The sequence below is a fragment of the Ovis aries genome, chromosome 6 (assembly GCF_016772045.2).
Source record: "Ovis aries strain OAR_USU_Benz2616 breed Rambouillet chromosome 6, ARS-UI_Ramb_v3.0, whole genome shotgun sequence".
Classification (NCBI taxonomy): domain Eukaryota; kingdom Metazoa; phylum Chordata; class Mammalia; order Artiodactyla; family Bovidae; genus Ovis; species Ovis aries.
The window spans coordinates 81,377,326-81,449,414 of NC_056059.1; the positions used below are offsets into that span (position 1 = coordinate 81,377,326).

Below are 72,089 nucleotides of genomic sequence, written 5' to 3' on the forward strand. Positions count from 1 at the left end.
ATCCCAGGGTTGATCTCCTTCAGAATGGACTGGCTGGAACTCCTTGTAGTCCAAGGGACTCTCAAGAGTCTTCTCCAACACCACAGTTCAAATGCATCAATTCTTTGGCGCTCAGCCTTCTTCACAGTCCAACTCTCACATCCATACATGACCACAGGAAAACCATAGCCTTGACTAGACGGACCTTAGTTGGCAAAGTCATGTCTCTGCTTTTGAATATACTATCTAGGTTGGTCATAACTTTTCTTCCAAGGAGTAAGTGTCTTTTAATTTCATGGCTGCAGTCACCATCTGCAGTGATTCTGGAGCCCAAAAAATAAAGTCTGACACTGTTTCCACTGTTTCCCCATCTATTTCCCATGAAGTGATGGGACCGGATGCCATGATCTTCATTTTCTGAATGTTGAGTTTTAAGCCAACTTTTTCACTCTCCTCTTTCACTTTCATCAAGAGGCTTTGTAGTTCCTCTTCACTTTCTGCCATAAGGGTGATGTCATCTGCATATCTGAGATTATTGATATTTCTCCCAGCAATCTTGATTCCAGCTTGTGTTTCTTCCAGTCCAGCATTTCTCATGATGTACTCTGCATAGAAGTTAAATAAGCAGGGGGACAATATTCAGCCTTGACATACTCCTTTTCCTATTTGAACCAGTCTGTTGTTTCATGTCCAGTTCTAACTGTTGCTTCCTGACCTGCATACAGATTTGTCAAGAGGCAGGTCAGGTGGTCCGGTATTCCCATCACTTTCAGAATTGTCCACAGTTTATTGTGATCCACACAGTCAAAGGCTTTGGCATAGTCAATAAAGCAGAAATAGATGTTTTTCTGGAACTCTCTTGCTTTTCCATGATCCAGTGGATGTTGGCAACTTGATTTCTGGTTCCTCTGCCTTTTCTAAAACCAGGTTGAGCATCAGGGAGTTCATGGTTCACATATTGCTGAAGCCTGGCTTGGAGAATTTTGAGCATTACTTTACTAGCATGTCAGATGAGTGCAATTGTGCAGTAGTTTGAGCATTCTTTGGCATTGCTTTTCTTTGGGATTGAAATGAAAACTGACCTTTTCCAGTCCTGTGGCTACTGCTGAGTTTTCCAAATTTGCTGGCATATTGAGTGCAGCACTTTCACAGCATCATCTTTCAGGATTTGAAACAGCTCAACTGGAATTCCATCACCTCCACTAGCTTTGTTTGTAGTCATGCTTTCTAAGGCCCACTTGACTTCACACTCCAAGATGTCTGGCTCTAGATTAGTGATCACATCATCATGATTATCTGGGTCATGAAGATCTTTTCTGTGCAGTTCTTCCGTGTATTCTTGCCACCTCTTCTTAATATCTTCTGCTTCTGTTAGGTCCAGACCATTTCTGCCCTTTATCGGGCCCATTTTTGCATGAAATGTTCCCTTTCTATCTCTACTTTTCTTGAAGAGATTTCTAGTCTTTCCCATTCTTTTGTTTCCCTCTATTTCCTTGCATTGATCTCTGAAGTAGGTTTTCTTATCTCTTCTTGCTATTCTTTGGAACTCTGCATTCAGATGCCTATATCTTTCCTTTTCTCCTTTGCTTTTCACCTCTCTTCTTTTCACAGCTATTTGTAAGGCTTCCCCAGACAGCCATTGTGCTTTTTTTGCCTTTATTTTCCATGGGGATGGTCTTGATCCCTGTCTCCTGTACAATGTCACGAACCTCAGTCCATAGTTCATCAGGCTCTCTATCTATCAGATCTAGGCCCTTAAATCTATTTCTCACTTCCACTGTATAATCATAAGGGATTTGATTTAGGTCATACCTGAATGGTCTAGCGGTTTCCCCTACTTTCTTCAATTTAAGTCTGAATTTGGTAATAAGGAGTTCATGATCTGAGCCACAGTCAGCTCCTGGTCCTGTTTTTCTTAACTGTATAGAGCTTCTCCAACTTTGGCTGCAAAGAATATAATCAATCTGATTTCGGTGTTGACCGTCTGGTGATGTCCATGTATAGAGTCTTCTCTCTATATATATACTCATTTTTAACATATATCTGCAAAATAAGAATTATTACACATTTACAGGTGAAACACTTCCCAGCACAATCATTCAATTCATTCTCCAACATGTGTTTATTGAGTGGGGACTGTAAACATTTAACTGATAAATATGGCAGTGGAGAGTGGAAGTTATAGAGCATGTTATCAGGCCCTCAGCCACTAGTGAACTTTTGCTACATTTTCCCATTTACAGTTTTTTCTAAAAATAAGCCTCTCCTTGATATCAGCACCCAGCCCCTGCCTGCCCAACCTCCTCAGTTCTCAACTCTGACACCATCTTATGCCTCTCCTCCCCTCACTCATTCTGTTTCACATTCTTGATCACCTTTAAAGGATCAGGCTTTTTGCCTGTGAAGAAGTCTCTGCCTGTGATGTTTTCACTCTAGGTTCCCTACAACTCCCTCCCTCCCCTCCTTCAGGCCTTTACTCAAGGAGCATCTTCTCAGTAAGAACTTTCCTGGTCAGAACTTTCCTAAAATTTTTACTGTCCTCCCTCCTACCATGGAAATATAAGAAGGTAGAAAGAGCAGAAATAGAACAGATCAGTAGTAGAATACTCTCTGTAAAAGACAGAGCAAGTATACAGAAAAAAAGATATAAATAGAATAATGACTAGTTAGATATAGTAAATTGTATATACATACCTTTGTGTACACATAGATGGCAATAGATAATGTAATCAAAACACTTACACAGACATCAGAAACTAGGAAATTGGGTTTCCCTGCTGACTCAGTGGTATATAATCTGCCTGCCAATGTAGAAGACATGCATTTAATCCCTGGGTTGAGAAGATCCCCTGGAGAAGGAAATGGCAACCTAGTCCAGTATTCTTGCCTGGGAAATCCCATGGACAGAAGAGCCTGGTGGTTACAATCTGTGGGGTCACAAAAGAGTATCATATGACTTATGAACTTTTTAGTCAGAAAACTAAAATTAGACTCTTTTCTGATCTTTAGAGTGCATTTATAAAGATCTTCTATATATTAGACCGCAAAGGAAATCTCAGTGAATTTGTTTCTCCCTGCCAGATTCTGTACCAAAGAAACTGCAGAGGAGTGGGTCCAGGTACAAGAAATGGGAACAGGCAGGCAGCACTTTGGGAACCACAACTACAGCAACTCCCTTATTACTGTGATTTGAGGAGAGAACATGCACTGACCAGGCTCCTCAGTGACCTGCCTGCAGCTTCCTACCTCCCAATCACCCACACCAGCAGATCAAGAGTGTCCACAGTAAAGGAAGTTTTCATTAAAGTATTAAAACTTCTTTAAAAAAAAAAAAAAGACTAGATTAATTAGCCAGAATGTAATTACTATTCATCTCTTATTTTTGCTGCTTTAGACTTGAAGATCTGAGTTAGAATAGCTAAAAAAAAAAAAAAAAAAAACAGGAAATTCTTAGAAATTCAGTTTAACAGCCACTGCGTTGTAATTTCAGGTAATATCCCTTTAGCCAACTTTGGTGAGGCAAAATTACTGACAGAATTCTACTGCTTCCTTCTCCCATAGCACCCTTCCAAAACCTCATCTATTGCCATTTAAAAAGAAAATAAATAGATTAGTAAAAAATATGTTTGGCAAGCCTAAGCATTTACAAATGTGCAACACATACACCACCAGAGGGAGAAATTTGTCTTAATTAGCATTGTCACTCATCAAACACAGAGCAAGTTGCTGAAAAACTGATTATCTGGAAGAAAAAAAAAAAAAAAAAAAAGCACCCTAAATGTCATTATCACATATAGCTTTTGCTAGAAACACTGTTTCAATTAAAGCTGCTATTTATAGATATATTAGTGACTCTGGGTATGATGAAATTGTTTTATTCTTACAGCAGAATATAATTTGTATATAAAGATAGTGAGGTTTAATACCATTTTATAGTTTTTGTAGTGAAGACTTGGTTCTTGCTATTACTCAAGAGACCATGTGATGAGCAGGCTGAACACATTTTAAGGCCATATTACTGAATGGTGGCCACAGTTTTTGCCCCTTAAGTTTTTCTGTGTTATTTTGGTCCTTTATCCCTGTCATCAATTCTAGCCAGCATTTTCTTGTCCTTCTCCCTAGGCATTAAGCTAAACGCAGAATAGGCATTTAAACCAAGAATCAAATTTAGAAGGAACTAAAATCACATCTGCCTCTATTATCTAATCCATATTGGTCTAGGTTAACCACAAAGAGATTTGTGAGTCAGCTTTTGGAATTTATCCATTAAATTTAAAAAAAATGATGTAGAAAGCTAATCAGTATTACACTTATTGGCATAATGTAAGTTTGCATGTTCCTTAATACTTTTAGTGTATTAATGGCTCAAGGTATGATGAAATTATTTTATTCTTACAGTAGAATATAATTTGTGTTTAAAAATAATGGGTTTAATACTTTTGTATTTTTTTGTGTGTACTGAAGACTTGAAAGAATGGAAAGAATGTAATTTTTTTTTTTCTGAGAATATGTCCTGCTCACATAAATTTGTATAAAGAAATACAAATGGGCTGAAGGGAAATATTTCGATAATAATTTTCCATTGAATGAGAATTCTCAGAAAGAATTTACCTTATATCTATGAGTTTTAAATCAAACAAGCCACTCAGTTTTTCGGATTTATGGAAACACACTGGTGAACTGAATTCATACTTTACAAAAAAATTCAAATTCTCATTGCCTCAAAAATGAGGAGCTAGGTTAGTTCCTTAAACTCCAGTTATGTGCTAAGCACTGTTTTAAGTGCTAGAGATTAGAGAAGTACAATAGAATCCCTGTTCTTACAGAGCTTATATTCAAGTAGCAGAAGTAGAAAGTAAATATGCAAACAAATAAACATGTAAGAGATATTATTTATAATTACTATGAAGGAAATTAAGTAACATGTGGTAGTGGGTTACTGGGGACTGGTCATTCAAATAATTGATTTGAGCTAGGCTGAGGGCAGAAGACCTGTGAGAGAGAATTATGTTTGAATTCACACCTCAGTGATAGGAAGGAAGAAAGAAAACAGCTGTGAAAAGTGTACTTCAAACAAACAGGAGAGGAAAAGCAAAACAACTTAATTAGTACAAATTTAGAGCAACTCAAGTCAGGACTCTTTAAGAAGTAACTGCAGCCTAGTCAAAGTGGAATGCTGAAAACACAAGCTGGAGACATTTGTATATTTGACTCATAAAGAAGTATTACTAAATATCTGGGATGTATTTTTTATGCCCCAGGTTTTAGACCTATAAGAGTCTATGGTTTCTAAGTGTACCCTGAGGGACAATAAAGCAATGAAACCAACAGGTCCCAAAATAGCATAAATACAGAACTGACTTTAACAAAATCTATAATACCTAGGAAAGTTCAAAAGAAAAAAAAAAGGAAAAGAAAATATGAGCTGGGAATTAGAGCCAGGAAAACGATAAGATAGATGTGAAATATGCATTTTCAAGAGTCAAGCAATTATAATATAATTTGAGAGATTCCTGGGAGATCAGAGCTAAACCTAGAGAATAATCTTTATCTTTGAAGGTCTTATTCAGATTGGAGGTTATTTTCTTTCCAACAACAACAACAAAAATTATCCTTTGAGATTTTGAAACTCTTCACTTTATGAGATTTCTGTCTCACTATTCTGGGTTTCTTGTTTTGAAAGAGATCAGGATAATTGCCTCCCTTAGAGAAAAGAAAGAAAAATAATGAAGAGAGAAGATATATTAGACGTAATGAAAACTGGGAAGGAGAACTCTACTAAGCAGACAAGTAAACAAAAGAATACAGATAATAGTTAAAATTGTTTCTTCCAATTTTGAAGCCAAAGGAGAAAAGCAAAAGATTAAAATATATTCTGTTTCATGTTTGCATTTTCAGAAAGAAGGAAGAACTATAGTTCTTTGAGAAGTGCAAAACTTTCCCAAGCACCAAAGTCTAAAATAAATTATTTTCTTCTTCAACTTCTTGAACAATACTACAAAAATACAGTCAAATCAATCATTCAATATTTTTAGCAAAAAAGATGAAATATTTCATATGATTCATCATATAATATTCTTTTGCATATGGTTCTTCTTATAATATTTTTGATAACTGCCAATGATATAAAAACACAACATATGAAAGGTATTTTTTTGTAAAGCTAAAATATCATACCTGATTACATTTGGCTTTCTAATTATCAGGATTTATTTAAGGAGAATGCAAAGAGTCTAAACATGGCACATCTTTCAGAAATTTTTCCTAAATTCATTTCTCAGGTGGGTTTTTGATAGGAACCTGAGAGAAAATACTTCATGAGATCTTTTGAAAGGACTTCAGTTGTTAACATTTTTAGGTAGAGACTGAAGTTGCAAAAAAAGCTGCATAAACATTATGTAAATGTGTAATAAAATAGACATTCTTTTGCGAAAAGTTAAGAACCTAAGCAAAATCCCCAGTTATTGATTTTAGGTTAGTCAGTTTTGTTTATATTTATTGTTAATGGCTTTTTCTTTCTATATTTAAAACAAAACATTAGAAATTCATTTGGGTGCATGATATAAGGCAGGCTTTTTTATTTTAATTTTTCTTATTTTAATGGCTCTTCTGGGTCTTCATTTCGTTGCTCTGGCTTTCTTTAGTTGTGGTGAGCGGGGGCTACTCTGTTGCCATGTACAGGCCTTTCATTGCGGTGGCTTCTCTTGTTGTGGAGTTCAGGCTCGAGGTATGTGGGCTAAGTAGTTGTGGTTCAAAGGCTCTAGAGTGTGGACTCAGTAGTTGTGGTGTACGGGTTTAGCTGCCCCATGGCATGTGGGATCCTCACAGACCAGGGATAAAATCGATGTCACCTGCATTGTCAGGTGGACTCCCAACCACTGGACCACCAGGAAAGTCCCAAGGTAGGCTTTTAACATAAAGTATTTGGTAACTCCACTTAAAATAGTGATGAGCATGGTGCATTTTTATGACTAATGTACTCTCAAATTGGGCTTTTCTAATGCTAATCTATTTGAGTCATATACCAATTTACAACGTATCCTAAATTTGCCTTCTTTTTAAACTCTTATCTGTTGTTGTTTTTCTGTTTTATATGACATATCAGTATTAATTCAGTCTTTTGTAGGTTTATCTTCTTTGAAAGCTGCTATTGATCTTAGTCATGTGAGTGATTTTTTTTTTTTTTTTCCCCTCTCCTTTGGCCATCTCTGTTCTCTGAACTTAGGAAGCAGAAGATGGTACAGGCCACTCTGAAACAAAGTTCCAAGAATGTTGCAGAACACTAGGGAAATCCATCTGAGCTCAGTAAGGGAAACACTGGGCAGGTATCAAAGTAGATACCATTAAAAAGGTGACAAAACTAATGCCAGCCAAAAGATAATCAAAATGTGTCCAAAGTAAAGACAGCTAACATATCATGTAAACAAATGTAGTGGTATTGTCTATGGATCCTTTTTGGAAACCAGGAAATGTAAAAGATTATTTTCCATATCATGGGTAGCCTTTCTAACAGGACTTTTCATTGGATATTTTAAAAAAGAAATTGTGAAAAATATGCTAAGGTAAGTAAAATTAAATGTATTTCTTTATAGCTAGATGGTTCAGTCTCTGAAATGCCAATACACTGTTGAAATCTCCAACAGGAGAAATATGAAATGTGGCTTTTCCCAAATAGGTATACAATGTTCTCATGTGACATCCATTAATCTCACAGAATTGCTTCTGGAATTGTTTCATGGAAAAGTGCTTGGGGAATTTTCTTTCAAATGTGAATTATCTTTCTGCTGGCTTTCTCTTGTATGTCAACTAGTTGCTATTAGTGATTCCTAGAGTCCAGAGAGGTTTTCCATTCAGCTGCTTGTCGTCCAGTTGACTGAATAAAGAAATTAAGGGTTTTTGTGTGTATATAAAGGCTTGCATGAATATCAGGGAGTGATCTGAAATAGATCAAGAGACAAAAAGAAAATAACCTCTTTTCTGATTTCTGATTCAGCATACACTATACACTGAAGACTACCCTTTTCTTGTCTTTGAATGATAAGAGTTATCTCTTTCCCCTCTAGACGTTTTAGTTTGCTGTAGTTTATACCATATCACTCACTTGTTTTATGCATTAATAACAAATATCTAATTTTTGCCTTAAATTTAGACTATGACAGCAATTACCTTGGTGAAAGTTATATTGGTGATTGCAAGAGCCACAGTTTTATTCTGTGGTTCCAAAACTTGATTTTAAGTGCACCTCCCATTTTCCCATCTTTCTAATCCAAAAGAATGTTGCATAATGGGTGAGGCTCAATTCATAGAAATAGCTGCAGTTTTACATATTTGACTAACTTCTAGATTATGATATTTTTCTTATCAATATTGTAAGTAGAAATGTAACTAATTTGTTTCATTGAGTTAGCCAAGCCACTTAAAATTTATCATTTAACTTCTTAAATTATCCTGCATCCAGAAGTAACCATTTTCTCCCATGATACATGACATTTTACCAAATTCATGAATATTTATATTTTCTCTATTTTGTGATATTTCAAATGAATATATTCTGATGAACCAATACAATAATGAAAAATATTAATATTTGGATGTGCCTTGGATTTTTTCCCTTCAACTACTTAAAGATTTACATGAATCAGTATTTTCTCTAGCATTTTTAAACTGAAAATGTTTTATATTTAGAGTAAAAGGCTCACAGTCACTTCCACCTTTAACTGACAATACTCCTTGAAACATGGTTGATTCATTAATACATGTGTTTTCCAGGAAGTACAATTTTATTTCAACCCAGTTCTTCTGAGATACTTCAACAAAGTCCTTCTGAGAGCACAAGTCTTTCTAAAACAGAACATATGTTCCATTTTACAGCCTGTCTCACTTTCTTGGTGACTGTGTAGATTCATTTCCTTCCAAGTTGGCTAAGATGTTTTCCAAATAGTTTCATAGATATATAGAATGTTTCAAAAGTTTTATAGTAAAAAGTATTACAAATGTGTGTGTATATGAATGGATTACATATGATTAAAATATATTTTAAAAAATATGATGTTCTCAGAAAGTGGGTAGAATCTCATTTTCAGATATTGGTTAGTATCCAAACACATTTGAAACAAGCATTGTTCTTGCTTGAAGTCATAGCTTGAAATAGTAAAATACTAGAATTTAAAACAATTGGTTCTCAAGGGTGGTAAAGCAGCATAAATAGACAAAGAGCAGGTCAAATAAATGAGTTTAGAAACAATAAGTATCTTAAGTCAGAGATTTACTTCTTTTTGTATCCATATCACTCTCATAACTTAGTTCAGTGCATGCATGTGTGCTAAGTCACTTCAGTCATGTCTGACTCTTTACAACTCTATAGACTGTAGCCCACCAGGCTTCACTGTCTATGGGATTTTCCAGGCAAGAATACAAGAGAGGGTTGCCAATCTTCCTCTAGGGGATCCTCCTGACCCAGGGATTGAACCAGCATCTCTTATGTCTCCTGCATTGGCAGGTGAGTTCTTTACTACTAACGTCACCTAGGAAGCCCAACTTAGTTTTGTGATAAATACTTATTGAGTAAATAATTAAATAAATAAATAATACATCAAGAATATGGTTTGAGCTATGCAGGCCTAATTACATGCAGGTTTTTTCAATAAATATACAGTCTACCCTCTGATTGTATAAACTTCACATCCTATACTGTGTTTATGTCCCTGGTTGGTTGAACTTTCAGATGTGAAGCCCCAGTGTATGGACTGCTGACCTTGGGACTTCAACATCCACAGATTTTAGTATATGTGGTGGGGTTAGGAACCAATCACCTCAGAAACTGAAGGTTGACTGCATAGTAAGAGAGAGAGAACCTCACACCCTTGACGATGACCCCATTAAAAAACTCTGCATGGGAGTTTCCTTCTGGCTCAGTGGTAAAAAAATCCACCTACCAATATAGTAGACACTGATTCAAATGCTGATCTGGGAAGATCCCACAAGCCACAGAGCAACTAAGCTCACAGGCCCTAGAGCCAGTGCTCTGCAACAAGAGAAGCCACCACAATGAGAAACCTGCACACTACAATGAAGAGTAGCCCCTGCTGCAACTAGAGGAAAATTCAGGCAGCAACAAAGACCCAGCACAGCCAAAAATAAAGAAATAATTTTTTTTAAATCAATATGAAAAACAATTCATATTTATCCATTTCTTAAAAAAATTTATTAAAAATAATACTGAAAGTTTGCCCTATGTGTGGCAATGTACACAGATCAGTTTAGTGCATACCAGGTTGTATAAGAATATTTTTGCCCTCTATATTCCTAATCTAGCTTTATAGATCACAAAGGAAACCATACATACACATATTATTACTTTCTTGCAAGAAAATGTCTCTTCAGGAAGTATGTATTGATAAGAATCTTAAGTATCAACTCTGTTCTTAGAGTAAATGACAATAAGCTAACAATTTTACAACTTCAAAAAATGCAAAGTGGATAAAAAATTCCATCTAAATGAAAGTTGAAATGAAAGCTATCAGGGTCCTTGTGATGCATAAAAGTATATGTGTAGCCAAGCATTATCTTGATTCTCAGGATATGAGCAAAACTTGTGATTTGTGATTACTGCTTCTCTCTGCAGAATATAAATCCAGAGCATACTCTCATTGACAGGGCAGAAGTAAAGAAACACAGGAGATTCATCAAATTCCCAAAGTCCATGTGTCCTGACATTCTCAAAAACCACTTCTGAGATTAGTTTCTATTAAGTTCACCTTAGGGATTTTGACACTTGTATCACCATTACTGCTAGATGTTACATGGATATTATGGTTGATTCTTTTATCAGATAATGCCATTTTCATGAATTTTATGGATTCTAGATACTATTTATTGATTCTTAATAGTATTTGTAATGGAAGTGCTGAAGGAACTGTGACACCTTTGTTAAAGGGATAACAGAAAAAAGCCACATAATGACCAGTGTTTCTGATAGGTAGGCCGATCTCTGACAGCTGCTGTGATGGGAAAGGCCCAACTCTGGGAAAGGATGTATATAACTTATCTTCATTGGCCTTCACTAAAAAACAGCTGAACACAGTTCGATATTAAAATTTCTAATTGACAGTTTAGATGTAATTTACATAATCAGGGTGCTGGATCTTAAGTGTTGATACTTTGTATAAAGCAAATAGTTTCACTTTGCTCAAAGTTTCCAAATATGATTATTTCATATTTTAATAACAAAATATTTCATTAATCAGGAACATGTATGTTTGCATGATTATTTTAATATATCTTAAGTCAGTATAAATAATACACATGAAATTTTTGGGATAATGTAAAAAGTATATTTAAATTTTTAATAAATTATAACATATTTCCCTCCTAGAGAGTTGACAAGGACTAGACAGTTGACAAGAACTTACAGATTCACAAGAATGTCCAAAAGGGATTGTTCATATACCTTTGCCAAAAGGCACTGGATCAGAGTTTTGTAACATTATTCAAGATATTAGGTGAAAAAAGGCTATATAGGGAATTTCCTGAAAGGCCAGTTGTTGGGACTCTGAGCTTCCACTGAGGAACCCAGGTTGAGGAGCTAAGATCCCATAAGCCACTCAGCATGGTCCAAAACTAAGTAAATGAAATTTTAAAATGCTGTATATTTTTAAATGTTTATCTCAAGATGAGTGAGAATTTTTTTGCACTATATTGAACTTTATAATTATTTCTATTCACAACCTTTTGATGCCATTTGGATAATTTTCTATTATTTCTATATTATTAATTTTTTGTAACAGCTAAAAAACTAGGAATTGCTCAGCATATCTTTTCTATATGAATGCTTTCTGCTGAAGAGACAAAAAATAAAATCATCATAAACAAAAACACACAGAGACAACTAACTTCTCTTGAGGCACAAGCTAAGAGGACAGTGGTTTGAGAGTCAAACCTCAGAAGCAAAGCACTGTCAAGGGAGTAAATAACAGAATGTTTGTAGGAGCATTAGAATATGATGGTAGTTTTATTTATTTTTTTCACTCATGAACTCTATCAGTAAGAGTTTTGGTTTGTTGGGTTTTTTCTTTCTTTCTTTTTTCAAGAAGCTCATGTATTCTTTATTCAAAACTTAAAATGTAGCACAATTCACTTTTGCAAAAATTCACTGGTACAAAATATTTTGAAACAGCCAAGAAAAATAAAAAGTTGATTTTTAAATTCATTACAACAAACTCTTCTTACAGTACTTTGCAAATTCAGTATTTCAAATTGCATTTTCTTTTTCTATGTTGTCCATAGTACTCGAGGTTCCTGAAGCTAAGGGGATTAGAAAGGAAAAAATGTAGATAACTGTTTTCACTCCAGAAAAACTGCACAAGATGTATAATTACTAAAATCTAGGGATCTTAACATACACTATACCCTGTTCTCCATCTTCAAGTTGAAATATTGAATGAATATTCTATAAGAGCTCAAGGGAGATTAATATAATCTGCCTATTGGCAAGTAATGAATCATGATAAACATCTTCAAAGGGACATTTGGAAAAACACTGATATGAACACTGATATGAGAGTGCCAGGCTGCGTCAGCACAGGAGTGGCGGAGAGGAGCTACCCCACACCTGAGGTCAGGGGAGGCGGCCAAGAGGAGCTACCCCATGCCCGAGGTCAGGGGCAGCGGCTGAAAGGAGCTGCCCCACATCCAAGGAGCGGCAGCTGTGCTGGTGCAGGAGGGCCGAGAGGAGCTACTCCACGTTCAAGATCAGCAGTGGTGAACCGTCCAAGGTAAGGAACAGCGGTGTGCTTTGCTGGAGCAGCCATGGAGAGATACCCCACATCCAAGGTAAGAGAAACCCAAGTAAGATGGTAGGTATTGCGAGAGGGCATAAGAAGGCAGATACACTGAAACCATAATCACAGAAAACTAGCCAATCTGATCACATGGACCACAGCCTTGTCTAACTCAATGAAACTAAGCCATGGCCAGTGGGGCCACCCAAGAGAGGAGGGTCATGGTGGAGAGGTCTGAAAGAATGTGATCCACAGGAGAAGGGAATGGCAAACCACTTCAGTTTTCTTGCCTTGATAACCCTATGAACAGTATGAAAAGGCAAAATGATAGGATACTGAACGGGGAACTCCCCAGGTTGATAGGTGCCCAATATGCTACTGGAGTTCAGTGGAGAAATAACTCCAGAAAGAATGAAGAGATGGAGACAAAGCAAAAACAACACCCAGTTGTGGGTGTGACTGGTGATAGAAGCAAGGTCTGATGCTTTAAAGACCAATATTGCATAGAAACCTGGACAGTCAGGTCTATGAAAGTGAAAATGGAAGTGAAGTCACTCAGTCGTGTCTGACTCTTTGTGACCCTGTGGATGGTAGCCTATCAGGCTCCTCCGTCAATGGGATTTTCATGGCAATAGTACTGGAATGGATTGCCATTTCCTTCTCCAGGGGATCTTCCCAATCCAGGGATTTAACCCAGGTCTCCCGCATTGTAGAAAGACGCTTAACCATCTGAGCCACCAGGGAACCTGGAATTTTAGGTCCATGAATCAAGACAAATTGGAAGTGGTCAAAAGGAGATGGCAAGAGTGAACATCATCATTCTAGGAATCAGTGAAGTAAAATGGTCTGGAATGGGTGAACTGAACTCAGATGACCATTATATCTACTACTGTGGGCAGGAATCCCTTAGAAGAAACAGAGTAACTATTGTGGTCAACAAAAGAGTCTGAAATGCAGTACTTGGATGCAATTTCAAAAATGACAGAATGATCTCTGTTCGTTTCCAAGGCAAACCATTCAATGTCACAGTTATCCAAGTCTATGCGCCAAACAGTAATGCTGAAGAAGCTGAAGTTGAACGGTTCTATGAAGACCTACAAGACCTTTTAAAACTAACACCCAAAAAAGATGGCGTTTTCATTATAGGGGACTGGAATGCAAAAGAAAGAAGTCAAGAAACACTTGGCGTAACAGGCAAATTTGACCTTGGAGTATGGAATGAAGCTGGGCAAAGGCTAATAGAGTTTTGCCAAGAGAAAGCACTGGTCATAGCAAACACCCTCTTCCAACAACACAAGAGAAGACTCTACACATGGACATCACCAGATGGTGGACACTAAAATTAGATTGAAAGATGGAGAAGCTCTATACAGTCAGCAAAAACAAGACCAGGAGCTGACTGTGGCTGAGATCATGAACTCCTTATTACCAAATTCAGACTTAAATTAAGGAAAGTGGGGAAAACCACTAGACCATTCAGGTATGACCTAAATCAAATCCCTTAAGATTATACAGTGGAAGTGAGAAATAGAATTAAGGGACTAGATCTGATAGAGTGCCTGATGAACTATGGAATGAGGTTTGTGACATTGTACAGGAGACAGGGATCAAGAATCATCCCCATGGAAAAGAAATGCAAAACAGAAAAATGGCTGTCTGGGGAGGCCTTACAAATAGCTGTGAATGAAGAGAAGTGAACAGCAAAGGAGAAGACGAAAGATATAAGCATCTGAATGCAGAGTTCCAAAGAATAGCAAGGAGAGATAAGAAAGCCTTCTTCAGCAATCAGTGCAAAGAAATAGAGAAAAACAACAGAACAGGAAAGACTAGAGATCTCTTCAAGAAAATTAGAGATACCAAGGGAACATTTCCTATAGAGATGGGCTTGATAAAGGACAGAAATGGTACGGACCAAACAGAAGCAGAAGATATTAAGAAGATGTGACAAGAATACACAGAAGAACTGCACAAAAAAAGAGCTTCACGACCCAGATAATCACAATAGTGTCATCACTCACCTAGAGCCAGACATCCTGGAGTGTGATGTCAAGTGGGCCTTAGAAAGCATAACTACAAACAAAGCTAGGGGAGGGGATGGAATTCCAGTTGAGCTATTTCAAATCCTTAAAGTTGGGGCTGTGAAAGTGCTGCACTCAACATGCCAGCAAATTTGGAAAACTCAGCAGTGTCCACAAGACTGGAAAAGGTCAGTTTTCATTCCAATCCCAAAGAAAAGCAATGTCAAAGAATATTCAAACTACTGCACAATGGCACTCATCTCACATGATAGTAAAATAATGCTCAAAATTCTCCAAGCCAAGCTTCAGCAATACATATACCATGAACTTCCAGATTGTCAAGCTGGTTTTAGAAAAGGCAGAAGAACCAGAGATCAAATTGCCAGCATCTTGCTGGATCATGGAAAAAGAAAGAGAGTTCCAGAAAAACATCTATTTCTGCTTTATTGACTATGTCAATCCTTTGGCTGTGTGGATCACAATAAATTGTGGAAAATTCTGACAGAGATGGGAATACCAGACCATCTCTTGAGAAACCTGTATGCAGTTCAGGAAGCAACAGTTAGAACTGGGCATGTGATAATAGACTGCTCCAAATAGGAAAAGGAGTACGTCAAGGCTGTATATTGTCACCCTGCTTATTTAACTTTTATGCAGAGTACATCATGAGAAACACTGGACTGGAAGAAGCACAAGCTGGAATCAAGATTGCTGGGAGAAATATCAATAACCTCAGATATGCACATGACACCACCCGTATGGCAGAAAGTGAAGAGGAACTAAAAGCCTCTTGATGAAAATGAAAGAGGAGAGCGAAAAAGTTGGCTTAAAGCTCAACATTCAGAAAACTAAGGTCATGGCATCTGGTCCCATCACTTCATGGGAAATAGATGGGAAACCGTGGAAACAGTGTCAGACTTTATTTTGGGGGGCTCCAAAGTCACTTCAGATTGTGATTGCAACCATGAATTTAAAAGACGCTTACTCCTTGGAAGGAAAGTTATGACAAACCTAGATAGCATATCAAAAGTGGAGACGTTACTTTGCCAACAAAGGTCCATCTAGTCAAGGCTATGGTTTTCCAGTGGTCATGTATGGACGTGAGAGTTAGACTGTGAAGAAAGCTGAGTGCCGAAGAATTGATGCTTTTGAACTGTGGTGTTGGAGAAGACTCTTGAGGGTCCCTTGAACTGCAAGGACATCCAACCAGCCCATTCTAAAGGAGGTCAGTTCTGGGTGTTCTTTGGAAGGGCTGATGCTAAAGCTGAAACTCCAATACTTTGGCCACCTCATGCGAAAAGTTGACTCATTGGAAAAGACTCTGATGCTGGGAGTGATTGGGGGCAGGAGGAGGAGGGGACGACAGGGGGTGAGATAGCTGGATGGCATCACTGACTCCACGTACAGGAGTTTGAGTGAACTCCGGGAGTTGATGATTGACACGGAGGCCTGGCGTGCTGCAATTCATGGGGTTGCAAAGAGTTGGACATGACTGATCAAGTGAACTAAACTGACTGATATGAACACACAAAAAACTACAGAACAGAGTTTTGAACATTGTGATAAAACTACCGTGTCTATATGCTCAGAATATTCTCTCAGCAGTGTGAGGAGTGTGAAGAAAAGTACTAAGAAAAACATCCCAGGAGAAGTTATACAGTAGCTCAGGCAATAATAAAGATGGTGAAGATTACAAAGTATTAAAGATAAACATGGAATAATGAGGGCATATTAAATGTTTAAAGATAATATTAATATTTGGTATTTGAAGGGCTGTTGAATGATGGGACTTAAGGAAAAGGGAAATATCATTGAAGACATTAATGACATTCTGGGATAAACTGTTAGGTGATTTTGATACAGGACTGAGACAGATGTCCCTGGAAAAGGAGGAGGATTTTCTGTTGTGTTTTTCTGAGGTTAGAGAGAAATTATGAAATTAGGTTTGTTCAAGTTTCCTATGAGACATCAAGGTGAGTTTGTTAAGTCAGATTCTTGGAAATCAAGAGAGTTTTTACCAGGAGCTGTACATTTTCAAATAATAATCAAATTCATGTTATGGGACTAGGTATGATCACTCAAGGAGACAATGTAATATATGAAAAAGAAGAGCCAAGAATTGAGCCCCTTGGAGGAATATTGACATTTTGAATGCAGACAGAAAATCTAAAACAGACCTATAAGTTGGAAAGTTCTTTCTGACACAAGGGAAAAACCAGGTGATTGTGGTATCACACAGGCCAAACGAAGAGAATTTTTCAAGGATGGTATTAACAACTGAAAGCCACAAAATGCATCTGAAAATTTAATTAGGATATTTTTTTTTTAAATGATGGAAATGTAGAAATTTCATCAAATGAAAACCAGAAAAAAAAAAAAGAAAATTAAAGAGTCCTTCATCTCTCTGTAAGTAAACAAAGAAGTTTGTTAAATAAACATTTAACAAATGAAAGGCCTGAAGATTTCTAAAATGAGCAGCCCCTAGTTATTTGTCATGTCTGTTCACTTACTAACTGAAGAAGTTTCAGGGAGCTAAGTCCTCCAAAAAAGGCTGAAGTGTAGAACACAAACCCTCTGCAAAAAGCTTACAGATGCCTCTGTAAAAAGCTAGCAGGTAAAGAGATGTTCAACCCACAAAGGGCTCATATAATTAAATATAAAAAAATTTGCAGAGTATCTACTGAATTGATGAAATGCTTACAATACATGATGTTAAAATATGAGAGTTAAAACAAAACTTCATTAATTTCTAGTTATTTGCTTGTGTATATATTCATACCAAATGTTAATAGTCATCTCCTCTGAGTGGTAGGCTGATGCACAGTTTTTGAGTCTTTGCTGATTTCTTTATTTTGAAACTTTTTAACCATGCAAACATATTCAGGAAAATGTTTCAAGAAAAGTCTGCTCACAAAAGCCCATGAAATGAAGAACACAAATTGAGTGCTTTTGCACACTCAGTCTGATTATTTGAGACACTATGGACTGTAGCATGCCAGACCTCTGTCCATGGAATTTTCCAGGCAAGAATACTGGATTGGGTTGCCTTACCCTCCTCCAGGAGGATCTTCCTGACCCAAGGATTGAACCTGGGTTTCCTGCATTGCAGGCAGATTCTTCACCACTGAGCCACCAGGGAAGCCACTGGAATACTGTTAGTTGACTTGTATGCCAAATTTGGAGACTCCAGTTGCCACAGGTATTGGGAATTAGGTGGTCTGGGGAGGATCTCTGGAACCCACAACTTGTGAAATGAAGATTCAATTTGAGGAACAAGGCCAATGTTCATGTTCATAAATGATCTGAGAATTTATACTTTTTTAAATTAAAAAAAACTTTGAAATAAATTTTTACAAAATATTGTCATTGTATTTCTTTTTATTTTGTGGTTTTAGAATGTTATAAAACAGGACTACAATATCTTGGGATGTTAAAAGTAACAGATGCATGAAAGTTTTGCTAATAAAGCACGGGAGTAGTGAATGACAGGAAATTCATGATTACATCTTTTCACATAGTTCTCATAGCTTCACCACTAGGGAAACTGTCACATTTCTCAGTGAAGCCCCTAATTTTAAAAGAGCTCCTGCCAGCTTCCTTAATTTTGTTTTATTTCACCTGATAAAACTGGTATTTACCTTATGTGTTAGGAACAGTGTCCCAGTAGTAATTAAGAAAATGTAATGAACAGAGGTTGGTGGCAAAACATTTTATTGCTGAGTTTTGGTTATTTCTTTTCATTGTCTATCTGCTTATAAATTCAGAATATTGTTGGCACTTATGGATAATAGGATTTCTAATAAAAATCATAATATTGGGTAAGTAATATCTCATAAACAAAATTCATTGTATTTTTCAGTGAAACGCAATGCTTAATGGTGAAAATCTCAAACCAGAATTCAGTACTCTAAATATCAAGTTAAAACATTTTCTTTTAAGTATTGCCCTCATTTATTCAAGTTAGTTTCACATTTCTGTTACTGTTATTTTACCTCCTTCCTCTCTCTCTCTCTATACATATGTATATATAGAGAGATCAGCTGAAACTATCAACTGTGGATGAGACACATATTGAAAAATACCACATACCATATGATAATGGAAAACCTGAATTTATTAAAAACAACAGAAATCATAATACATTTCATCTGAGTATTTTACAAACCAAATTTCATTTTAGGACACTCAAACAAGTAGTATACTGTTTAACTGTTGCTGCTGCTGCTGCTAAGTCGCTTCAGTTGTGTCCTACTCTGTGTGACCCCATAGACGGCAGCCCATCAGGCTCCCCTATCCCTGCGATTCTGCAGGCAAGAACACTGGAGTGGGTTGCCATTTCCTTCTCCAATGCATGAAAGTGAAAAGTGAAAGTGAAGTTGCTCAGTCGTGTCTGACTCTTAGTGACCCCATGGACTGCAGCCTACAAGGCTCCTCCATCCATGGCATTTTCCAGGCAAGAGTGCTGGAGTGGGTTGCCATTGCCTTCTCCAGTTTAACTGTGTTAGATGAGGCTATTTCAATGTTCACTATAAAACAAGTTTGTGGGATATTACAGGTTAAATGTTAACAGTTCAATATGTTTGATCTAAGAAGACATCTGGAAATACTTATTTACATAATTTAGTCATTACTGACTGGTGAACTTGTCAGAACATTTTCAAGAACTGTGAAGGTCTGGGCTTCTACCTTACTTGCAAGATAAGAAGTTAGCCTGCTAGGGTTTCATGGATTCCTGAGTCAGAGACAAATGACTTTGTTATTTATAGCACAGCAGGCAGTATGAACCTCAACATATTTACTTCAGTTCCCTTTGCCTTTTTATGTCCTATAAAGGCAATGAGAATGGGCCCAGACAAAGCTAGCACATGCAGTGGGTTGCATTACAATAGAGGAACCCTGAGTTTAGGAAATTCAAATTTATTTTTCTGGGCTGTAAGCATTCTTCTCCTTTGCTCCTGTCTTCCAAGGCTGTGCACTGTACAAATATACTTGAAAAGATAGTCCAGATTAAAACACATTCTCTGCCTTCCCCTACACAACATTCAGACAGGAAATCACCCATAGAGAATAACCTTCTAAGAATCTTTTTAAATGATTATTTGCATTGTGAATCTATTAATAGGATTTCTCAAATTTAATTTGAAATGGAAATTGTGTATCTGTGTGTGTATGTGTGTAAAAGTTCTCTTAGATGTAGAAATCAAGAAAAAAATGAAACAAATCATTTTCCATCTCATATCTTTGAAGGGTTAATGTGGCCACAATAGGGAAAGCAGAAATGTGCCTGCAAATGGGACTCTGCCTGGGCCGAACGTGCTTGCAAACAAGATGTTCTGCCAAGGAGACTGGACACAGCCTTGAGTTTAATGGTCCCTTGCAAACGAGGGAACATTCCCTTACTGTGATAGGAAGGAAGAAAGGGCTCTGGACAGACTCTGCAGTAAGCCGGAATTTCACTCCCTTCTGCTGTACAATAACATTTATGCACATGCGCTATACTGAAAAGGCTTAGTCATACAGTCTGGAATCCTGCCAAGGGGGCTATATAAAAGTAAACCGCAAGCTTGCTTCCTTGTGCAGTTCTTTTCCTCTGGCCAGAATTGTGTCTGTCTCTTGTGTGTCTTGTCTTTGTGTCATTTCACTCGCAATTTCCAACATCTGGCGCCCAACATGGGGCTCGAGTGAAACCGAAAGGGTGAGTAACCCCGGGGGGATTTTAAATCCATAGCAGGGGAACTTTCAATGGGAGAATGACATTCTAACATGTATACTATCATGTGAATTGAATCGCCAGTCTATGTCTGACGCAGGATGCAGCATGCTTGGGGCTGGTGCATGGGGATGACCCAGAAAGATGTTATGGGGAGGGAGGTGGGAGGGGGGTTCATGTTTGGGAATGCATGTAAGAATTAAAGATTTTAAAATTTAAAAAATAAAAAACTAAAAAAAAAAAAAAAAAAGAAAATCATGGGGAATTCCTCATCATCATTACGGACACAATACATGGAGTTGGTCAAAGGACTTCTCCACTCCATAGGCGTTAAGGTCTCAACTCATTGATAGAGTGAGCTCTTTCGCTTGGTGGAGCAATATTGTCATTGGTTTCAATATCAAACTAAGTTACAGTTAAATTTAAAGGAATGGAAAATAATTTAAAAAAAAAACTGAAAAAGCAACATCAGAAGGGTAATGTGATCCCTTTGAAGTTATGGACTTTATGTAATGCTATAACACAGGCTTTGACTTTGCTATCTACTGATAATAAAACTAAATCTAATGCTTCAATGAAGGGAGAGGCAATTTATGAACATGTGCCAAACGTTGGTGGGGTTTCTGCATTTCCTAAAGGTAAGGATACAGGTGAGCCTCCTTCTGGAAATGGTAAAACATCTGTTAGTTCAAAATCAGATTTGGAGGCTTCTTCAGTTTTGTCAGAGGAGGGCAAAGAGATTAAAAAAAATGACCCATCTATTCCAGAAATGGTGAAAATCCCATAGGGGAAAAAAAAAAAAAAATCTGCACCTTCTGCTCCTCCTTATACTTCTCTTTTCCCCACTGCAGTTGATCCCCCGATGTGGGCAGGGAACATTGTAAGTTCTCCTTTCCTTTGTCTATGCTTCATGATAATGACTTACCTACTCCCCCTAGTGGTTTTATTGATCCTCCACAATTGTTTCCCATCCAGAGACAGCAAGATGACAACGTGATAAATATTCAATACACTCCTTTAAAATATAAATTTTTTAAAGATCTTAAAGCTGCAGTAGCGCAAAATGGTCCTTAATCTCCCTTTGTTTTGGCTATGCTGAAATCATTAGGGAAAAGGCAAACTAATCATTCTGTTAAATTGAAAATCTATTGCCCAAACTGTCTTGGAGGGTTCTCAATGGTTACAACTTCGTAGCTGGTGAAAAAAAAAGAGCTAAAAAGCAGGCCCAGATTAATAAAAGACAAAATCCTCCTGGTCCTCTCAAAGACAAGTTAATGGGAGAGGGCCATTATCGGGCTTTAAAAAAGCAGGCTCAATACTCTGATCAAGACTTACAACAAGTCCGCCAGGTCTTTTTACGAGCACTGTGTGGTGCCTACTGGCCACACCCAGCCCTCCTTTGTTAAAACAATGCAAGGTCCCAATGAGCCATATACTAATTTTCTAGCAAGATTGAGGGTAGCTGTGGAACAGGCTATAAAAAAAGATAAAATTTCAAAAATATTATTACAAAGGTTAGCATTTAAAAATGCAAATCCTAAATGCAAGCGTATACTGAGACCATTAAAGAGACAGGGTACATCTATAGCTAAATATATAAGAGCCTGCTCAGGAGTAGGAGGAACTGAGCATCAGGCTAATGTCTTTGCTACAGCCTTGGCCAAAGCTATAAAACCACAAAAGGGAGGTAACTGCTTCCATTGTGAAAAACCTGGTCATATTAAAAAAAAAAAAAAAAAAAGTCAAAAATTAAAAGCTGATCAAGGTGCAATTCCTAAAGACAGATCTTCTGCTGGGAGGAATAAGACTCCTCCTAGACCTTGCTGTCAATGCAAGAAGGGGCTTCATTAGACTAATGAGTGCAAATCTAAAACAGACAAAATGGGCAACCTGATTCCGAAAAACTATCCTGCAGGCCTAAGTCCTTGGGGCCCAAAAGCAATACCGGGGACTTTTCCTCCCTGTCCTCCTGCTGTCCTGCCTACCCCAACCCTGTTCCCTCCCAACAACAGTTACCAGTCAATGCCTCATTAAAAAGACCTCAAATGATGATTTCAGACTTACAGTCTGCTACTTCAGAGAGTGCTGCTGCTGATTTGCCACTAGCTAAAAATGTTCTTTTGTCACCAAGAAAAAGCATTTACAAATTAAAAACAAATATATTCGGACCACTGCCTAAAGGCAGCTTTAGCTTAATATTAGGCCATAGCAGTGCAGCTTTGAGACCATAATTCCTGGGATAATAGACTCCGACTATGTTAAAAAATTTTTGATTATGGTTTCTACTTCTACCATGCTTTCATTGTTAGCTGGAAAACGTATTGCTCATATACTTCTCCTACCTTATCATCCCTTTTTGGCTCTTCCTAATAAACAAACAAAAAGATTTAAAAGTACTGGGCGACATATATTTTAAAAAATGCTTATCAAAGATTCTCGCCCTGTTCTCTCCTTAATTATACAAAAAAAAAAAAAAAAAAAAACAACTTTGAGAGACTAGTAGACACAGGGGCAGATGTTTCAGTCATTTCTTCTCAACAATGGCCCCAAGATTAAAAAAAAAAAAAAAGTCCTCTAATGCTGACAAGACTGGGCTCCATTGCAGATGTCTGAAAAAATACCCATCCCTTGCAATGCCAATTCCATAATAAAAGATCAGTGTCTGTTACCTTTTATATTATAAACATACCTATTAATATTTAAAAAAAAATCTTCTCTCTCCTTTGGGGGTTTTTGTAACCATTCCACCAAAACACTAGTAGCCACTGCTCAAATTCCTCAAACACTCCCATTAAAATGGTTAACTAATACTCCAAAATGGGTTGAGCAATGGCCATTACCACAAACAAAGCTCGAGGCGTTAAAACAATTAGTACAAAAACAACTCCAATTTGGTCATATAAAGCCCTCTATCTCCTCCTAAAATTCTCCTGTTTTTGTTATGGAAAAAAAAAATCTGAAAAATAAAAAATGTTAACCGATTTACAAAAAGTTAATAAATGTATTAAACCTATGAAAACATTACAATTGAGACTCCCCTCTCCAGCTCTTATTCCTCAAAATTGGTCCTTAATGGTGCTAGATCTTAAAGACTGTTTTTTTGCCATTCCCCTACAATTGCAAGATAGAGATAAATTTGCTTTTACAGTTCCTGTTCTTAATCATGTTCAGCCTGTTAAGCGTTATCAATAAATAGTCTTACCACAAAAAATGACAAATAGTCCTACTTTATGCCAAAAATTCATAACTCGCTCTTTACAATCCCTCCGTCAAAAATACCCCAATTATATTCTATATCATTATATAGATGATCTCCTATTAGCAGCTCCTAATATTGCTAAACGTGATAAATTCTTTCTAAAAACACAAGAGGCTTTAAGACTATACAATTTACAAATAGCCCCCAAAAAAATTCAAAAAGACTTTCCTATTTCATATTTAGAGACGATATTAAAACAACATAAAATAAGGCCCCAAAAGTTACAATCAAAAGAGACCACCTCAAAACCTTAAATGATTTTCAAAAGTTATTGAGAGATATCAATTGGCTACACCCAGTACTTGAGATTCCTACTTATCAGTTACGACATTTGTTTTCTATTTTAAAAAAATACAACTCTAGATAGCCCCCAAACTTTAACCCCATTGGCTTTACAAAAACTTCAATTTGTTAAACAACGACTAAATGATGGTTTTTTGACTTACTTACATGTGTTTCAACCTGTTTCATTTATAATATTTCATACCCCTTATTCTCCATCTAGTATAACTGCTCAAAAAAATTTAATAAAATAGGTTTTCTTACCTAACAGCTTTTCCAAAAAATTGACTGCATATATAGATAAATTAGCCTTCCTTATACAAAAAGGTCACCATCGTATTTTACAATTGTCAATATATAAACCACACCAGATTGTTACTCAATTAACAACTGCTCAAATATCTCCATGTTTACAATCTAATAAAAACTGGCAAATTTCTCTTGCCTCATTTCCTGGTTCGTTTTCTAATCACTATCCATCATATAAATTGATTGATTTTCTCCAGACTAACTCTATGATATCTCAATCCCCAATTTCAGATGTTCCAGTTAAGAGACCCACTATTTTTACAGATACAAATAAAAATACTGCTAGATATTAGACCCCAAAAAGTTCTAAGGTTCTCCCCGACTCATTTTCTTCTATATAGCCTGCTGAATTGTGGGCTATCTATTTAGTTTCACAAGATTTTCCCCAAATTCCTACTAACATTGTTTCAGATTCTCGATATGCTGTTCTCTCTTGCCTACAGCTTCCCCATGTCTCCCTTCCACTGACCCTTAAAACAGCTATTAATAAATTGTTTTACCAAATACAACAATTGCTCTTGCAGCATTCAAAATTAATTTTCTTTACTCACATCCTTACACATTCTGCCCTTCCTAGACCCTTATCATTCAAAAATGCTACAATTGATGCCTTACTTTATCCTATAAAAACAACAAAACAAAAACATCTCTTACAGCATACCAACTCCAAAGGCTTACAAAAATCTCATGCTATTACTCAAAAACAAGCTCAAAATATTGTTCATTCTTGTTCCATATGTACACCCTTTGCTTTACTGTTTACCTCACCAGGTGTCAACAAAGAAAGACAACAAACAAATCAAATCTAGCAAATGGATATAATTTACATTTCTTCTTTCAAACAACAAAAATATGTACATCATACTATAGATACGTGCACACATTTTCAATGGGCCACTGCATTACATTCTAAATAGGCTGACACTGTTATTACTCATTTGTTATCTTGTTTTACAGTTATGAGATTACCAATTAAATTAAAAACCGATAATACACCTGCCTACCAATCCACAAAATTAGCTCACTTTTTATCCCAATATCATATAACTCATACTTTTGGTATTCCTTATAATAGTCAAAGGCAAACTATCATTAAAAGAGCTAATCATACCTTGCATAAATATCTTAAAAAAATAAAAAAAGAAAAACAGGAGAGATTTATGAAACCTAATGACATTTTGAGTAAAACCTTACTTACCCTAAATTTTTCAAATATTTGGAGCAAGGGAAATCTATCAGCAGCAGAGTTGCATTTTCAAGGGAAAGAAGAAGACAAAAAGATCTTGAATACGCCTATTTGGTATAAAGAGAAAGAGAAAGGTTGGATCCCAGCATCATTAATATATCTGGGACGAGGGTACGCTTTCATTTCTGTTAATAATTACAGGTTTTGGACCCCAGCAAGATTGACCAAAATCAACAATGGCTGATCCTTTTGTTCAAAAATTCAAAGAGCTTACTATGCAGAAAAGCTTTACTTTCCATACAAGAGAAGCAACACCTCCTACGTGGGGTCAAATGAAGAGGTTGACCCAGGAAGCAGAGAAGACATTAATGAAGGCGGGGCAACCTCTGAATCTTACCAATCTTTTGCTTGCCATGATGTCAGGTAATCAGTGTATCGGCAAGTAATCATACATATTGGGCATATATACCTAATCCCCCATTAGTAAGAGCAGTTTTCTGGGGGGAACCAGAAGTGCAGGTATGCACTAATGAGACTGCCTTCTTTCCCCCACCAGCTTGCGGGGGAATAGAACAACTATCTCATCATAAACAACAATATAATATAATATTAGTAATTTGAACATTGCAGTGGAAGATATTCCTTTGTGTATAGGAGGACACCGCTTTTGTCTGTCCACCAAGAAACGTTCTCATCATTCCTATAATACATGGGGGGTAAAGTACAATAATTATCATTTTGCTACTTTTATTGTGCTTGTTTCCACCAGGGGCTTTAACAGCTCGACAGAACCGATAGACATTCATAATGGAATACATATGTCACTATGTCCTGTTAACTTTTTTGCTCCTCCTCTATAATCTTTGGAATGGAAACGTTGCCGAGGTCATCGACCCTTTAAAGTCATGAATTATTCTGGGTCTATCATTGTAGATTGGAGTCCAGATCATGGGCAATTCTTAGAAAAATGGTCAAATAAATCTCTTAGGTGGCATCATGCAAATAGCACTTTGATGGACAATGGTAATGGAACAGTTAAATGGCAGCAATTTGCACTTGTCCTTCCTCAATTACAATTGCAAGGATATCCGCACATTCAAAAAATATTTAGAAACTATGGGCAGGTTCTGGTAATCTCACTATCTGGTCAGAAAACTAGACTTTGGATAGTGGTGACTCTTCGGGTCCATTTCATATTAATTTACACTTTAATAAATCTTATTCCATAATGGCATGTGTAAAATATCCTTTTCCATTGTTATATGGAAATGGGACCTAAAATGATACTGTGGGGTCTGTGTCATGCGATTATTGTAATCTAACTCAATTTCATTAGTAATTGTTAAAGCTCGGACAGAAGTATGGTTGCCTATAAATCTGACTCGGCGGTGGTCAGATTCTTTTGCTGTTTCTCAACTAGTAACTGCTGTACAGACCTTGCTACATCAATCTTGACGTATGCTTGGTGTGGTCATTGCTTCGATTTTAGCAGTTGCGTCAGTAACTGCAACAGCGGCGGTAACAGGCCTCGCGTTACACCAAGATATTCAAACAGCTGATTTTGTTCGGGACTGGCATAAAGACTCTCATTTGTTATGACAACAACAGCGAGATTTAGATGCACAACTTGCTATTGATGTGCTCAATCTTCAACACACCGTTTCCTGGCTTGGAGATCAATTAGCTGTTTTATCTACACGAAGTGTGTTAAAATGTGATTAAAATTCTTCTCAGTTTTGTATAACACCTGTACCATTTAACATGAGTAAAGGATGGGATAAAGTAAAACGATCCTTGACTGGGCATCAAAATCTCACTACGGAGATTATGGACCTAAAACGACAAATTTTGTCTACTTTTAACAAGACTTTACCTGACATTATGGGGTCTGATTTGCTAAAAAGTCTTCAAGAGGAAATAGATAACTTAAATCCATTAGGGCGTGTATCCTTACTAATTGAGACTACCTTTAAAAACACTGTGTTTATATTACTTTTATGTTGTGTTGCTTTTCTAGTCTTCCAGTGATGGCAAAAAGGAAAACAACTAAAGCGCAAAGCAGAGAAGATCCAGACCATGCTACAATTTATAAAAGCAGATAAGAAAGGGGGAGATGAAGGGTTAATGCGGCCACAATAGGGAAAGTGGAGATGTGCCTGCAAACAGGACTCTCTGCCTGGGCCAAACCTGCTTGCAAAAAAGATGTTCTGCCAAGGAGACTGGACACAGCCTTGAGTTTGATGGTCCCTTGCAAACGAGGGAACATTCCCTTCCTGTGATAAAAAGGAAAAAATGGCTCTAGATAGACTCTGCAGTAATCCAAAATTCCACTCCCTTCTGCTGTAAGATAACATTTATGCACATGCGCTATACTAAAAAGGCTTAGTCATACAGTCTGAAATTCTGCCGAGGGGGCCTATATAAAAGTAAACAGCAAGCTTGTTTGCTTGCGCAGTTCTTTTCCTCCAGCCGGAGTTGTGTCTGTCTCTTGTGTGTTTTGTCTTTGTGTCATTTCACTCACAATCTCCAACATATCTTGGTTTACATCAACCTGAAATTCTCTTATCATTGCATTCTTATCTATTTCAAGATATAATAGGAAATGGAACCTCTTTGTGATGTTCAGTTAAAATATTTACTTAGGTATAATGAGCTGTGGAGGAATCTCAACTTCAATACTTAACTGTTTAGAAGTAGGAGGAAAAAGGAAAACATTCTAAGAACTTCAAGGATTTGTCTCAAAATCTCACCTTGTGAATTAATTTATTTTATTAAATGAAACAATCCATTCAATAACAATGTTTTGCCTCACTATAGATATTTTATGGGGCTTTCCTGGTGGCTCAGATGGTAAAGAATCTGCCTGCAATGCAGGAGGGACCTAGCTTCAATCCCTGGTCTGGGAAGATCTCCTGGAGAGGGAATGGTTACCCACTCCAGTATTCTTGACTGAAGAATTCCATGGAGAGAGAAGCCTAGTGGACTACAGTCCATGGGGTTGCGAGGAATCGGACACGATGGAAGATGGACCTTTGTTGGCAAAGTAATATCTCTGCTTTTTAATATGCTATCTAGGTTGGTCATACACACACACACATAAAACATTGTCATTGGAAAATGATAAATACCAAAAATCAAGCACATTTGAATTTCTAACAAATGTCAAATACAAGATAAAAACACAAAAAATGACCCAAAAAATTTGATTTTAAATACTTCACACTTGTTTTTACATTATCTGTACAGATGCAATCAGAAAGCAAGGCTGTTAACTGGTCCAGCATACTTATAGTTGGAAGAAAAAATAAGAATGTTAATATTCCTCTTGAAACTGTATGAAAATAATGCCAACAGACAAGTTTATATGCTTAATATTTAGTAAGAATTAATATTATAATTCATAGGAGCCACAATATTATAATTCATAGGAGCCACAATCACATTAAAATTTAATTTTTTTAAATGTGTTGAAATAATTTATAATTAGAAAAATATTAATGCTTTCCCATTAGTCAAATCAAAAGAAACAGAAACAGAATGTTTCAACCAAATTCCTTTTAAGTTGTATGGAACTTAGATTAAATGGGATCAGAATAAGGGCATTCAAGGATAAAACTCAAGCATGATGTGCTCATTTACTCCTGTTGTATTCAATTATTTTACTATAAGTTTCTATTTGTATACAGTAGTTAATGAATACAAAACAACAAAAAAAAGATTTTTCTCTCAAATTTTACTGCTGTCTTAGGTTACTTATTCTAACAAATTAGCCAGAGTTAAATATACTTTTTTCAATGATGCTTTTAAAAACAAAAAATCATATAAAAAATTGGTATGGAAGTTGTGAACTGTTTAAACTACCAAAGCTCAAAAATACCTTGGCAGCATTGCCTTTGTTAATGAACTTGGTATAAAGATCCTCCAGATGAGATACTAAACTAAGGTATTTTCTGTAAAGTCAAATTTTCTTACTTGTATTTTTTCCAGATGGCCTTCTGAAGGCCATCATTTTTCAGCTGTTCGTGAAACAAATGCTAGGCCATCTATTTGAGAATTACTTCTCCAGAATCATTAAACCCATGTTGAGGGTAGCAATGTGAGAATTCCACAAGAAGTTTGAGCCATAAGATATTAATAAAATACTTGACCAACTAAAATGGCTTAAAATGTAGAGTGTCTGTGGATCTAACAAATGCAAAATCTCAAGCCTATTTTACTAATACATAGCATTCACTTAGTTAGGTGCAACCACTGCTTAATTCTCTACAGGGTCTTGAATACTTCTTTGATAAAAAAAATCAATACAATGTTCTGTCAAAATTGTCATGTGTCAAGAACTTTTTGTGTGTTTTGAAGCAATATTATAACCAAAACAAGAATAAATGATTTTCAAACATAAAACAGTGAGTAAAAGTCTGAAAGAATGATTGCAGTTTTCAGTTCATTTCAGTTGCTCAGCTGAGTCCCACTGTTTATGACCCCATGAATCGTAGCATGCCAGGCCTCCCTATCCATCACCAACTCTCAGAGTTTACTCAAACTCATGTCCATCAAGTCGGTGATGCCATCCAGCCATCTCATCCTCTGTCATGTCCTTTTCCTCCTTCCCTGATTCTTTCCTAACATCAGGGTCTTTTCAAATGAGTTAATTCTTCACATCAGGTGGCCAAAGTATTGGAGTTTCAGCTTCAGCATCAGTCCTTCCAATGAACACCCATGACTGGTCTCCTTTAGAATGGACTGGTTGGATCTCCTTGCAGTCCAAGGGACTCTCAAGAGTCTTCTCCAACACCACAGTGCAAAAACATCAATTCTTTGGCACTCAGCTTTCTTCACAGTCCTACTCTCACATCCATACATGACCACTGGAAAAACCATAGCCTTGACTAGACAGACCATTGTTGGCAAAGTAATGTCTCTGCTTTTCAATATGCTATCTAGGTTGGTCATAACTTCCCTTCCAAGGAGTAAGTGTCTTTTCATTTCATGGCTGCAGTCAGCAGCTGCAGTGATTTTGGAGCCCCCCAAAATAAAGTCTGACACTGTTTCCACTATTTCCCCATCTATTTCCCATGAAGTGATGGGACCAAATGCTATGACCTTAGTTTTCTGCATCTTGAGCTTTAAGCCAACTTTTTCACTCTCCTCTTTCACTGTCATCAAGAGACTTTTTAGTTCTCCTTCACTTTCTGCCATAAGGGTGGTGTCATCTGCATATCTGAGGTTATTGATATTTCTCCTGGCAATCTTGATTCCAGCTTGTGCTTCTTCCAGCCCAGCATTTCTCATGATGTACTCTGCATATGAGTTAAATAAGCAGGATGACAATATACAGCCTTGACCTACTCCTTTTCTTATTTGGAAGCAGTCTGTTGAAGGATATCTGTATTTGACTATTAAAAAATGTTTTGCTAAGTATGGATAATAGAACTATTACTCCTAAAAAACAATTAATATTTTAGAAAGCACATGGATTTTGTCTCTAGAGATGAAGTAGTCAAGTGCTTAGATAATTGGAGACTAAGAATTTATGAAATGCAACATTGTTTCTATTTTCTTAAATATTTTTAGACTATTTCTTTGTGTTTATGAGTATAGTATGTGCTCAAATGCTGTTATTTATCCTTTAATTCAACTTAATTTTTTTAACTTGAGTTAATAAAAGGTTCTAAATAATCATTTATGTTTAATATCATGAGAATCTTAATTTTATCCCTATGCAGCTATAAAAATCAATATGGTAATAGTAATCTAGATGTGGTTATGTACCATATAGGAATTCATAAAAGTCAGAATTTTTATTATGAAGCTATTTCCTTATCCATTTCCATTTTCTAATAACTTGGCTGAAATGAAAACCCAAATACAGTTGAACTCTTTTCACAAGAAAAGTATTCATGTTTTTCACTATCACTTGATATTAACTTGATATTACTAGTCAAAGGCAAAAATATGAGAATCTAGAACAAGGACCTACCTGGTATAAGTAAACACAATACAAAATGTAAAGTAAAATAAAGTAAAAATAAAGATTAAAAAATAAATAAAATAGAATAAAAAGATATGAAAAAAATAAAAAAAATTAACTCTAGGCACAAATTACCAAATTAGTAAATCAAGTTAGTACAAACATATACATTAATTTGTGTAAAATGTAGACTATACAGTGCATTAATTAGGACCCTGAAATTTCTCACTTGTGACTGTGTGTATTCTTCATTCATTCATTCATTCAAAAATAATCTATTGTATAGCTATAATTGGATAGAAACTATGTTAGACACTAGTGATACAATGGTGAGCAAAACACTAAACAAATAATGTCGCTATTTTATGGATATACTAGTAGGAAAATAGAGAAATTAATATTAAATGAACATAAAAATTCAACCATAAATTGCACCACTATAGAAAAGTGGATGACTTTATTAAACCATAATGCTAAAGAATTTGGTGATATCTTCCTTGAAGAACTGATAAATAAGTTGAGATCTTAAGGATAACTAGGGGAAACTAAAAAAAAAAAAAAAAGGAATAAGAATCCATGAGGGAAGAAAATGAGTTGTCCCCACTCTGTAGTAGGAAGCATCATGGTATATACAAGAAAGTGTAAAGTTCATTATGACTGAAATAAAGTTGGAGACTGAGATACAGTAGGATAGAAAGGTAAGTGAGGGGCTCACCATGAGGTGGACTGCATGTGGTGTTGATTTCAGTTTTCTGTCATAAAGGCCAGAAGAAAGGCATCAAAGGCTATAAGTAGGAATACAAGTTGTGACATATTCATATCAATTCTATTTTCCTCTGAAAAATACATGTCTGTTTACCTTCTAGAGGCCATATTGGAGGGAGGAGGTTGAGCAAGTCAAAGTTTTGAACAAATAAGAAAACTCCTGCAGCAGTCCAAGTGTGAACTGTGTAGCTATGATGGATGTGGAGAGAGAGAAAGAAGACTTAAAGCATATTTAGTGGGTAAAAGGGCTTCCCTGGTGGCTCAATGGTAAAGATTCCTCTTGCCTATGCAGGAGATGCAGGTTTGATCCCTGGGTTGGGAAGATCCCCTGGAGAAGGAAATGATAACCTGCTCCTGTATTCTTGCCTGGGAAATCCCATGGACAGAGTCTGGCAGGCTATAATCCATGGGGTCACAAAAGAGTCAAACACAGCTTATCCACTAATTAACAAGCAGTGGTTAAAAAGAGAAGTTTTGGCAATGGATTGAATAATGGGAGCTTGGAATAAGGGTGAGGGATGAATTCTAGGTTTGTACTTTTTATAGTTAATTGGATGGTTGTGCTAATCTCTGAAATGGAAAACTTTAGGCTAGAATGACTGGGAGGTATTGAGGGGAAGATGATGAGTTTAATCTTGGAAGAACTGAGTTGAGATATCTTTCAAATATCCAAGAGGAACTATCAGGGCGTTAGGCAAATATACAAACATGGTGTCCAGGGGTGAGGTCTGGATGGAGATTTAAATTTGGAAGTTATCTGTGTATAATTGATAACTAAAACTGTCAGTAATGATTAGATTCCCAGAAGAGGAATTATCGGGGGAAATGTTATAGGACTCACTTGAGGAACTCAGACATTGAGAGGAAGAGACAAACTGGAAAAAGAGATGAATGGACATAATTTTAAAAGTAAGAGAAAACCAGGAGAAAGGAGTGTTGCAGAAAGAAAATTAATGAGTATAGTTGGTGATGTTTGGGATTACAATAAGGCTTCCCAGTTGGTGCAGTGGTAAAATTATGGTAAAAATCATGCCTGCCAATGTAAGAGAGGCAAGAGACATGGGTTTGATCCCTGGGTCAGAAGGAAGAAACAGTAGCCCACTCTAGTATTACTGCCTATAAAATCCCATGAGCAAGGGAGCCTGGTGGGCTACAGTCCATGGAGTGGCAAAGAGTCAGACACAACTAAGCACACACTCACAAATAATAAGGCATGACAAATATCCTTAGAATTTAATGATAGAGAGATCATAGTTAGCTTAGCAGTTCTGAAATAGTAAGAAGCGGAAATGAAAACTACATACACCAAAGTGTTAGTCTGAGTATGTTTCATATAAACATTAGGTTCAGAGAATTAATGCAGTTACTATATAATGGACTTCCCAGGTGACACTAGTGATAAAGAACCTGTATGCCAAAGCAGGAGACATAAGAGATGTGGGTTCAATTCCTCAGTCAGGAAGGTGGGCATAGCAACCCATTCCAGTATTCTTGCCTGGGCAATCCCATAGAAAGTCTGGCGGGCTACAGTCGATGGGGGTCACAAAGAGTTGGACATAACTGAAGCAATTTAACACACAATGCACACTGTATAATAAGAAGCATAATGTAAAGTGGGAAAGTGTTCCATCTCATCAGCCAAAAAAAGCGTTCTTTAACATGTTTACTATTTAAAATTGACAATACTTAAGCATTTCCTGGAGAAGGAAATGGCAATCCACTCCAGTATTCTTGCCTGGAGAATCCCATGGACAGAGGAGCAAGGGGTCGCAAAGAGTCAGCCACGACTGAATGACTTCACTCACTCACTCAAGCATTCTAGGGACACAGTTTTACATGGGAAACTGTTGAATGTCAGTAAGAACCTTGGCCCTGAAATTATAACACACTGAGTCAAAGCAAAACTTCATGTGGCTAAAAGCATGCATCTTTTGTGAACCTCAGTATCTTCCTAAATGATAGATTTAATGGTAATCACTAACATACATCAGGATTGTTTTGGAGATTCAGAAAAGAAAAGAGAAGGAAAATATATAGGATATAATCTATAAAGCTTATATAAATAAATCAGAAATAGATTGCTCTGATTGTGTGTAATAGCATCCTACACGGTGTCTCTATGACAGGTCTTGTTAGCCAGGATTCTACCCTCTAACTGGTACCCTGTGTTATCCCTGCTATGTTCTCCCCTCTGAAGTTCTGGTGCTTAATATAATATCTATGTGTTATAGCTTTGTGTCTCCCTACAGTGCCCAAGGCTTCTTTAGTGGGTCAGTTGGTAAAGAATCCACCTGCAATACAGGAGCATGGGTTTGATCCCTGAGTCAACAAGATCCCCTGGAGAAGGAAATGGCTACCTACCCCAGTTTTCTTGTCTGGAAAATCCCATGGACAGAGGAGCCTGGTGAGCTACCATACTTTGGGTTGCAAGACTCAGACATGACTCATTGACTAAACCACCACCACCACAATGCCCAAGGTAATACTTTTCACATATTATAACCTCATATGTATTAGTTAAATCTCAAAAAAAAAAAAAAAGTTAGATACATTTACTGTTTGTTATATATTCAGACATACCTTGAGAGATTCTGCTTCACTGCTGTCATGTCTTATTGTGTTCACACAGTAATTTTTTTTCCACTGGCTTTTAGAAAGTGTAATTAATTGAAGTAAATAATTACAAAGCAAAGCAGTCAGAATTGACATTTGCATTTTTTAAAACCCTGTTGAATCAGTGTTGTTTCCACATTTATCTGAAGTCAAAATGCTGACAAACTTATTAAACACACTTATGTGTTCTAACTTTAAAATACAATTGTATTTTCTCATCTTTCCTAGTTGTTTTGCTTTCTCCTACTTCTCTACCTTGAGTCAGTTAAGGATAGCCGTGTTTCACTCAGCACTAAAGGATATACACAGATTTAGCTTAATAAATACCAAATTCAAACCTGACAGGAATCAGCTGTGCCCCTCTCCAGATTGATGGGCCCTTTCCAGGAAGCTTTAATGTGCACATAAAATGTCAACTCTCTGAAATAATTTGCAGAAGATTAGTTCCATGGTGATTCAATTTGATAAGAATGGGTATTAAGAACTACCTCAGTGGACTTATTTGTACCAGTCTGGCTTATTGGTCATTTCCATAAAGATCACTGAAGTGTAGATGATAAACTAGCAGGAGGAATAGCTCTCGAACTGCCAGCCCCTAACCATCCTGACCTGCCAGGCTTTTGGTTGCTGAATGTTTTCAGTTTGCTTAATATATATCTCTGTTACATACATTTATGACCCAGGATTCAAATATGCAGCTATCACTGCCAGCCTTTTGGCCTCAAATTATAACACCTGAATTCCAATTGTCTTCATCATATTTTATTTGTTTTTAAACGAGAGACCTGTACTGTTATTTGTCATCTTAAAAGTAATAAGCTGGAGGGAAATGTCAAAGTAGATAATATATTTGCCTGTGAAAGGTGGATTCATGAATAACATTTCTGATTTGTTTCTTTTTGTTTTTGTTGTTAAATTTTCTTACTTTTCAAATCTTTTGATCATCAGGAAAAAAAATCAAGTGGAACATGTTTAAAATGGTTAATTAATATATTTGGCAAACAGTCATTTACAATATCCAGAAATAATAAAACAAAGAATTCTCTGTAACCTAGAAAAGATCCACTGTCATTTGGTTCCCTGTAAATTTGAGGTTCTGAACATCACAGAAAGAATACAGTGAAAGACAGAATGGTTGGTAAGAAATGGATTTATTTAGAGAGAAACACACTCAACAGACAGAGTGTGGACCATTTCAGAAGGTGAGAAAGCCCCAAAATATGGCATGATTAGTTTTTATGATATGAGTAATCTCATAGGCTAATGAGTGGGTGGATTATTTTGATTATTTCCAGGAAGGGTCAGGGATTCCAAGAATTGAGCCACTGCACACAATTTGACCTTTTACAGTTACCTTTAGAACTGTCATGGTGCTGGAGGGTGAGTCACTTAACTTATGCTAATATATTGCAATGAGCATATAATGAGGCCCAAGATCTACTAGAAGTCAAATCTGCTGCCATCTTGGATTTAGTTGGTTGTAGCCAGTATTTGTCAGATCCTAAGAGAAGGGAGGAGCAAAGGAGAAAAGGAAAGATATAAGCATCTGAATGCAGAGTTCCAAAGAATAGCAAGGAGAGATAAGAAAGCCTTCCTCAGAGATCAATGCAAAGAAACAGAGGAAAACAACAGAATGGGAAAGACTAGAGATCTCTTCATGAAAATTAGAGATACCAAGGGAACATTTCATGCAAAGATGGGCTCACTATAGGACAGAAATGGTCTGGACCTAACAGAAGCAGAAGATATTAAGAAGAGAATACACAAGAATACACAAGAAGAACTGTACAAAAAAAGTTCTTCATGACCCAGATAATCAGCATGGTGTGATCACTCATCTAGAGCCAGACATCCTGGAATGTGAAGTCAAGTGGACCTTAGAAAGCTTCACTACAAACAAACCTAGTGGAGGTGATGGAATTCCAGTTGAGCTCTTTCAAATCTTGGAAGATGATGCTGTGAAAGTGCTGCACTCAATATGCCAGCACATTTGGAAAACTCAGCAGTGGCTACAGGACTGGAAAAGGTCAGTTTTCATCCCATTCCCAAAGAAAGGCAATGCCAAAGAATGCTCAAACTACCTCACAATTGCACTCATCTCACACAGTAGTAAAGTAATGCTCAAAATTCTCCAAGCCAGGCTTCAGCAATACGTGAACCATGAACTCCCTGATGTTCAAGCTGGTTTTCGAAAAGGCAGAGGAACCAGAGATCAAATTGCCAACATCCTCTGGATCATGGAAAAAGCAAGAGTTGCAGAAAAACATCTATTTCTGCTTTATTGACTATGCCAAAGCCTTCGACTGTGTGGATCACAATAAACTGTGGAAAATTCTGAGAGAGATGGGAATACCAGACCACCTGACCTGCCTTTTCAGAAACCTGTATGTAGGTCAGGAAGCAACAGTTAGAACTAGACATGGAACAACAGACTGGTTCCAAATAGGAAAAGCAGTACGTCAACACTGTATATTGTCACCCTGTTTATTTAACTTATATGCAGAGTACATCATGAGAAACGCTGGGCTGGAAGAAGCACAAGCTGGAATCAAGATTGCCTGGAGAAATATCAATAACCTCAGATATGCAGATGACACCACCCTTATGGCAGAAAGTGAAGAGGAACTGCAAAGCCTCTGGATGAAAGTGAAAGAGGAGAGTGAAAAAGTTGGCCTAAAGCTCAACATTCAGAAAATGAAGATCATGGCATCCAGTCCCATCACTTCATGATAGATAGATAGGGAAACAGTGGAAACAGTGGCTGACTTTAGTTTTTGGGCTCCAAAATCACTTCAGATGGTGATTGCAGCCATGAAATTAAAAGACGCTTACTCCTTGGAAGGAAAGTTATGACCAACCTAGATAGCACATTAAAAAGCAGAGACATCACTTTGGCAACAAAGGTCCATCTAGTCAAGGCTGTGGTTTTCCAGTGGTCACGTATGGATGTGAGAATTGGACTCTGAAGAAAGTTGAGCACCAAAGAATGGATGTTTTTGCACTGTGGTTTTGGAGAAGACTCTTGAGAGTCCTTTGGACTGCAAGGAGATCCAACATATCCTTCCTAAGGGAGACCAGTTCTGGATGTTCGTTGGAAGGACTGATGCTGAATCTGAAACTCCAATATTTTGGCCACCTCATGTGAAGAGTGACTCATTGGAAAAGACCCTGATTTGGGGAGGGATTGGGCTCAGGAGAAGAATGGGATAACAAAAAAAATAAAAAAAGAAGAAGAAGAAGAAGAAGGGGACAACAGAGGATGAGATGGCTGGATGGCATCACCGACTCAATGCACATGAGTTTGGGTGAACTCTGGAAGTTGGTGATGGACAGAGAGGCCCGGCATGCTGCAATTCATGGGGCTGCAAAGAGTCGGACACGACTGAGCGACTGAACTGAACTGAAGGATATACATGTGTGTGCCTGCTTAATCGTTCAGTCATATCTGACTCTTTGAGACCCCATGGACTAGAGCCTGTCAGGCTCCTCTTTCCATGGAATTCTCCAGGCAAGAATACTGGAGTGGGTTGCCATTCCCTTCTCCAAGGGATCTTATCAACCCAGGGATCAAACCCAGGCCTTCACTGCAGGTGTATTCTAAACTCTGAGCCACTAAGGACACTTTCTTTAAAGATTGTGTCTTCACCCCTTCCCTCCTGTTTCAATTTTAGTTGAGACAATGAGTGTCATCAAACTATAAAACTTGATATATGAGATATATAATATAAAGCTTTAACATAAAGAACATTTATAGGTAAAGATGCATAAAAACTATCACACTGTAGTGGCTTTTATGTAGAAGATCTGAGGATCAAACCGTAGCTTTTCAAAAATTCCACTTAATGATTATTTTGTGAAGCTTTTGTTAACCATATGCTTTCACCTTCTAAAGTCTTTGGAAAGAGGTTCACATTTGTTCATATTGCTCCTTTTCACCTCCTTATTTCTTCCCTTTGTGCTTAAAAAGACGACTTCATATTCTTAACACATTTCCTTTTTTTGCAACACTATTCTCTTCAGATGTTTTCCTACTTAAATGTTAAGGAATACATTGAAATAGCCTACAAAATCGTATAAACTAAACTACAAAATGAGACCTTTAATATGTCAGCATCCAGTATCTGAGTGACAACACTAAAATAAGTTAGAAAATTGGTTTTTAATACTAAACTTAAAAAGGGATATAATTCACAATTACAGAAATTTGATGAGAATGATTACGGTGATGATGATCTTGTGCTAAGCTGCTTCAGTCGTGTCCAACCTGACTCTTTGCGACTCCATGGACTCTAGCCCACCAGGTTTCTCTGTCCATGGGAATCTCCAGGCAAGAATACTGGAGTGGGTAGCCATGCCCTCCTCCAGGGGATCTTCCCAACCCAGCGATCCAAACTGTGTCTTTTATGTCTCCTACATTTCAGGCAAGTCCTTCCACTAGCACCACCTGGGAAGCTCAATGATGATTTTAAATGAAAATATTAAATAACCATATATCCATATACCCCAGCAGCTGAAAGCTACAGAAAGGGAGGAATAGTGTTTTTAATCCATGTTTACACATTATCTTTCTAGTATATACAGTAGAGTTAGTACCTCTCTGGGCACTGCTGCTGCTGCCACTCATCTTAAAGTGCCATCTCTCTCACCTCAACTAGCTCCACATAAGCCCTTCCACAGCACTCCACATTTCAATATGCTGGACACATATGTGGTACATTAGATCCAGAAGCTAAGGATTACTAGTGTTTTCCTTTGCGTGTGTGTGTGTGTGTGTGTGTGTGTGTGTGTGTGTTAGTCACTCAGTCGTGTTCGACTTTTTGCAACCCTATAGACTATAGCCCACCAGGCTCCTCTGTCCATGGAATTCTGGCAAGAATACTAGAGTGGGTTGCCTTTCCCTTCTCCAGGGGATATTCCTAACCTAAGGATCAAACCCTGGTCTTCGGATTCTTTGCCATCTGAGCTACCATGGAAGCCCATCTTTTCCTTTATTCCTTGGTAAGGCTAATTTTTACTCTCACCCTAATTCTACCAAATTTTTGGTAAAGTCACTGTCATAGATTTAAATTACAGATTCCACCCCATTCCAGTAACTACAGATGAGTGCATGAGGTGAGCTGGTGAAGGATTTAGGTATCATATCCCACACACTAAAATAATTTCTTCTCTCCAAACTTAACACTCTCTTATGGAGTCAAGTTTGATTCCACAAAACTTATCTTTACTTAAAACATTTATAAAGCACTTACATTGTGCCAAAAGAAAATTGAAAGTCACTCAGTCATGTCCCTCTTTGTGATCCCATGGATGGTAACCAGCTAGGCTCCTCTGTCCATGGAATTCTTCAGGCAAGAATACTGGAGTGGGTAGCCATTTCCTTCTCTAGGAGATCTTCCTGGGCCAGGGGTCAAACCTGGGTCTCCTGCATTGGAGGCAGATTCCTGACTATCTGGGCCACCAAGGAAACTACAATCTGTACCAAATGCTATTCTAAATACTTTATTAATATTAATCCCTCTAATTCTTACTCCAGATCTAAGAATGAATTACTCTTATTAGCCTCATTTCACAGATGAAGAAACAGCAGCAGAGAAAGGTTAACTAGTTCAAGGTCACACAATGAATGAAAGAAAGAGTCAAGCTTCAAACTCAGGCATGCTGGCTCCAGCTCTGTGCTATTAATAGCTCCAGTGAAGCAGTCTGCCTCTGTCCTCATGGAAAGCGACTCAGTATCTCATGTAAATATACACCTGGTAAACCTGATCCACATTCCATATTAGTCTGAAACTGCAGCCTGCTACAGAGACATCATGCCCTGGATTTGGCTTCAGTCATATGAAACTGAATACACATATTCATCAATCCTTATCCTTTTGTTTCAAAGCTTAGGCAATTGCTAAGGTGCATATTCCCATCTTTCCTTTTATTTCTGAATATTCTTCTTCTAATCATATTATCTTGTTTTTGTACAATGCCAAGCAAGTAGCCCCTATGATGGAAAGGACAACTTTTTTAGTGTTAGTTCTAGAAGGTCTATTTATATAACGTTTATTAATGTTATTGGTGTATTATTATATTATAATTTAGGAATTATTCTAATTCTTGACTATATTCTTTGCAGCCAAAGAAGGAGAATCTTTATACAGTCAGCAAGAACAAGACCAGGAGCTGACTGTGGCTCAGATTATAAACTCCTATTTGCCAAATTCAGACTGAAATTGAAGGAAGTAGTGAAAACCACTAGACCATTCAGGTATGACCTATATCAAACCTTATGATGAGGTGGAATTGACAAACAGATTCTAGGGATTAGATCTGATGTAGTGCCTAAAGAACTATGGATAGAGATTCATAACATTGTACAAGAGGCCATGATCAAAACAGTCCCCAAGGGAAAAAAATGCAAAAAGACAAAATAGTTGTCTGAGGAGGCCTTACAAATAGCTGAGAAAAGAAGAGAAGCAAAAGGCAAAGGATAAAAGGAAAGACACACCCATATGAATGCAGAGTTCCAAAGAATAGCAAGGATAGATAAGATAGCCTTCCTCAGTGATCAAAGCAAAGAAATAGAGAAAAACAACAGAATGAAAAAGACTAGAGATCTCTTGAAGAAAATTAGAGATATCAAGGGAACATTTCATGCAAAGATGGGCACAACAAAGGATAGAAACAGTACGGACCTAACTGAAGCAAAAAATAGTAAGAAGAGGTGGCAAGAATACACAGAAAAACTATTCAAAAAAGATCTTCATGACCCAGATAACCATGACAGTGTGATCACTCACCTAGAGCCAGACATCCTGAAATGTGAAGTCAAGTGGGCCTTAGGAAGCATCACTATGAACAAAGCTAGTGGAGGTGATGGAATTCCAGTTGAGTTATTTCAAATCCTAAAAGATGATGCTGTGAAAGTGCTGCACTCAATATACCAACAAATTTGGAAAACTCAGCAGTGGCCGCAGGAATGGAAAATGTCAGTCTTCATTGCAGTCCCAAAGAAAAGCAATGCCAAAGAATGTTCAAACTACTGCACAATTGCACTCATCTCATATGCTGTCAAAGCATTGTTCAAAATTATCCAAGCTAGGCTTCAGCAGTATGTGAACCAAGAACTTCCAGATATTCAAGCTGGATTAGAAAAGGCAGAGGAACCAGAGATAAAATTGCCAATATCCACTGGATCATAGAAAAAGTAATAGAATTCCAAAAAACATCTACTTCTGCTTCATTGACACACTAAAGCCTTTGACTGTGTGTATCGCAACAAATTGTGATAGGAATACTAGACAATGTTACTTGTCTCCTGAGAAATTTATATGCAGGTCAAAAAGCAACAGTTAAAAGCAGATATAGACCAAAGGACTGGCTCCAAATTGGGAAAGGAGTACATCAAGGCTGAATTTTGTCACCCTGCTTATTTAATTTATATACAGAGTGTATCATGTGAAGTGCTGGGTTGGATGAAGTACAGGCTGGAATCAAGCTTCCTGGGAGGAATATCAATAACCTCATATATGCAGATGACACCACTCTCATGGAAGAAAGCAAAGAGTAACTAAATAGCTTCTTGATTAAAGTGAAAGAGGAGAGTGAAAAAGCTGGCTTAAAACTCAACATTCAAAAAACTAAGATGATATCCAGTCCTATCACTTAATGGCAAACAGATGGGGAAACAATGGAAACAGAGACAGACTTTATTTTGAGGGGTTCCAAATTCACTGCAGATGGTAACTACAGCCATGAAATTAAAAGACACTTTCTCCTTGGAAGAAAAGCTATGACCAACCTTCATAGCATATTAAGCAGTGGCATTACTTTGTCAACAGAAGTCTGTATAGTCAAATCTGTGTTTTTTTTTTCCCATAGTCATGTATGGATGTGAGAGTTGGAACATAAAGAAGGCTGAACACTAAAGAAATGATGTCTTTGAACAGTGATGTAGAAGACTCTTGAGAGCCCCTTGGACTGCAAGGAGATCCACCCAGTCAATCCTAAAGGAAATCAGTCCTGAATATTCATTGGAAGGACTGATGTTGAAGCTGAAACTCCAATACTTTGGCCACCTGATGTGAAGAACTGACTCACTGGAAAAGACCCTGATGCTGGGAAAGTTTGAAGGCAGGAGGAGAAGGGGTCAACAGAGTAGGAGATGGTCGGATGGCATCACTGACTAGATTGTCATGAGTTTGAGCAAGCTCTGGGAATTGGTGATGGACAAGGAAGCCTGGTGTCCTGTAATCCATGGGTTCACAAAGAGTCGGACATGACTGAGTGGCTGAACTGACTGAACTGAGGCAAATAGCATAGAATAGATTTTAAGTGTGTGGATTTCGCACTGATCTATCTGTTTATGAGTGCATATATGCCACATTTTACGTGACCTTAGCAAGTTACTTACCCTTTTTGTGTCTCAATTTTCCAAAATGTAAAATAGGGAAGCAATGAAATTTATTTTATAGGATACTAATCAAATTATTTAAAGTGTGTACAGTACCTAAATAGTGTCTAGGATGTGGTAGGCATTATGTCAGAGTATTTATGTTGTATATTTGTAAAGCCTGCTACCATTCTATATTGTAGTTTAGAAAGTGAAGTCGCTCAGTCATGTCTGACTCTTTTGTGACCCATGTACTGTAGCCTACCAGGTTCCTCTGTCCATGGGATTTTCCAAGCAAGAGTACTGGAGCGGGTTGCCGTTTCCTTCTCCAGTATTGTAGTTTAAACCTTGCTAATTATTGAACAATTATTATTCATACTTCTTTATAATTCTAGAAGTGCACAGTTTGTTACCTAAATCTGATAAGTATAGTAAAGCAACAATAAATGAATTATTATATCCACTTACCCTTATATTGTTGACAGGAAGCCAGATAAAAGGTAAAGACTTAAAACAGAAATATAATACAGATTTCTCTGTGTTTGTGATAACTCCTACTCTGCGTAATTCCACCCAGATGACAGATCTTTTTCTAATCATGTGAGAAGCATACCTGCTAAGTTACAAATGTTTCTGAGGGAAAACTACCAATGAGATATTGGAAATTTTGATGGAGTTTTTTAACCTTTTGATTAATGTACACAGATACCAAGAATCGAATATATTTAAATACTTCAAACAAATAGCTCATGGTCCATATTTCCATGCAGTTTAACCACTTAACCTGTAATAGGTTGACTTTTGGAATGACAGGCCAAATCACTTGCACATTTTTTTCATAGCATATGTAAACACTGGTATAGAACCTTTAATTTCTGATGTTATTATTGAGTGGCATTTTAAAACTCTGATAAAGTAATAGGATTTGATCACATATGATTACTAATATGCTCACAAACTGAGGTCAAATATAAGATGATTAGTCAAGTTATATCTAATATTGTTTATAATCCTGTGCTATTATAAATGTCAACTGAGCAGTAACTTAAAAAAAAAAAAAAGGACTATTTTCTTATCTTTCTTTTAAATGTCATACCAAAGAGCAAGATGTATGTAGGACAGAGAGTATTATGAGTTGTTCTCAGACTAAAGTTTTTGTATGTTGAAGTCAGTATGTGTTTTGGTTTCATTTATATGATACAACCTTATTTCAATGAAACCTAGAATGCAAACAAGTTGAAATATAGCATAAGAGGGAAAAATCTAAAGATGTTGACAGTGAGATGAGAGAGATTACTGCCTCCAATTCTGCACCATTCAACTCTTGCATCAGTTCTCCAAAGTATATTCAACTGGATAGCCGGGTAGAAGCCATTGTTCTTTGGTATGTCTTCAATTTTTTAATAGTATTTGACACTTTCAGAGTCAAGTTTCAGATTCAGATTCTGGCTCCAGGAACTCCTTACATACATTTACCAGATTTCCATGAGTAATGGAACTCCTTTTATTCATGCAACATATATTTATTGAAACTTGACTAACTGACCATCTGTGTGCTGGGTTCTGAAATAGTTCCTACTATAGAAATGTTTCCACTGACAAAAATATACAAGTTCACACAGGCACTTCATGTCAGATATATCTACAAGACACGATAGAAGCTTATGGTAATGATTCCCAATTCAGAGGGGGCACTTAGAGAAGGAATCTGGAGGAAAGACAACACATCTGAGATCTAAAGTATTAACAAGATGAGAGGCTGAAGAGTGTAGTGTCAACAGGCACACACTTTGAAGTAACTGAATCTCAGTTCTACCAAAAATAGGTTATATAAACTTGGCAGAATGCAAGGTGTCCATTATAACATGGTCTGTCATCAAAGGAGCAAGTCGTGGTGAAAACCAACCAAAGCTCTACTTAACAACCCACAGGCCATGGAAATACCTGTAGCTGCTTAGAGTATACATTTTCTAATTCACAGGCACAGTAGGGGCTAAAGACAGACCAGTGGCTTGACTTCATTATCCCTCAGTTATCTAAAATGTACATTATAATAGTAACTATCACATGGTGTTGTGAGGAATATATGAAATAACTCCTATAATTTGCTTTGTAACTAGGCAATGAAAGTCATTCAGTCATGTACAAGTTTTTGCAACCCGATGAACAGTAGCCCACCAGGATCCTTTGTCCATGGAACTCCCCAGGCAAGAATACAGTACTGGGTAGGCAGAACACAATAAATGGCATTGTCATTACTAGAAAAGATGAAAATGGGAAGAAAACATGGATAAGAGTGGTTTCCAACTCCAATATCCTTCCAAGTTGAAGTCTAACACTATGAAAATGAGGAAAAAAAGAGAAAATATACTAAGATATGGGACTAAGATCATGGCATCTGGTCCCATTACTTCATGTCAAATAGATAGGGAAACAGTGGAAACAGTGGCTGACTTTATTTTGGGGGGCTCCAAAATCACTGCAGATGGTGATTGCAGCCATGAAATTAAAAGATGCTTACTCCTTGGAAGGAAAGTTATGACCAACCTAGACAGCATATTAAAAACCAGAGACATTACTTTGCCAACAAAGGTCTGTCTAGTCAAATCTATGGTTTTTCCAGTAGTCATGTATGGGAGAGTTGGACTATAAAAAAAGCTGAGAGCCAAAGAATTGATGCTTTTGAACTGTGGTGTTGGAGAAGACTCTTGAGAGTCCCTTGGGCTTCAGGGAGATCCAACCAGTCCATCTTAAAGGAGATCAGTCCTGGGATTTCTTTGGAAGGACTATGTTGAAGCTGAAACTCCAATACTTTGGCCACCTGATGCAAGGAGCTGACTCATTTGAAAAGACCCTGATGCTGGGAAAGGTTGAGGGCAGGAGAAGAAGGGGATGACAGAGGATGAGATGGTTGGATGGCACCACCGACCCAATGGACATGAGTTTGGGTAGGCTCCAGGAGTTGGTGATGGACACTGAGGCCTGGCGTGCTGCGATTCATGGGGTCGCAAAGAGTCAGATACGACTGAGCGACTGAACTGAACTGAATGGGACAATCACAAACATGAACTATTAATCTGACACACTGAATTTAGAATAAGTTATTTTACAGTAGATGACCATTGTTCTTTACTTCTTATATTTTTTCTTTACTTTCTATCCATATTTTCTTTCTTCTCACTTTCTAGTCCTCCTTTTCCCTTTATATCTACTGTATAACAATGACCTATCAGTCTTACTCATGAATGTTGCTAGTAGCAACTAAAAAGCATTAAACTCCAAAACATAAGCTTGGCTAGCCACTGAACATTTTTTAATATACATGGTCTTGAATATGATAATAGATTAATAAATTATCTTCCATTTTAATTTTCAAAACAAGATAAAGAGAATGATAATTTAAATATCATACACTTAGCCTCTGCTGATTAGATGTCTTTCTACTGAGCTTCTCAGACCAGTACCAGTGCCAAGGAAATGATTCTTTTTGATTAGAAAATAAATGGAAATTGAAGATCTGTCACAATGTGTCCAGTAGAATTGCACAAAGCAAAATAATTCTTCAACTCTGGGATGAAAGGATGAACTCCCTCTGTGATCATCACTTCCTAGGATTGAAGAGTTCATGGTTGTGTGGTTTGAAATTAAACTGAGTTCAAAAGTGTGAAATGCTTTTTTTTTTTTTTTCCTGTTTATCTTCTGGAGAGAAAAAAAGAAAAAAACTGAAAAGACCATACTGGTAGGATATCTGTATTACTGTGGAACATAACTCACTAGTAATAGATTAAGAAAGCAAATAATGGGTTATTAATAATTTCTTATATCATTGTGTTACTCAGAAGCCCATAAAATTAAAACAAAAATTACCATGAGTTTAGTCCATATATGTTAATATCTAGTTTTCTGTTTTGGCATTATATTCATGCTCCTCAGCATATATAAAAACTTCCTAAATATATTATTAGAAACAATGGCAAATGGCAGACTTCCCAGGTGGCTCAGTGTGTAAAGAATCTTCCTGCAATGCCAGCTATGCAGGAGACTCGGGTTCTTTCCCTGGGTCAGGAAGATCCCTTGGAGGCGGGAATGGCTCCCCACTCCAATATTCCTGCCTGGAGAATCCCATAAACAGAGGAAACTGGAAGGCTACAATTCATAGGGTCACAAAGAGTCGGACACGACCAAAATGACTGAGTACACACACATGGACATGACAAACAGCTAGTTTATGTAGAACGTTCAATAAAAATAACAGGGAATTTGAAAATATCTTCATAATAAATTAAATAGTGAGTGAAAAAAAGTATACCTTTTAGGCAACTTCCAAAAACTTTATTCTAAGAAAAAAACACAAAGCAAAACAAAGTATTGTTTCCTCAAAGTATTATTCTTCAAAATCCATCACATCATGGTTAAAGATTACAGATGTATCTCCTGCAAACTTCTGCAGTGGGAAATACAAATTGCAAGTAACATAAAATATTAACAACATTGGAATTCATATAGTAAACTATGTCTTGAATTTACAACAGTGTAAACTTCTCATCAAATTAAAAACTAAATTAGAAGTTATTAACAATAATAGAACACAAGTACTTACTTTTGCTATATGACTTTCTTACTCACCTTTAGTCATTTGGTGTTTTGGTCATGACCTTTTAAGGATCTATTTTGAATCAACATTTATCCAAAAATAATATTGTGCCAATTATTTTATCTCTTGTTTCTCAGCTCCAATACTTTTTCTATCCTTGCTCCATTTCCCTTACTAATTTATATGAGGGTTGCTGGTTAATTTTACATTCCCACCTTAGGTTTTATGATATTCAGATGATATTCAGATGAATATCATACTAAACAAAACTAAATGTCATACTAAACAAGAAGTTTAGAATATTTAGAATATCATACTAAATAAGAAGTGGGATACTATGGCTGAGATCAAGAGATGAAAAATACAATCCTCTGGAATTTGCATCTACCCTTTATGGAGTGAGAGTGAGAGAGACTTAATTTGTACCAAGGAGAAGTACACTTTATTAGATGGAAGCATATAGTTTGCATTTGTCATAACATATTTATACGATGATATATTCAAGCTATGAGTAATGTGCAGGTAATTTGCCAATTTTCTCTCAACTCCAAATAAAAGAATTAAAGAGCCTCTTGATGAAAGTGAAAGAGGAGAGTGAAAAAGTTCACTTAAGACTCAAATTCAAAAAACTAAGATCATGGTATCCAGTCCCATTACTTCATGGCAAGTAGATGGGGAAACAATGGAAACTGTGACAGACTTTATTTCTTGGGCTGCAAAATCACTGAAGATGGTGACTGCAGCCATGAAATTAAAAGAGGCTTGTTGCTTGGAAGACAAGCTATGACCAACCTTAAGAGCATATTAAAAAACAGAGACATTACTTTGTTGACAAAAGTCTGTCTAGTCAAAGCTATGGTTTTTCCCAGTAGCAATGTATTGATGTGAGAGTTGGACCATAAAGAAGTCTAAGCACCAAAGAACTGATGCTTTTGAACTGTGGTGTTGGAGAAGATTCTTGAGAGTCCCTTGGACTGCAAGGAAATCCAACTGGTCAATCCTAAAGGAAATCAGTCCTGAATATTCATTGGAAAGACTGATGCCGAAGCTAAGGCTCCAATACTTTGGCCACCTGATATGAAGAACTGACTCAATGGAAAAGGTCCTGATGATGGAAAAGACTGAAGGAAGGAGAAGGTGGTGACAGAGGATGAGATGGTTAGATGGTATCACCGACTCAACGGACATGAGTTTGAGCAAGCTCCAGGAGTTGGTGATGGACAAGAAACCCTGGCATGCTGCAGTCCATGGGGTCACAAAGAGTCAGATACAACTGAGTGACTGAACTGAAATGAGAAGGAAACTGGAATGAGAAGAGAAGGATGCATTTACTTCTTGCTGTCCCTCATGGTATTGTCCAGCCAGAGCTGTTTCTTCCAACAGCTGCAGGTGATTCTCCTCCTGCTTCTTTTGACACTTTTAGAATGAGTCTCATCATTCTGCCTTAGTGGGACCAGCCACACACAAATTACATTTTTTTTTTCCTCCAGAATCTAAGTTCTAAATCATTGTTGCCTTTTTCAGAGATTCTTGATCAAACAATCTAATTTCTTCCTTTTGTTCTCCTAGTTCTGCTTTTTTGCAGTTATTATCTCTGATTTATTTCTGTGCTCTCTTTTTACTCAGGGAGCCTTCCAACTTCTTTAAAACAAATTTTTTATATTAAATATATTTTGTTGAAATACCTGGTGTGGTTTCTGTTTTCCTGTTGGATCCAAATCACTAGAAATATTGAAACCAAAGTACTTATTTGTCAAAAATAATTGAACTTCTATTATAAACCTTTACTCTGCCATAAATCTTGCATGTATTTTGAAAATCACAAAAAGAAAATACTACATATCAACCTTAAATTTATCTTAAAATATTAAAGTTCAAATTGCTTCATAATTTTCTATGGAATCTTGATATGTGGCTGTATGATGGATTTAACTTTTTGTTACTTGTTAAGAATTTTATGCTCTTAAATTCTTTTTAGACAATAATTAAAAACAAGATTTATATTTTAAAGTAAATCAAAATGAACAAAAAGATAAAAATCAGTGACATTATTTTGAAAAAGTGATTTGGAAGTGAATATTAATTCTTTTTAAAAATTTTTGAAACCTATCTTCTGTTTTCTTTTTTATTTTATTTTATTTTTTTCCATTCATTAGGTTTTCCTTTTTTTTTTTTTAAATTTTAAAATCTTTAATTCTTACATGCATTCCCAAACATGAACCCCCCTCCCACCTCCTTCCCCATAACATCTTTCTGGGTCATCCCCATGCACCAGCCCCAAGCATGCTGCATCCTGCGTCAGACATAGACTGGCGATTCAATTCACATGATAGTATACATGTTAGAATGGCATTCTCCCAAATCATCCCACCTCTCCCTCTCCCTCTGAGTCCCACCCTCTCCCTCTCCCTCTGAGTCCAAAAGTCCGTTATACACATCTGTGTCTCTTTCCCTGTCTTGCATACAGGGTCATCATTGCCATCTTCCTAAATTCCATATATATGTGTTAGTATACTGTATTGGTGTTTTTCTTTCTGGCTTACTTCACTCTGTATAATTGGCTCCAGTTTCATCCATCTCAACAGAACTGATTCAAATGAATTCTTTTTAATGGCTGAGTAATACTCCATTGTGTATATGTACCACAGCTTTCTTATCCATTCATCTGCTGATGGACATCTACGTTGTTTCCATGTCCTGGCTATTATAAACAGTGCTGCGATGAACATTGGGGTACATGTCTCTTTCAATTCTGGTTTCCTCGGTGTGTATGCCCAGAATAGAAAAAAATCAAAAGATAAAGGTGTCACTTGTTAAGATATTTCATTTCTGGAAAATGTTCTTTGAAACAAAACTGCAACTTAATGAATAAAATTATTTGGAGAACTATTAGAAAACAGGCCAAAAGTAAAGGAGAAAAATATGCCAAGTTATATATCCATTCATTAAGTGATTCTTTAAAAAATAGACAAATCCAAAAAAAAAAAAAAAAGTAGAAAAATGAAGACCGAAATGTTGCTTGTTGACCCAGAGATCCCACCTGGGTCTTCAGCATTGGAGGTAGATTCTTTACTATCTGAGCCATCACAGAAGCCAGTAGGTACACACTACTATGTATAAAATAGATAAACAAGGAATGACCATATGATGCAGAAAACTATATTCAATACCTTATAATAATCTATACTGAGAAATATTAAAAAATATACAATATATTCAAACTGAATCACTTTGCTATACACCTGAAAGACTGTAAACCAACTATACTTCATTTTTTAAAAATTTTTTAAAACTATTAAATAGTACAAGTTTATAAATTAGCTCCACTACCAGTATAATTTGTTTTGCTACCCTTTATTTTGGGCTCTACTTGGATTTATACATTTGTACATTTAATGATGCAAATCACGTTAAATCTTTTTGGGGATAATTTAATATATAAATATATGCATGAATATCATACTCTATTTCAAAAGAACTAGTGAAGTGATTTCAAAAGAAGGGGGAGGTCATGCACTGGGTTGTCATGATTATCACTAGTGAGAATACTCATTATGCCTCATTAAAAGGACAGCTTTTCTGTCCTTTAAGTGTCAGGTAAATAAATTCACACCAGCTCCGGAAACTGAAATAACTCTGTGACCAAACACAATACCCTCTTCTCTAAGTCGTTCCTATCTTATACCATCCATAATGACTTTCCTCTACTAAACAAGGTAACTCCATTATTTTCAGGGATTCCCTGATAGCTCAGTTGGCAAAGAATCCACCTGCAATGCAGGAGACCCCGGTTCGATTTCTGGGTTGGGAAGACCCACTGGAGAAAGGATAGGCTACCCTCTCCAGTATTCTTGGTCTCCCTTGTAGCTCAGCTGGTAAAGAATCCACCTGCAATGCTAGAGACCTGGGTTTGATCCCTGAGTTTGGAAAGATCCCCTGCAGAAGGGAAAGGCTACCCACTCCGGTGTTCTGGCCTGGAGATTTCCATGGACTGTATAGTCCATGGGGTTCCAAAGAGTCGGACATGACTGAGCTACTTTCACTTCTTCCATTATTTTTAATTTGAATCAATTCAATTATCTATTTTCCACCCTTTTCTTCATATACTGTTATCCAGTACACCATCCTTGTGTATTTCTATTTTTATATGTATATGTTTGTATTTATTTTATTTTTTTTATTTTATTTTTATTTTATTTTTTTAGTTTTTATTTTTAAATTTTAAAATCTTTAATTCTTACATGCATTCCCAAACATGAACCCCCTCCCACCTCCCTCCCCATAACATCTTTCTGGTCATCCCCATGCACCAGCCCCAAGCATGCTGCATCCTGCGTCAGACATAGACTGGTGATTCAATTCACATGATAGTATACATGTTAGAATGTCATTCTCCCAAATCATCCCACCTCTCCTCTCCCTCTGAGTCCAAAAGTCCGTTATACATCTGTGTCTCTTTCCTGTCTTGCATACAGGGTCGTCATTGCCATCTTCCTAAATTCCATATATATGTGTTAGTATACTGTATTGGTGTTTTTCTTTCTGGCTTACTTCACTCAGTATAATCGGCTCCAGTTTCATCCATCTCATCAGAACTGATTCAAATGAATTCTTTTAACAGCTGAGTAATACTCCATTGTGTATATGTACCTTAACAAAGAGCTATATGTATCCTCATATGTGTTTACCTAATGGCTCACACAGTATAGAATCTGCCTGCGATGCAGGAGACCCAGGTTGAATCCCTGGGTCAGGAAAGTCCCTTGGAAAGAAATGGCAACCCACTCCAGTATTCTCGCCTGGAGAATTCCATGGAGCCTGATTGGCTACAATCCATGGAGTTGCAGAGAGTCAGACATGACTGAGTAAGTAACACACACACTCACAAACACACACACACACACATATACGTATCCTCAGCACATTATGCCTTAAATATTTCTTTTTAAAATACCTATTTACTTCTGTTTAAAAATTTTTACTGTTTGTCTTAAATTAGAGTCCTCCCATGGTTGCCCAATGCATATATACACTGCTAAAAGATTTATTCTTAAAATTAAAAACAAAAATTTTGTTTTCTATTTTTAAACTTTTGATGTTTCAGTCTTATCTATTATTTAATACCTGACACTTTCAGCCTTCTTATAAAGTTTCCCAAAATCAATCCTGACTTGGGACTTCCCTGGTGGTTGGGGTTAAAGCTCTTCTCTTCCACTGCAGGGGGCCTGGGTTCCAACCCTGATCAGGGAGCTAAGATCCTACGTGCCTTGAGGTGAGAAAAAAAATTAGACCTGACTGCAAGAAGACAATAACCACTTTTCCCCAGTTAAAACTTACTTCCCAAGTACATTTCTTCTCATGTGTTATTAATCTTTCTTCTCATCTATTATTCATTACCCCTAACAAAAAGAGAATATATTCTCCAGTCTGGGGACTCTTTCTTCTATTTTCTTTGGTGATGATGGTTTAGTCACTAAGTCATGTCTGACTCATGTGACCCCATAGACAATAGCCCACCAGGCCCCTCTGACCAATGAATCTTCCAGGCCAGAGTACTGGAGTGGGTTGGCATTTCCTTCTCTAGGGTATCTTCCTCACCCAGAGATCAAACCCCAGTCTCCTGCATTGCAGGAGGGTTCTTTACCATCTGAGCCACCAGGGAAGCCCATTATCTATAATAAAGCAATATATCAATATTTTCTCAAAGACAATCAAAATTCTCACTCTCTAGCATCCTTTATCAAAATTCATCAGTAACCATAATAATTCTATAGGATTTATTTTCTTTATTATTCCTTTGATTACTTAATTACATGTACCTTTACCATTTTTCTACTTTGTATTCAGTTTCTCCTCTCTCTACCTTGGTGGAAGCTCCTAAATGGAATTTTTGGAGGTAATTACCTTTTACATTTACATTTACAGATGAACAAGTTGGATTTAGAAAAGGCAGAGGAACAAGAGGTCAAGTTGCCAACAACCATTGAATCATAAAAAAAGCAAGGGGATTCCAGAAAAGCCTCTACTTCTGCTTCATTGAATACACTAAAGCCTTTGACTGTGTGGATCACAACTATGGAAAATAGTTAAAGAGATGGTAATATCAGACCACCTCACCTGCCTCTTGAGAAATCTGTATGCAGGTCAAGAAGCAACAGTTATAATCGGACATGAATCAACAGACCAGTTCCAAATAGGAAAAGGAGTACATCAAGGCTGTATATTGTCACCCTGCTTGTTTAGATTCTATGCAGCATACATCATGTGAAATGCCAGGCTGGATGAAGCTCAAGCTGGAAACAAGATTGAAGGGAGAAATATCAATAACCTCAGATACGCAGATGACAACATCCTAATGGAAGAAAGTGAAAAGGAACTAAAGAGCTTCTTGATGAAGGTGAAAGAAGAGAGTGAAAAAGCTGGCTTAAATCTCAACATTCAAAAAACTAAGATCATGGCATGCAATCCCATCACTTCTTGGCAAATAAAAGGGGAAACAATGTAAACATTGTTGTTGACAGGCTATTTTCTTGGGCTTGTAAAATCACTGTGGACAGTGACTGCAGCCATGAAATGAAAAGATGCTTGCTCCTTGGAACAAAAGTTATGAAAAACCTAGACAGCACATTAGAATATAAAGACATCACTTTGCTGACAAAGGTTCTTATAATTTAAGCTATGAATTTTTCAGTAGTCATGTATGGGTGTGAGAGTTGAACCATAAAGAAGGCTGAGCACTGAATAATTGATGTTTTTGAACTGTGGGGCTAAGGAAGACTCTTGAGAGTCCCTTGGACAGCAGAGAGATCAAACCAGTTAGTCCTAAAGGATGGATATCAACTCTGAATATTCATTGGAAAGATTGATGCTGAACCTGAAGCTCCAATATTTTGGCCACCTGATGCAATGAGCTGACTCACTGGAAAAGACTCTGATGCTGGGAAAGATTGAAGGCAGAGGAGAAGGGGGCAACAGAGAATGAGAAAGTTGGATGGCATCACCAATTCAAGGGACATGAGTTTGAGCAAATTCCGGGAGACAGTGAAGGACAAGGAAGCCTGTCGTGCTGCAGTCCAGCAAAGAGCCGGACACACTGAGCAACTGAACAACAACATCCTCTCAGTAATTAGTAAAAGGCTGTAATTATAAATAGCTCCTTAAATGGTTCCTAATAAATATTATTTGCTGACACTCTTTTTATATGTTTCTAATGGGATTTACTGGACTTCCCTGGTGGCTCAGAGGTTAAAGTGTCTAGCTGGAATGCAGGAGACCAGGGCTCAATCCCTGGGTCGGGAAGATCCCCTGGAGAAGGAAATGGCAACCCACTCCAGTACTCTTGCCTGGAGAATCCCATGGAGGGAGGAGCCTGGTAGGCTACAGTCCATGGGGTCACAAAGAGTCAGACATGACTGAGCAACTTCACTTTCACTATCTTTCACTATGGATTTACAACTAACAACATTTGACAACAACTTCATTCATTTTGTTAAGTACTCTTTAATTGTACATATTTGGAATGGGCAGTCAAATATTTAGAAATAATTTTTTTAATCAAAATTATCAAATGAAAATTCACAGTAAGTGGTTTTCCAAATGTGCTTTTGGGGAAAAAAAAAACAAATTACCATATGGTTATAACAACAACAAAATCCAATTCAAGACAATTTTGTGTACCTAACAGATTGGAGTTTTATTACAAATATGTTGGTTAGCTAATGAATTCATTTGAGTGTAATTAACTTCTGGATTGTAGCAAACCTGTTTATGTATAAAATTATGGTTTGGAACCATCATCACTTGTTGGCTTATGAATCAATAATTTGGTTTGTATGTGGAAAATTCAACATGCATATGGTATGAATGCCACTTGTAAGAGTATAATTCACAGGAAATGGATAGTGTGAATTTACAGTGACTTTGCAAATTGGCTGACAACTTATTTTGTCACATATGCCCAGAGGAATGCTTTCTGTAGCCCATAAAAGAAGGTTGTAAGTCCTAAATCTTATTTTCTCCATAGACTGCAATCAAAGGGATATGAAATTATCTTTTTTGATTTCTTTGTAGTTAGTTGAAATTATAAAATTGAAGGAATTAGGGTTTCTTAAAAATTCTTTATACTAATAATTTCCACTAATTGTGAAAAAGCCTTTTGAAACAGTTTTTGTTTATCTATGTTTTTACGTGTAGAATATGTATAATATCTACATTACATGACTTTTAGAAAGTAATATTGAAATTAAGAAAAGTTTTCAGTGAGTTGAAATCTGTGCATAATTAAGTAAGATGAGGAAGGTTTTAAACTAAATATGTATTAATTTTTTTTCTGTTAGCATCTGTTTTCATTGGTTTCACCTATAATTACCATCTTGGTTAATCAGCCTTTCCTCAATTGGCAGGTGAATTCTTTACCACTGAGCCACTAGGGAAGCCCTCACCAGTGACTTACTTGGTGCTAATTTAAATGGACATATTTCAGCCATTATTGTCCTTGATATCTTGTCAATTTTGCTCTGACTTGAAAATTTTGGAAAGGACCACACTGAAAGTGCTCAGAAATAATACCAGATATATAACAAGTAAAACTGGAATGGATCCATTATTCTGAAAGATTATAAGAATGATTGTGGCTTTAAAAAGAAGTATCTTTTCATTTTAACTTTTTGGAGCAATTTTATTTCCACATCAAAATTAAGAGGAAGGTACAGAGATTTTTTTATAGACTGCCATCCTCCTACATATACATAACCTCCCCCATTAAAAATATATCTTAACAAAGGGGTATATGTGTTAAAATCTACATCATTATCACTTAGAGTCAGAGTTTACGTTTAGACTCACTCTGGCATCACACAGTCTATGGGTCTGTACAAATACATTCATCATTACAGTATCATACAGAGTATTTTTACTACTCTCAGCTCCTATGTATTTCATCTATTTGTCCCTCCCAGCTCCTCACCCCAACCCTGACAACAACTGATGTTTTTACCGTTTCCATAGTTTTGCCTTTTCTGGAATGGTCTATAGTTGGAATAATATAGTATATAGCCTTTATATGTTGATTTCTTTCACTAGCAATATGCATTTAAACTTCCTCCATATCTTTTTGTATTTGTTATTTCATATGTGATATTCAAGGGAGGGCAATTTTTTCACTGAAAATTTAAAAAAGAATACAGTAGAACGATCTAAACATGTATTCATAAATTCTGTTGGTGCAAAGGTGATCATGGTGATGGGAAAATTATACTAACCTTGATATTGCTCCTTAAGTCACAGGCTCTTCTTTGCTCTGGGAATATAAAAAGCATGCTCTCTGAGCAAGAGGGAACCCTCCAGCAGATCGCCTTCAGCCTTCATGTGCTCAATCAGCTCTTCTAGGTCTCCAAGCTTCTGGCCTTTGCCTTGGGGCTGGAACATCAGCTCTTCAGGTTTTAGAGCTTTGAGTCTTCAGAGCCCAAAGTTTGGGATAGACAATTTCCATAGTTTCATGAGTCAGTTCTTTATAATAAATATATTTCTACATATTGTTGTTTGGTCACTCAGTCGTGTCCCACTGTTTGTGACCCCATGGACTGCAGCATGACAGGCTTCCTTGTCTTTCACCATCGCCTAGAGCTTGTGCAAACTCAAGTCCATTGATGCCATTCAAGTATCTCATTCTCTGTTGTCTCCTCCTCTGGCCTTCAGTCTTTCCCAGAACCAGGGTCTTTTCCAATGAGTTGGCTCTTTGCATCATGTGGTCAAAGTATTGGAGTTTCAACTTCAGAATCAGTCCTTCCAATGAATAGTCAGTGTTGATTTCCTTTAGGATTGACTGGTTTGATCTCCTTGCTATCCAAGGGACGCTCAAGAGTCTTCTCCAACACCACAGTTCGAAAGCATCAATACTTTGACAATCAGTCTTCTTATGGTTCAGCTCTCACATCTGTACATGACTACTGGAAAAATCATAGTTTGACTATATGGACACTTGTTGAAAAGTAATAACTCTGCTTTTTGATATACTGTCTAGATTTGTCATAGTTTTTGTTATAAGGAGCAAGCGTCTTTTAATTTCATGGGTGCAGTCACTGTCCACCGTTAATTTGGAGCCCAAGAAAATAAAGTCTGTCACTGTTTCCGTTGTTTCCCCATCTATTTGCCATGAAATGATGGGACCAGATGCCATGATCTCAAGTTTTTGAATGTTGAGTTTTAAGACAGCTTTTTCACTCTCCTCTATCGCTTTCATCAAAAGGCTTTTTAGTTCCTCTTCCCTTTCTGCCATAATGGTGGTGTTATCTGCACATCTGAGGTTATTGTTATTTCTCCCTTCAATCTTGTTTCCAGCTTGAGCTTCATCCAGCCCAGCATTTCACATGATGTGTTCTGCTTGTAAGTTAAATCAGCAGGATGACAATACACAGCATTGACATACTCTTGTCTTTTTTTGTTTTTTTGACATACTCCTTTCTAGTTGTGAACCAGTCCATTGTTCCATGTCTGGTTCTAACTGTTGTTTCTTGACCTCCATAGAGGTTTCTCAGGAGATTGGTAAAGTAGTCTAGTATTCCCATCTGTTTAAGAATTTTCCATAGTTTGTTGTGATCCACACAGTGAAAGGCCTTAGCATAGTCAATGAAGCAGAAGTAGTAGATGTTTTTCTGGAATTCTCTTGCTATTTCTATGATCCAGCGGATATTGGCAAGTTTATTTTTTCTATATATACACATGTCCTATTAGTTTCATTTCACCAAACAACCCTAATACACCTACTTTCTCATTAATATATGTTTCAAATCTGGGGTTTATGTATCTGTCAACTATTTGTGTGTGCATATGATTAGAGATAAAGATAGCCAGGTTTATTTGAACAACCCTGTCTCTAGTAGTTTGGAGGATTTCAGGCCTTATTCATGTGACAATTCTTTGTTATCTAGAAATACTTGGAATTGGTAAACTGTCTCAAAGAAAACCAGATAGAACCAGGCTTAAGCCATTCCACTCCCATGAGGCAATTTAAGTCAGTTATAACAAGGAAATAGAATGAAAGCACACAGTGTCCCTTTGTCTTTGTTTCCCACATTATATCATGAGAAATTCTTTCATGCCTGCCACGTTGTGATATCTCTGATGGTGAATAGAGAAGCCAGTCCCTTAGTGATGCAAATGAGAATGGAAAAGTTGTAATTAGATGTCATCACAGTCAATCATCTTAGACATAAAGGAGGGAGGGAGGTTATCTCAAGGGGGAGAAGCAATGTGTCCAGATTGTGTCCATGGAAACACAACCTCTTTGTCTACCCTTCTTCAGACATAGGGTTTGGAATCTAAGGTCAATAACCAAAACTGTCAAGGAAAAATACTTCATCATTAGAAGACAAGGAAGCAAGTGTCAGTTATTGTATTTATTAGGCCATGTTAGCTTTGGTAGGGGAAAAAGAAAACACCTTGGTAAAAACTGTTGTCTCTGACTGATCTGCCTCTTAACTTTTCAATATCACAAAGTTACAACTGACAAAAAAGAAAAAGTTTTTTTTAGTAGAAACCTTGACAAGTTAAAATGCAACTTCCCTAATATTGGCTAAAATTCTCTTAAACAATCAGCTTATCCTAATTCTAAAGATAAAATTTGTCACTTTAAGGGATTAAATAACTTGTCCAAGGTCACCCAGCATCCCAAGGGACATCCTGAGAACATTTAATTTTGAAGAAGTCTGATTCTAAATCCCAGCCCTCTGACTGGAGGACACTTATCACTCATCCACTCTCTGCTTCTCCCTTTTGGAATGTAAATGCCATGGGGCAGAGAGTGTCCTGCATTTTGCTAACTGCCATATTTCTAGCACCTTGGATAGTACTAGACACATAGCAGGCACTCAATATCTGTCAAGAGGGATGTATATCCAGTACAGTTTGAAATGGCTCACAAATATTCTTCCTTTGTGTGTACATGTGTCTATATACACACATAGATGAGCATATGTGAGGACACTATTCAAGCTAGAATATCCTCTCTATATCTTTGTTTTCTAAAATGTCTCATTCATATTTTTCACTGGTAAATTGACTAAGCAACCAAATTAACATAATTCTTTTTTAAACACAAAATGATGTATTTTGCAAAGTTCATGGTTGATTTAAGACTTAAATTCCTTCTCTGATGTCAGTCTTGGTCACAAGTCACTGAGAAGGCAAAACCTGAAAACAATGTCATTTACTTTGGTCAGCATTTAGTACTTCAGTATGTAAATATTTCATGCAAGACTTTTTTGATGTTACAATACTTGAGATAACTTCTTCTTGGTGTTCCAAATGAAATCAAAGACCTATGATATATGCTGCTAGCAAGATTTTCAAAAAATAAAGTAATTAAAATAATGATAATTTGAAATCCTACAGTATCTTTCTTTCTAATCCACTAGTAGAAATATTTTTCAGTATGTTCAGTTATAGAATGCTTTTTTTAATTCCAGTTCTGAAGCATTTTGTCTGCAAAAGAACGACATTTTTGTTTAAGAACATTATTAAAACTTGAGTCTTTGTTTAAATGTCAGCCTTGAAATGTATTGCATTTCAAAAAAATCAATAAGATTTCAATTTCTTTTTGGTAAATATATCTTTCATAAGAAGAAAAGTAAGAAAGTGTCAGAGGATCTAACCTCTTGTGGTCACTAACAGGATTTCTTCTAATTTACCTAGAGTCCTTACAAAAAGAGCACTTTCAGTTGTTCAGTGTCATTGTTTTGGATTTGTGTATGTGTATTTCCAAATTGCTTAAAATAAAGGAATTCCAATGTTTTATCTTAATTGTCACAGTATTCATCCATTGTTTACATATTAATTTGTTTTATTTATTCAACTTAGGTCACACAAAATCTGATATTCTGATTCAAAATGATATATCACATACATTTATGAACGTTTATTTTCTAATTATTTTATAATTTAGAGGAATAGGATTTATTGTTTTCCTTTCTTTCTTTAGTATGTGGAAGTTGAGGGACATCCAGGAAGATTTTTTTTTCTCTTCAGTTAAACAATAGTGTTGGATGTCACTTCAGTCTTTTCCAAAAGCAAAGAAATGTCAGCCTGTGGCTCTTGAGAGACACAGTTAAGGGAATTGTTTCTTCTGATAAACCTGCAGTTGACCCTCATGGTCTATTTCGAAGAAATGGGTCAGATTGGTGAAATGCAATTTTTGTTATTTGTCTTTCTCAGTTTGTAAGCTTGGAATGCCGCAGAAGTTGGAGAGCCAAGAGCAATGCTGGCATAATCATCAGGTCGCTGTACCTTAACACATGCCAGAAACAGGAAGATGGGTCTCAAAACACTTACGCTCAGAGAAAAAGATATCAGAAAATTTGTGTGCCAAGTTTTTAATAGCAATAATTAAGTAAAATTGTTCTACTAACCTAAGTCATGTTCATTTGATGCTGTACTTCCATAGCTCCTGAGATCTCAAAATATAGAGCAGCTGCTTAAATAGCAGATGTACGCTACGTATTAACTATACATTAAAGATTGTCAACACTTGTTTCTTTCTGGAGATCCTTGAGTGCTACTAAGGATTTTGGAGATGCCCCAAACACAAACACGTATTGTTTTAACTATTTTATATTCTGAGATATGGCCTTTGTATTTTATTAAGAACATTATTAAACTGCCTTAAATGAATTTTTTAGAGCTTGTGATTCTCCAGCTGGTCTGTATAACTACCACCACCATTGTCATCAGGACTAATTATTCTATTTTCTAGGACTTTTCCAAGGTCTTTAGTTATTGTGTATTATTTAATCCTTACAATAACCCTATGATGTAGATGCTATAGTTACTGTTATTATGGATGAGGACATGGAAGCACAGAGGAGTTAAGTCACTTGTTCACAGTCCAACAACTAAGTATAAGAGCAAAACTTGATCTTATGAATTCTGGCTTCAGTCACGAACCTGCTTCTTAGTATGAAAATAAGTATATATTAGTCTTCTCAGGCTGCCTATACGAAATGTCACAAGCTATAGAATTTAAACAACAGAAACATATTTTTCACAGTTCTGGAGGATGGAAATCTGAGCTCAGGGAGCCAGCATGATCTGGCTGGCTTCCTGTAAGCCTCTCTCCTCAGCTGGCAGGGAGGCACTGTCTCTCTGCTTCCTTACCTTGCCTTTCCTCTGTGTGCACCTAGAAAGAGGTTGCTCGTATCTCTGCTTCTTATTATAAGGACAACAGTTCTATCAGAGTAACTTCCCACCCTTGAAATAATCTTCTTAACCGTAATTACCTCTATAAAGTCTTTATTTATTGTCACATTGGAGGTTAAGAGTCAACATGTAAATTTTGGAGGGACATAGTTTAGTCCCCAACACAAAAGTATACAAGCATAATATTCAATACTAGGCCAAAATGTTTTTCTTTTTCCTAGAAATTTAAACTTTATATTGGTTTAACCTATTTTATTTTCATCACCTCATGGCAAATAGATGGGAAAACAGTGGAAACAGTGTCAGACTTTATTTTTCTGGGCTTCAAAACCACTGCAGATGGTGACTGCAGCCATGAAATTAAAAGATGTTTACTCCTTGGAAGGAAAGTTATGACCAGCCTAGACAGCATATTAAAAAGCAGAGACATCACTTTGTCAACAAGGGTGCGTCTAGTCAAGGCTATCGTTTTTCCAGTGGACATGTATGGATGGGAGAATTGAACTATAAACAAAGCTGAGCACCAAAGAATTGATGCTTTTGAACTGTGGTGTTGGAGAAGACTTTTGAGAGTCCCTTGGACTGCAAGGAGATCCAACCAGTCCATCCTAAAGGAAATCAGTCCTGGGTGTCCATTGGAAGGACTGATGTTGATGCTGAAACCCCCATACTTTGGCGACCTGATATGAAGAGCTAACTCATTTGAAAAGACTTTGATGCTGGGAAAGATCGAAGACAGGAGGAGAAGGGGATGACAGAGGATGAGATGGTTGGATGGCATCACTGACTCAATGGACATGGGTTTGGGTGGACTCCGGGAGTTGGTGATGTACAGGGAGGCCTGGCATGCTGTGATTCATTAAGGTCACAAAGAGTCCAACATGACTGAGCAACTGAACTGATACTGATTTTATTTTCAATCAGGTTTAAAATATCTTATAACCCCATTAATACAGGATCTAATAACACTTAACTGTGGTGACCTAAGCTGAAAAGAGATCTATGGTCTTTTGAACAGTTGATGCCTAGACTGTGTTATAAAATGTAAATAATACAAGAACTAGACTTAAAGAACGAATAAAATGGACTATTTTCTAGTCTCACACTTTATTTATAAGTATTTATACCTTACTATTAAAATTTTGGAGGTAAGATTCACTGCCAACTGAATAGGTTTTCATATAAAATAACTGCATTAGAAACTGTTGCTTCATTTTTTACATTGTAGGGTGTGGGAAAATATGCACGACTGAAGAACAAGTTGCCCTCACCTCACATGCTCGTAAAGTAATACTCAAAATTCTCCAGTCCAGGCTTCAGCAATACATGAACCATGAACTCCCTGATGTTCAAGCTGGTTTTAGAAAAGGCAGAGGAACCAGAGATCAAGTTGCCAACATCCACTGGATCATGGAAAAAGCAAGAGAGTTCTAGAAAAACATCTATTTCTGCTTTATTGACTATGTCAAAACCTTTGACTGTGTGAATCACAATAAACTGTGGAAAATTCTGAAAGAGATGGGAATACCAGACCACCTGACCTGCCTCTTGAGAAATCTGTATGCAGGTCAGGAAGCAACAGTTAGAACTAGACATGGAACAACAGACTGGTTCCAAATAGGAAAAGGAGTACGTCAAGGCTGTATATTGTCACCCTGCTTATTTAATTTCTATGCAGAGTACATCATGAGAAACACTGGACTGGAAGAAACACAAGCTGGAATAAAGATTGCTAGGAGAAATATCAATAACCTCAGATATGCAGATGACACCACCCTTCTGGCAGAAAGTGAAGAGGAACAAAAAAGCCTCTTGATGAAAGTGAAAGAGGAGAGCGAAAAAGTTGGCTTAAAGCTCCACATTCAGAAAACGAAGATCATGGCCTCTGGTCCCATAAAACCAGAGGAAATAGATGGGGAAACAGAAGAAACAGTGTCAGACTTTATTATTTTGGGCTCCAAAATCACTGCAGATGGTGACTGCAGCCATGAGATTAAAAGATGCTTACTCCTTGGAAGAAAAGTTATGATGAACCTAGACAGTATATTCTAAAGCAGAGACATTACTTTGCTGACTAAGGTCCATCTAGTCAAGGCTATGGTTTTCCCAGTAGTCATGTATGGATGTGAGAATTGGACTGTGAAGAAGGCTGGGTGCTGAAGAATTTATGCTTTTTAACTGTGGTGTTGGAGAAGACTCTTGAGAATCCCTTGGATGGTAAGGAGATCCAACCAGTCCATTCTGAAGATCAACCCTGGGATTTCTTTGGAAGGAATGATGCTAAAGCTGAAACTTGAGTACTTTGGTCACCTCATGTGAAGAGTGAACTCATTTGAAAAGACTCTGAAGCTAGGAGGGATTAGGGGCAGGAGGAGAAGGGGACGACCAAGGATGAGATCGCTGGATGACATCACGGACTCGATGGACGTGAGTCTGAGTGAACTCCAGGAGATGGTGATGGACAGGGAGGCCTGGCGTGCTCTGATTCATGGGGTTGCAAAGAGTCGGACACGACTGAGCGACTGAACTGAACTGAACTGAACTGAAGAACAAGTGGAACAAATTGTAATATTGCTTCCTCTAAGAACTCCAAAATGTTGAAAAATATTAACAAAATGTGACTTTAGTTGTAAAGCCATGTACAGGAAGTGGGATTTGATATGAAACCTTGTTTCTCAAGGTATGGTCCATGGATGGGCAGCACCAACATCACCAAGATGTTGGAGATTCTCATTCCAGGTCTACTGAATCAGGATCTGCATTTTCTCAGGATCTTCTGTTGAACTTCAAGAACATTATTGCATAAGATGCATTAGTATAAGGAATGTGTTCATGTGGTGGTGAAAAAAATTGGTGAGGAGGACAGTTCTTGGATTTTTATCTGATCTGTTCAATTACCATAGTACATGGGTCCAGTGATCTCGTTTTTATAGATTATATAAGAATTATGTAACGCCTTTTCTATTTATTCCCATTAGGATGATCAAAATCATAAGGAAAATGGCTTAGATACAGACTTTATTGCTTTATACCACATTTAAATTTGGAATTTTGCTTCAACTAATTCATAATAACACTTTTGATTCAGAGACAAATTCATGAGATAATCTTCAGAAAAGGACTTCGTATATAAAATTATAGAAATATTTTATATATGAAATGGGCTAGAGTAGAAATCAGAAAGAGCAGATTGATATAAAAATGCAACATTCATCAAAATTGATATAAAAGAAGATTGTAGTAAATTCTCCCGAAATTTTTTTAAATTTTAATTTTTAAAATTCCTATTGTTTACCACAGTTCCTGGCTCATAAATGGTGAAAATAACATTTGACAAAAGAATTAATACATTTTTGGTAGAAAACTTTCTAACTTGAAGACAGGGGCTCAAATGTTTTATGGCTTTTTGAATAGAGATCTCCATGTTAACACGCTACCTTGTCATTTGGGATAAAAGACTTTTGACTTAAACCAATGGGACTTAGGCAATGCATTAATTTCCAGTTGCTGCTGTAACAAATTACAAGTTTAGTGCCTTAAAAGCAAATTTATTTTCTTACAGTTCTGAAGGTCAGGAGTCTGAAATAGGCTTCAAATGGGCAAAAAGCAAGGTGTTGGCAAGGCTAAATTCATTTCTGGAAGCTTTAGGTAAGAATTTAATTTCTTGCCTTTTCCAGATTTTAGAAGCTGCCTGCATTCCTTGGCTTGTAGCCCTCTTCCATCCCCAAGTCAGCAACCATTAGTGGAGTATTTCTCATACCACATCACTTTGGCACTGTTCTTATATCCCCTTCTTCCACATTTATCAATCCTTTCAATTACACTGGGCCCATCCAGATATTCCATGATTTTCTCTCTATCTAATGGTTAGCTGATTCAATAGCAACTCTAATTCCACTGGCTACCTTTATTCCCTCTGCCATGTAGCATAACACAGTCACAGATTTTGGGGTTTAGGATGTGGACCTTTTAGGGAAAGCCATGATTCTACCTTCCACAGAAAGGAGTCCTAACAGGGAAGGCAAGATAATTAACCTTGTGAGTAGAGCCCTTTGGAGCAACTTACTGTATTATAATTACTTTCTTAACACCTGAATGTATAGTAGAAATCGCTGAGTTATATGCATGGATATTCTAGACCACCTTTCCTGCCTCCTGAGAAACCTGTATGCAGGTCCAGAAGCAACAGTTAGAGCCAGACATGAAACAATGGACTGGTTTCAAACTGGGAAAGAAAGTACATCAAAGCTGTATATTGTCACCCTGCTTATTTAACTTATATGCAGAATACATCATGTAAATGGCAGGCAGGATTTGGCGTTTCAAATCCAGTGCAAGCTAGAATCAAGATTGCCAGGAGAAATATCAACAGTCTCAAATATGCAGATGACACCATCCTCATGCTGGAAAGCAAAGAGAAACAAAACAGCCTCTTGATGAAGGTGAAAGAAGAGATTGGAAAAACTGGCTTAAAAATAAACATTTAAAAAACTAAGGTCTTGGCATCTGGCCCCATCACTTCATGGCAAATAGATGGGGAAACAAGGGAAACAGTGACAGACTTTATTTTCTTGGGCTCCAAAATCATGGCAGATTGTGACCGCGGCCATGAAATTAAAAGACCCTTGCTCCTTGTAAGAAAAGTTATGACAAACCTAGACAGTGTATTAAAAAGCAGAAACATTACTTTGTCAACAAAGGTCAGTATAGTTAAAGCTATGGTTTTTCCAATAGTCATGTATGGATGTGAGAGTTGGACTATAAAGAACACTGAACACCAAAAAATTGACCTTTCAAACTGTGGTGTTGGAGAAGACCCTTGAGAGTCCCTTTGACTGAAAGAAGATCAAACCAGTCAATCCTAAAGGAAATTGGTCCTGAATATTCTCTGGAAGGACTGATGCTGAAAGCTGAATCTCCAATACTTTGACTACCTGATGCAAACAGCTGACTCATTGGAAAAGACCTTGATGATGGGAAAGATAGAAGGCAGGAGGAGAAGATGACAGGATGAGATGGTTGAATTACATCACCAGCTCAGTGGACATGGGTTTGAGCAAACTCTGGGAGTCAGTGATGGACAAGGAAGCCTATCATGCTGCAGTCCATGGGGTCGCAAAGAGTCGGACATGACTGAGCAACTGAACAACAACAACAATACATGGATTTCCCTATTTTGCACGTTATCCCAACTGGGGAACACTTCATGTAGAGAAGTGCTACTATCTTTGTGGTCTCACAACCCTAAAGAATATTTTGAACTACAAATCCTGTGACTGATAATGGCATATTATGAAATATATATTTGATCTTTGTTTCAGGATCCTGAGAGCTTCTACTGTGCTGTGCTAAGTAGCTTCATTCATGTCCAACTCTTTAGGACCCTATAGACTGCAGCCCACCAGGCTCCCATGTCCATGGGATTCTCCAGGCAAGAATACTGGTGTGGGTTGCCATTTCCTCCTAACCTTATGTAATTTCCTGAGTAATAGGATGACAGCAGCATCTTTTGTTTCTGATACAAACAATCCCAAGGAATTTTCAGGGTGATAGGAGTCTCTTTTGTTCTAATGATGTGACTCTTGGTGAGGCCTTAGATAAATTCAGGAAAGGGGTTGTTTCTGGAAAGACTAAGCTTTGATTAGACACCTCAAAATTTTAGCTCCATTCTCTCCAACCTCTGAGGAGGAAAAAGGGTCTGGAGATTAAGTTAATAAGCAATCATGCCTATGTGGTGAAATATCCATTAAAGCACCTAATTGGTAAGGTTGGAAGAGCTTTGGGGTTGTTGAAAGCATCCATGTGCCATATGCTAACATGGCATATACTAACTCCATGGGACAGAAGCTCCCACTCTCAGGAACCTTCTGAACTTCACCCTATGTAATCTCTTCATCTGGCTGTTCATCTATACTTTATAATATTCTTTATAATTCACCAGTAGATTTAAGTAAAGTGCTTTCCCTAAATTCTGTAAGTCATTTTAACAAATTATCAAACCTGGGGCTGGGGGGTGAATATGGAAATAGCCTAAATTTTTAGCTGGTCAGTCAGAAGTCCTAGAAGTTTGGAACCTGATTGGCATTTGCAAAAGAGCCAGACATGATTGAGCAGGTACGCACATACCAAGCTAATTTCAGAAAATTAGTGTCAGAAATGAATGAAATTGGAGGACACTCAGTTGGTGTCCAGAGATCTGGAGAATAGATTGTTAGTGAATATCTCATATATTTGGGGACAGAAGAATTGTGATTAAAAAGAGTTAGTGTTGATTACCACACTAAATTAAACTAGGAAACTGAGTCATCCTCCACCTTGGAGTGTTTCATAGAATTTTGGACTATTAATATGGATGCAGCATGCTTGGGGCTGGTGCATGGGGATGACCCAGAAAGATGTTATGAGGAGGGAGGTGGGAGGGGGGTTCATGTTTGGGAATGCATGTAAGAATTAAAGATTTTAAAATTAAAAAAAAAAAAATTAATAGTTGCCTCCCTGATACAGCTACCAGAAATTTCTCCTTTGAAAAGTAGTTATTATTTTGCTACTGAACCCTGGTAGAAACTGAGCCATGTAATTCTTAGGCACCCATTCTGAGTATTTAGACAGATAGTCCACATAATCTTGCTTGGACATCTATTAGACACAACAGAGGATGGTCTCACTTTCTGTATCATCTATGCAAATATCTATCAAAACCCTTGGATGTCTGCCTCACTTCCATTCCTGTAGCTGTCACTCAGTCATCCCATGGATGAGCAAATGTCATTCAGTCCATGACTGGACAAATAAGACAGGTTGTATTGACTGCCTTTTAGCAGTTTTGACATAAGCATGAACTAAATGTAATTATTCTAACTGAATTAGGACTCCAAGGCTCACCAGCCAGCCAGAGGCCACGTTGAAGTTGTCATGAACTTGCACTCCCTGAGTGATGTAAGTCGAATCTGAAAATCACGAACGATTGTCAACAGTTCCCCACAGCAGTACCACAATTTCCCATCAGAGTATCACTCCTAAAGAGTACTTACTGTGGAAAGCCAAGAATTAACTTGCTTCTGAGAAGCATGGTGATTGTATCTTGGTGGTGGTAAAGGAAGTCTTTCAATGGTTTAAGGCAATACCACAGTCAATCCTGTAGCTTTCAAATGGCTGTAGATAAATATCAAAAGTGAAACTATGCTTGGTTACTTGTTGCATTAGCAGCATAGTGGCCTCCAAAATGTACATACTAATCCTTAGAACCTGTGAATATTACTTTATTTGGAAAAAGCGTCCTTGTAGATGCAATCTAGTTAATATTTAGCTGATGTGTTTATCCTGGATTATCAGGTGAGACAAATCTAATGAATAATATTCTTATAAGAGAAAGACAGGTGGAGAATTGACAAACTGAAAAGTTGAAGGCACTGTGACTACAGAGTCAGAGATTAGAGTGATTTAGCCACAAGCAAAGTAAAGCCTGGAGCCACCAAAATTGAAGGAAGCAAGGACCGGGTCTTGCCTAAAGCCTGAGAGGGAGTGCTAGCTTGTTGTTGCTCTGTTCATTTGCTAAGTTGTGTCCTCTTCTTCTTAGTCACCCTGTGGACTCCAGAACACCAGGCTTCCCTGTCCTTCACTATCTCCTCGAGTTTGCTCAAACTCATGTCCATTGAGTTGGTGATGCCATACAACCATCTCATTCTCTGTTGTCCCCTTTTCCTCTTGCCCTCAATCTTTCCTAGCATCAGGGTCTTTTCCAAAGAGGCAGCTCTTCACATCTGGTGGCTAAACTATTTTGGACTTTTGGCCTCCATAATTCTAAAAGAATAAATTTCTGGTATTTCCAGTGACCAAATTTGTGGTAATTTATTACAGGAGCCACAGAAAACTAATTCATTCAAAAAAGCTTCCTGGAGGGATAAATGGTCCATTAATTTTCTGTTTCTTAAAAGAGACAGTTATCCCAATGAAAGGAATCCTTTAATTAGAAAGTGAAAGTGAAATCGCTCAGTCGTGTCCGAATCTTTGCCACCCCATGGACTGCAGCCTACGAGACTCTTCCATCCATGGAATTTTTCAAGCAACAGAACTGGAGTGGGTTGCCATTTCCTTCTTCAGGGGAACTTCCCAACCCAGGAATCGAACCCATGTCTCCTGCATTGCAAGCAGACGCTTTTATCACCTGAACCACCAGGGAAGCTATTAATTAGAAAAGATCATATTAAATCTGTACCTAACTTTACTCAGTGTAATCAATGACACAATTCTGGCCTTTGGAGGCAGTTAGGACATCCTCAAGTCACTGACCTGTGTTGTTAAGAATGATAAAACTTGCTCTAACTTCCTCTCCATTAACCAAGGCAGTTATATGTACACTTACTAATATGTCCTTCTGCACTTAGAACAATAACTTCTGCCAAGAAGAAATTTCAGTTCATAAATCTAAGGAGAAATCCATGTGGCTTTCTAAGATAGACAATGATGGCTTGGCTTATGGATTCATTCTCCAGATTAGAGCCAGAACTCTTGATTATAAGGCTGTCAGTGTGGTAAGGTGGCTTCATCACACTGCTTGGAATCTTACTGATAATAGTCTTAACCAAATACTGATGGGAGAAATTGAAAAAAAAAAAAGTTATTTTAGTTTTCACAACCTGGTGTAAATTTCTGGCAAAAAATGCAAATACTCTGAGATACTATCTTCAGAATTTGCTTGCTACTTGTCTTAGTTTTATGTTGCTTATCACAAACTTACTGGCTTAACCAGTACAGATTTATTATCTTATAATTCTGTGGGTTAGAACTCCTGTACATGTGTCACCAGGCTCAAGTCAAAGTATTAAAAGGGCTTCATTTCTTTCTGGAGGCTTTCAAAGTGAATCCATTTTCTTAGTCTTTTTGCTTGTTGACAGAATTCTGTTTATTGTGTTTTCTAACTGGTTGTCAGCTGAGGTACATTCCCATCTCCTAGAGGCCACCCACAGTCTTTGGTTCCTTTCTCCCCTGCATTTTCCTCAGAGTCCACAGGAGTGAATTGAATCCTTCTCATATTGCATCTCTGCCCTTCTTCAGTTGCCACATTTCTCTCTGAAAAGAACAGGAAAAGTTCTTTCTTTTAGGGATTTGTGTGATTAGACTAGGCTAGAGCAGAAAATCCCAGAAGTCTTCTCCATCTCCAGGTCCATATCTTAACTAATCTGAAAAAATCACTTTTGCACCTAAGATAAACATGTACAGCTTCCAGAGATTGTGGTGTGGACATCTGGGGAAGGAGTGTTATGCTGCCTGATACAGAGTGACATAATTGTTCCTTGATGAGTCAGTGTATTTTACTCACAGGAAGATTTAGAGTTTGACTTAGAAATAATAAAATAAATTCAACACATAAAAACTACTTTCAAGTAGTTAAAATAATATTCTGTGCATATTTAGAATTATTCACATGTTCTTGAGAAAACTTGGTTTAACTGAGTAACAGTTCTTCCCAAAGTACTTTATGATACTACAATATGTGTAATTGTTATTATAAGCTGAAATTTTACTCAGGTTATAAACTTTACTGGAATACTTAAATGAACTTAGTAGTAAAGATATTTATAAGTTTAATTTATCAGATTCACAAGTATTACTTAAGTGCTGGAGAGGATCTATTGGTGCACTTAGTAAGAAAATCAAATGTATTAAATATGTAAATGCAGTTTAAAATTTTAGCAAATGTATCTAAGTTTATATATTAGAATGGATGTTAATCAAAAGGCCAATTAAACTAATAGTTAAAGTGTGCTAGTTTTATAAATAGAAGAGTAATATTTATAAGGTGTAAATAAACATTTAAGAAAAATACAGTTTTGGGCTTAGTAATTTGAATTAATGGAAGAAAATTTAATTTTAAATAAAAAGAAAAATGCCTGAGTGGTATCTTCTGTGCATGGGATGTACAAACACACACATTTACTCTTAACAAGTTAGCATAAACATCATATGTCTTAGGTGGGTACCAAAAAACATGTATAAATTAGTGAAGTATAGACAAAAAAGAGGAAGGGGAAGAATGGGCAAGTAGTAATTTAACTGACAG

General features: G+C 37.1%; 1 long non-coding RNA gene across 3 annotated transcripts; it reads left to right on the top strand.

Moving 5' to 3' along the window:
- The first annotated feature begins 20,350 nt into the window (after positions 1-20,350).
- LOC121819836 (uncharacterized) lies at positions 20,351-60,631 on the top strand. Of its 3 annotated transcripts, none has more exons than XR_009601155.1 (5): positions 20,351-20,471; positions 34,487-34,734; positions 40,990-41,121; positions 42,735-49,228; positions 53,765-60,631. It is a non-coding gene; the product is annotated as an uncharacterized LOC121819836 (long non-coding RNA). The 3 variants fall into 3 exon arrangements; XR_009601154.1 differs by lacking the exon at positions 53,765-60,631 and adding an exon at positions 25,724-25,945 and having other exon boundaries at positions 42,735-46,909; XR_009601153.1 differs by lacking the exon at positions 42,735-49,228.
- Positions 60,632-72,089: the final 11,458 nt, after the last annotated feature.